This window comes from Macaca nemestrina, chromosome 4 (assembly GCF_043159975.1).
Source record: "Macaca nemestrina isolate mMacNem1 chromosome 4, mMacNem.hap1, whole genome shotgun sequence".
Lineage (NCBI taxonomy): Eukaryota > Metazoa > Chordata > Mammalia > Primates > Cercopithecidae > Macaca > Macaca nemestrina.
The window spans coordinates 116,531,553-116,603,641 of record NC_092128.1 but is presented as its reverse complement, the minus strand read 5'-3'; the positions used below and the strand labels follow the sequence as shown (position 1 = coordinate 116,603,641).

At 38.3% G+C, this 72,089-nt stretch overlaps 1 long non-coding RNA gene across 1 annotated transcript; it reads left to right on the top strand.

Annotated features, from left to right (window-relative positions):
* Positions 1-33,583: 33,583 nt before the first annotated feature.
* On the top strand, positions 33,584-68,191 carry LOC105494242 (uncharacterized). Its single transcript, XR_011621688.1, has 3 exons — positions 33,584-33,792; positions 67,505-67,688; positions 68,177-68,191. It is a non-coding gene; the product is annotated as an uncharacterized lncRNA (long non-coding RNA).
* Positions 68,192-72,089: the final 3,898 nt, after the last annotated feature.

Below are 72,089 nucleotides of genomic sequence, written 5' to 3'. Positions count from 1 at the left end.
GTACCCCAAACCTTAAGCATCATGCAATATAACCATATATTTAATAACAAACTTGCACATATACCCCCATATCTAAAATAAAAGTTGAAAATTATTTTTAAAATTATGTAAGAAAGATCAACACATAAAAAGGAAAACTGGAGAAAATGCATAAACTAGCCATTTACAAAAGCAGACATGGAAGTAGACAATAAAGAAAAACTGCCAAACTTTACTTAAATTCAAAGCAACAGCCTTGAGTATTCCACGTATCCTGCATACATGTCAACACCAGGCATCATCACAGCCAGAGAAACACCCTGAATGAGAAGAGAAATGGTTATTCTAGACAGAGAAACAATATTGTTGATCTTATCAACAAGTAATTGTTTGCCAATCCAATATACTCTCCTTACATGGGTCTCATCCTGTTGAAGGCTCCAGGCACCAGATACATTGCTAAGTATTGTTCATATATCCATTAAATTTAGTATTTTTAGTCCCACACTAGGCATATACAGGCAGTATTATTGTGTCGTTTTTTTTCAAATGAGGAAAACAGATTTTTAAAAGGGAAAATGGAATATGGGGGTACATGTGCAAGTTTGTTATTACTACCACAGAAGAAGGCATTGGGGTTGCCCCAGACATCATGACCTAGAGCCATGAGATTCTGTCTGCCTCTGAGTCTGAGGCCATGTGAGGAAATCAGGATGGGATGATGAGAATCTTACAACATCAGTTATCCCCAGGACTTTAAATCTAGGCATCAAGGCTCATGGCAACATAAGGCATGTCAAATGAAGCAGGAAGTCCAATTTAATCAAAGTTCTAAGCCCTAACTTGCTCATTCATAAATGGGTTAATCCCTACTGATAGAGTTATTTTAAGGAGTAAATAAGGTAACATCTGCAGAATACTTGGAAGTCATTTGGAAAGGTCATAAGATCAGGAGTAGGAACACTGGTCTTGAAGACCAGTTCTGCCTCTACTGCAAGACACTAATCTCCCTACTTGACTGTTTACTTCTGTGTAAAATGAAGAGATTACATGAGATCTCTCACCCTGATATTTTCTTAGTGACCCAATAATTCCAGTGTAGTCTGAGAGCTGGAGTGAGCAGAGGCAGGTTCCTAAACTCACTCCTTCCAAAGGCATAACCTGTAATCCTGCTTCTGTACCAAACTGTACGTTGCAGCTCCACAGATGGACTGAGTACCACAACGGAAACTATGACAAGGGCTTGAAGGTGCCAAGAGAAATATAGCATGCAGCATATAAGCCAGATGTGTGTTGTCTAGACAACTTAAGATCATGACCAAAGTCCACTTCCACAAATCAAATTATCTTCTGCGCTCCATCCTACATTTCCAGCCACAGAGAGAATCACTTAGAAAATGTCAACATTTTCCTTCCCCAAGATCTGATCCCATTCATGACACTGGAAAGTCCAACTTTGCCTCAAACACAGTTGCTAAAATTAAAAAGTCAACCTCGACTGTGCACGCTGTCATAGGAGGAATGAGTGGCATTCTTAGAAGAGGCGAGAGGGAAAAAATTGTTCATCTGTGCCTCTTCAGGAACAGTGGGAAGCAGGAACTGTGTGAAGAAACTCGATGTGTCCTAAATATGGACTTCAGAGGATTCTTTAGTGTTGAATCAAATACAAATGTGATAGCTTTGGGATATTTTGACATTTCTGTCAGGCTTTTTTATGCTTTTGCAGGCTCTCACGGAGATGTCTGAGAAATATCCTTACAATGTGAAGTCTGGGATTCAAGAATTTAGGTTTGTTGAGGATTAAGAAAGTTTGGGGGCAACTGGTCTGGAGCAGGCTAGATTCTAGTACTAACATCTCCTAGCTGTGTAAACTTCACCAACTTCATTCCTGCCTTGAGCTTTCACTCTCACAGGTTAGATGGTGAAAATATTTATAACATAGATACCAGAATAGTTATATTTTATCATATAGATTTTTTTTCTCAGTTAAAGTTCCTATCAACCCTGCTTGCTAGTAATGATTGTCTGCATCTTCCAGGAGAAAGAACTTGGGCCCAGAGACAGGAAAGATACATGGTAATAACGAGATTACCAAATGACAATGGTTTGCGTATGTGCTTTGTGAGGTTTCCTGGGTTGTAGATCACATTCAGCACCCAGTTTCTGTATTCCTGAAAGAAGTGAAAGAGAAGACACATAAAGTATAGCTTTCCTCGTTGACTTACTCTAAGAATTTGCCTAGGCTAAAATATTCAGTAACAATTACATTTGGCTTTAAGACACAGAAAATCCAAATAATTACTTTCAGAGATTAATTTTTTCCTCATATAAACAAAGTCTGGAGATAGCAAGTCTAGGGCAAGCGCTAGTGTGCCAGCTCCACGATTTCATCTACACACTGGCACCTTCTGTCCTTAGAATGTGGCTTTTATCTTCTAATCTGCCTCATAATACAAGACGGCTACTGGAGCTTCAACCATTTCGCGACATTCCAGATAGGAAGAAGAGATTAAGGGCAAAATATTACATGTCCCAGCTAGGTCAGACCCTTTGAGAAAAGTTCCTGAAAGTCCCAACTAATGACATCCCTTACACTCAGCTGGAAGGAGGTGAGAAAATGTTGCTTTTTAGCTGAGACATTGCTACCTGAAATAAATGGGGGATTATGTTCATTGAGAAGAAAAGGAAAAATAGAAATTATGGAGCAGCAAATGGTCTCAGCTATGATTATCAGCCATCATCTCAAACTCCGTTTATCAGAAATGATAGAATGTATCTCATAAGTTCAAGAAGTCTTCCCAAATTCATGCTGATATCCTGTTGATCACTGAGCCACGTGACAGTAATTGATCTGCCACATGTAGAGCAAATTGTGAAATGCAGATGAAAGACAATTAAACTGGATCACCTAAAGAATGGGTTACTAGGCCCTCCTCTGCTATTGAGTAGCAGCGTACCAGAAGAGACTGTCATCTCTCTGCCTGGAGCCATCTTCCTTGTCCGTGAAAGGAAACAATTTGACTAGTCCATGAATGGCCAGTATTAATTGCATGTTGTGCAAGAATCACAGTTGTTTCCAGCATCTTTTATTGCTGAGCTCACAGTCAGAATCATTTTCAACACAGGGTTCCAGACATCCACTGATAAATTCTAGCATCAAAAGAGTTTAGAGCTGTTGATCATTTATCACATGTTAAGCGGTGTTCTTTGGAGTTTACACAGATTGACATTCAGTTTTTTAATAGGTAGGCAATTATTACTCCAACATAAAAATGAGAAAATTGAGCAGAGAAGAATAAAATATCACATCAAAACCACACAGACAGAAAGTAACAGAGCTGGAGTTCCACCTGGGTACTTTGGTCCCAGAGCCTGGCTTGGATCCACTGAGATTTAGTCTCTACATCCCACACTTGGACTGCCTGGCCTCTATAGACCTCTTAAGGGTAAAGCCTTCTCATTGGTGTAAATATCCTCTTATTCCTGCTTCAGGAGGTTAGCTAGACTCTGGCCCTCAAAGCATCTCATAAACTCTTCAGGGTATGCAGGAGGCTTCACGTGATACAGCCATGCATGGTGTAGTGCCTCAAGGTTCAGGGTTCAAATATCTCTAGGAATCAATACAGAAACAAGACAACCTCTTATGCGATCAACACAGCTCAGGAAATTCTCGTTATGCATGCAGAATGTCTATTTACAATTTTGTGACATACAACAATAATTTACCTCTCTGAGTCTCACTTTCCAATTATAAAATGGAATTTCTAACAACACCTAGTCCTTGAGCATGTTGCAAAGATCACAGAACATTGTATGGGAAAACATGTTGTGAAGGAGAAAGGGCTTATAAATGGAGGCAGCATGTTGTAGGATAATTAAGAGGGCCTTTACGCTAAAATGAAGTCAGCTTTGATTCCTGGATCTGCCAAGACAAAAGGCATGAGTTTGAAAATATTAACATCTCTTGATCTCCACTCATAAAAAGTGAGAATAAGAACTCTATTCTCTGCATTTGGATCCATTTGAATCTCTTGGGTGCCCAGTGGAGCTGGTCTGCCTCCATCCAACTTTAAATTACATTTTTCAAACAATTCAAGACAAAAGCCACTTAGCAAGAAAGAGTCAAGGAATCCACCCCTGGCGGCTCAACCCCTAAGCTGCTGAACCACTGTATGCCTATGCCTCCAGACAGAAAAACAGCCAGGCAGCCCTGCTCCCAATGAACCAGTCCCCAAACTTGCTGATCCATCACATGCAAGCATGTGCCCCTGGCCTGAAGACCAGCCTGGCAAGCTTACCCCAAGCTAAGCTACTACACCATCTCCACAAACTCCTATAGCCTAGGTCACTAAGGTGCTTGCAAACATTGCTAACATGGATTATAGCTGACAAAACTAAACTATACTACTGGGTCCACCCAGAACAAAAGCCAACACACCCTATCCAATAACACCCTAGATCCCATCTACAGGAATACGTCTTTCCCTACAAAAGCTATTCTATAAAATTGGGGGAATAAAACTGTTCCCCCAGATGCACAGATATCAATGTAGGAATATAAGAAACATGAAAATGCAAGGAAACATGACACCTCCAAAGGAATACGGTAATTCTACAGTAACAGTCCCAAGGAAAAGGAAATTTACAAATTACCCAAAAAGAAATTTAAAATAGTGCTCTTAAGGAAACTCAAAAATATATTAGATAATACAGATAAGCAATTCAACAGAATCAGAAAAATAATTTATGATTTAAAATAAAAAATTCAACAAAGAGATAGATATCATAAGGATACAAAATCAACACAAATTAATCAGTAGCATTTCTAAACACCAACAGCAAACTAACCAAAAAATAAATTAAGAAAGCAATCCTGTTTGCAATAGTTACCAAAAAAATCCTAGAAATATATTTATCCAAGGAGATGAAAAACCTCTAAAAGAAAAACTATAAAACACTGATAAAAAATTGAAGAGGACACCAAAAAATGCAAAAACATCCCATGTTCCTTGATTGGAAGAATTAATGTTGTGAAAAAAATGACCATACCACTAAAAGAAATATATGGAGTCAATGTAATCTCTATCAAAATACCAATAATATTCTCCACAAAAATAGAAAAAATAAGCTAAAATTTGTATGGAATCACATAAGACCCTGAGTAGCCACAGCATTCCTAAGCAAAAAAAAGAACAAAGCTCTAGACATCACACCACCTGACTTCAGAATATACTACAAAGCTATAATAACCAAAACAGCATGACACTAGTGTAAAAAAAGACAGACAAATGGAACAAACTAGAGAACCCGGAAAAAAATCCATGCACTTATCTCCAACTGATTTTCAACAAAGGTGCCAAAACATTTATTGGAGAAAAGTTAACCTCTTCAATAAATGGTACTGGAAAGCTGGATATCTGTATGCAGAAGAATAGAACCAGGCTGCTGTCTCTCACCATATATAAAAATTAACTCAAAATGGATTAGACAATTGAATGTAAGACATGGAACTATGAAACAAGTGGAAGAAAACATAGGGGAAATGCTTCAGGACATTAATCTAGGCAAAAAAATGTATAGATAAGACCTCAAAAGCACAGGCAACAAACACAAAAATAGACAAGTGAGATTATATCATACTAAAAAGCTTCAACACAGCAAAGAGAATAATCAAGAGTGAAGACAAAACCTGCAGAATGGGAGAAAATATTTTCAAAGTATTCATCTGACAGGGGAATAATATTTAGAAATACAGGAAACTCAAACACCTCAACAACAACAAAAATAATTAAATTTTAAAAGTGGAAAAATGGCCAGAATAGACATTTCTCAAAGAAAGACATACAAATGACCAGCACGTATATGAAAAAATACTCAGCACAACTAATCACCTGGGAATTGTAAATTGAAACCATAATGAAATATCATCTCAACCCAGTTACAATGGCTATCATAAAAAAAAACAAAAAATTACAAATACTAATGAGGATATAAAGAAAGGAGAACTCTTATACACTGTTGATAGGGATATAATTAGTACAGGCATTATGAAAAACAGTATGGAGGGTCCTCAAAAGATTAAAAATAGAACTACCATATCTGTCAGCAATTCTACTACTGCATGTATATATTTGAAGGCAAGAAACTCAGTATGTCAAAGAGATAGCAGCACTCCCATGTTCATTGCAGCATTATTCACAATAGTCAAGATATGGAATCTACCTAAGTGTGTATCAACAATGAATTGATGAAGAAAATGTAGTATAAACAATGAAATACTATTTGCCCATAAAAAGAAAGAAATTGTGTCATTCATGGCAACGTACATGAGTCTGGAGAATATTATGTTAAGTGAAACAAGCCAGGCAGAGAAAGATTAATACCACACATTTTCACTCATTTGCAGAAGCTACAAAAGTTGTCCTTGTAGAAGTAGAGAGTAGAATAGTGGTTAGCAGAAGCTCGGGGACAGGGTAAGAGAGTATAGGCAGAAGTTTGTTAACAGATCAAAAAGGACACTAGATCAGAGGAATAAGAGATAAGAGGACTAAGTTCTAGTGTTCCATAGCACTGTACAGTTGACCCTTGAAGAACACAGTTTTAAACTACACAGGTCCACTGACATGTGGATTTTCTTCTGCCTCTGCCTTCCCTGAGACAGCAAGACCAACCCCTCCTCTTCCTTTTCCCCCTCAGCCTACTCAGTGTGAAGATAAAAACCTTTGTGATGATCCACTTCCACTTAATAAGTAGTAAATATATTTTCTCTTCCTCATGATTTTTAATACCTTTTTTTCCTCTAGCTTACTTCCTTCTAAGAATACAGTATATGAGAAAACATATAACATACAAAATATGTATCAATCCAGGGTCCTCAATCCTGTTAGGAACTGGGCCACACAGCAGGTGGTGAGTGGCAGGCAAGTGAGTGAACCTTCATCTGTATTTATAGCCACTGTCCATCACTTGCATTACTGCCTGAGCTCTACCTCCTGTAAAACCAGCAGTGGCATTAGTTTCTTATAGGAGCATAAACCCTATTGTGTACTGTGCATACAAGGGATCTAGGTTGCATGCTCCTTATGAGAATCTAATGCCTGATGATCTGTCACTGTCTCCCATCACCACCAGATTTTGATCTAGTTGCAAAAAAAACAAGCTCAGGGCTTCCACTGATTCTACATTATGGTGAGTTGTATATTTATTACATTATATATTACCATGTAATAATAATAGAAATGAAGTGTACAATAAATGTAATGCTCTTGAATCATCCCCAAACCTCCCCTACCCCAGGCCATGGAAAAATCACCTTCCACAGAACTGGTGCCTGGTGCCGAAAAGGTTGGGGATAGCTGTGCTAATCAACTATTTCTGTCGTTGGTAGGGCTTCCAGTAAACAGTAGGCTATTAGCTAAGTCTTAGGGGAGTCAAAAATTATATGTGGATTTTTGAGTGTGTAGGTGTCAATATCCCTAACCCCTGTGTTATTTATGATCAGCTATAGTTAACAACAAGTTATTGTATATTTTCAAATAGCTAGGGAGAAGATTTTGCATGTTTTCAATATAAAGTAATAATAAATGTTTGAAGGTATGGATTTGCCAATTATCCTGATTTGATCATTACACATTGTACATATGTATTGGCATGTCACACTGTACCCCATAAATGTTTACAATTATTATATGCCAATTAAAAAATAATCCAAAAGAGAATAATCACATACATTTTTCAGTGCTAGTGTGAAAATCTGGATTTCATGTGAAAAGCCTCGATAATAAGGTTTGGCACATTTTTTTCTTTATCCTTTACTGTCACCCTTTGCTGAGATAGTTCTAAAATCTCATTTTGGAATAGTTCTCTTAAATAAACATCACCTATCCTTGGTTAAAGTCACATCCTTTATTTATAAAACTGCCAATACCACCTAGTGCTAATATAATGCCATGCTTATAGTTGTAACTCAATAAATTATTGCTCAATTAATGCATGCTAAGCTTCTTAGGGTGACCTTACTAGATCTTGAAAGCACGATGGATTTATATCCAAAACAAAGGTAAATTCAAGTCTATTCAGGGGGAAGATATTGGAGAGAACAAAAATAAGAGAGAGAAAGAAAAAACAAAAAAAAATCCAAGAGGCGGGGAGGATATATAAGGTTAAGGTGAGCTTAATCAGAAATCCAGGAAAGAGGAAAGATGGACTGAGTGAAGGCAATAATGACTGAATAGATAAGGACAGTGCTGGAGAATTCTCAAGAATTCAAGTAGCCCATCAAGTCCCAAATAAAGACAGCATATATTTTTCACTAGGAAATATTTTCACTTCTTCACCTCCGTAAATGGCAACAGAGGTGAAGAAGTGAAAATATATCCCAGTGAAAATATAAAAAAAAAGACAACATCTAAAAAGCATCCACAGAAAATTTAAATTAGACCAATGAAATGAAATAGCCCAGAAATAAGACCACACATGTACAACTATCTGATCTTTGACAAACCTGACTAAAACAAGCAATGGGGAAAGGATTCCCTATTCAATAAATGGTGCTGGGATAACTGGCTAGCCATATGCAGAAGATTGAAACTGGACCCCTTCCTTACACCATATATAAAAATTAACTCACGATGGGTTAAAGACTTCAATGTAAAACCCAAAGCCATAAAAACCCTGGACTAGGTAATACCATTCAGGACATAGGCACAGGCAAAGATTTCATTATGAAGACGCCAAAAACAATTGCAACAAAAGCAAAAATTGACAAATGGGATCGAATTAAAATAAAGAGCTTCTGCACAGCAAAAGAAACTATCAGTAGAGTAAATAGACAACCTACAAAAAGGGAGAAAATTTTTGCAAACTATGCATCCAACAAAGGTCTAATATCCATCATCTATGAGGAACTTTAACAAATTTACAAGAAAAAAAGCAAACAACCCCAGGAAAAAGTGGGCAAAGGACATGAACATACACTTTTCAAAAGAAAGACATACATGCAGCCAACAATTATATAAAAAAGCTCAACATTACTGATCATTAGAGAAATGCAAATCAAAACCACAATGAGATACCATCTCACACCACTCAGAATGGCGATTATTAAAAATTCAAACAATAACAGATGTTGGCAAGGTTGTGGAGAAAAAGGAATGCTTATACATTCTTGGTGGGAGTGTAAGTTAGTTCAACCATTGTGGAAGACAATGTGGTGATTACTCAAAGACTTAAAGACAGAAATACCATTAGACACAGCAATTCCATTACTGGATGTATACCCAAGGGAATATAAATCATTCTATTATAAAGACACATCCATGCATATGTTCATTGTAACACTATTCACAACGGCAAACACATAGAATCAACCCAAATGTCCATGAATGATAGACTGGATAAAGAAAATATGGTCCATGTACACCATGGAATACTATGTAGCCATCAAAAAGAATGAGATCTTGTCTTTTGCAGGCATGTACATGGAGCTGGAGGCCATTATCCTTAGCAAACTAACACAGGAAAAGAAAACCAAATACCACATGTTCGCATCTATAAGTGAGAGCTAAATGATGAGAACACACTGACACATAGAGGGGAACAACACACACTGGGGTCTTTCAATGGGTGGAGGTTGGGAAGAGGGACAGAATCAGGAAAAACAACTAATGGGTACTAAGCTTAATAGCAGGGTGATGAAATAATCTCTACAGCAAACCCCTGTGACACAAGTTTAAGTATGTAACAAACCTGCACTTGTATCTCTGAACTTAAAAGTTAACAAATAAAATAAAATAAAATTTATTTCTTTTTGTTTTTGTTTTGTTTTTAAATTAAATTTTACTTTTTAAATTTTTTTTATTTCCATAGGTTATTGGGGAACAGATGGTGTTTGCTTACTTGAGTAAGTTCTTTAGTGGTGATTTGTGAGATTTTGGTGCACCCATCACCCTAGCAGTATACACTGCACACAATTTGTAGTCTTTTATCCCTCACCGCCTTCCCACCTTTTGTCCCCACGTCCCCAGAGTCCATTGTGTCATTCTTATGCTTTTACATCCTCATAGCTTAGCCCCCACTTATGAGTGAGAACATATAATGTTTGGTTTTCCATTCCTGAGTTACATCACTTAGAATAATAGTCTCCAGTCTCATCCAGGTCGCTGCAAGTGCCATTAATTCATTCCTTTTTATGGCTGAGTAGTATTTCATCATATATATATATATACACACACACACACACACACATATATATATACACACACACACACACACCACAGTTTATCTGCTTGCTGATTGATAGGCATTTGAGTCGGTTCTCCTTTTTTTACAATTGTGAATTGTGCTTCCATAAACGTGTGTACCAGTATCTTTTTTGTATAATGACTTCTTTTCCTCTGGGTAGATAGTCAGTAGTGGGATTGCTGAGTCAAATGGTAATTCTACTTTTAGTTCACTAAGGAATCTACACTGTTTTCCACAGTAGCTGTACTAGTTTACATTCCCACCAGCAGTGTAGAAGTGTTCCCTGTTCACCACATCCACACCAACACCTATTGTGTTTTTTATTTTTTGATTATGGCCATTCTTGCAGGAGTAAGTTGGTATTGCACTATGGTTTTCATTAGCATTTCCCTGATCATTCGTAATGTTGAGCATTTTTTCATATGTTTATTGTCCATTTGTCTATCTTCTTTTGAGAATTGCCTATTCATGTCCTTAGCCCACTTTTTGATGGGATTGTTGTTTTTTTCTTGCTAATTTGTTTGAGTTCATTGTAGATTCCAGATGTTAGTCCTTTTCCAGATGTATAGATTGTGAAGATTTTCTCCCACTTTTCTCCCACTCTATAGGATGTCTGTTTACCCTGCTAATCATTCATTTTGCCATGCAAAAACTCTTTAATTAAGTCCCAGTTATTTATCTTTGTTTTTATTGCATATGTTTTGGGGTTCTTGGTCATGAAATTCTTACCTAAGCCAATGTCTAGAAGAGTTTTTACAATGTTATCTTCTAGAATTTTTATAGTTTCAGGTCTTAGATTTAAATCCTTGATTCATCTTAAGTTGATTTTTGTATAAGATGAGAGATGAGGATCCAGTTTCATCTCCTATATGTGGCTACCCAATTATCCCAGCACTATTTGCTAAAAATGGTGTCCTTTTCTCACTTTATGTTTTTCTTTGCTTTGTTGAAGATCAGTTTGCTGTAATTATTTGAGTTTATTTCTGGGTTCTCTATTCTATTCCATTTGTCTATATGCCTATTTTTATACCAATATCATGATGTTTGGGTGACTATGGTCTTATGGTATAGTTTAAAATCAGGTAATATAATACCTCTAGATTTGTTCTTTTTGCTTAGTCTTGCTTCGGCTATGTGGGCTTTTGTTGTTGTTGTTGTTGTCCCATATGAATTTTAGGATTGTTTTTTCTAGTTCTGTGACGAATGATGGTGTTATTTTGATGGAAATTGTGTTGAATTTGTAGATCGCTGTTGGCAGTATGGTTATTTTCACAATATTCATTCTACCCATCCATGAGCATGGGATGTGTTTCTATTTGTTTGTGTCATCTATGACTTCTATCATCAATGTTTTGTAGTTTTCTTTGTAGAGGTCTTTTGACTCCTTGGTTAGGTATACTCCTAAGTATTTTATTTTTTCTACAGCTTTTGTTAAAGGGGTTGAGTTCTTGATTTGATTCTTTGCTTGGTCGCTGTTGGTGTATAGAAGAGTTACTGATTTTTGTACATTAATTTTGTATCTGGAAACTTTGCTGAATTCTTTTATCAGTTCTAGGAGCTTTCTGGGGGAGACTTTAGGATTTTCTAGGTAAACAGTCATATCATCAGCAAACAGCGACAGTTTGACTTCCTCTTTGTCCATTTGGTTGCCCTTTATTTCTTTATCTTGTCTGATTGCCCTGGCTAGGACTTCCAGTATTACGTTGAAGAGAAGTGGTGAGAGTAGGCATACTTGTCTTGTTCCTGTTCTCAGAAGGAATGCTGTCAGCTTTTTCCCATTTAGTATTATGTTGACCGTAGTAGTGCTAAGAGGAAAGTTCATAGCCTTAAATGCCTAGATCAAAACATCTGAAAGGTCAAAAACAGACAATCTAAGGTCACCTCTCAAGGAACTAGAGAAACAAGAACAAACCAAACCCAAATCCAGCAGAAGAAACGAAATAACCAAGATCAGAGTGGAACTAAATGAAATTTAATTAAAAAAAAAAAAAAAACAAGAGATAAATGAAACAAAAAACTGTTTCTTTGAAAAGATAAATAAAAATGGTTAATAGATCATTATCAATATTAACCAAGAAAAGAAGAGAGAAAATCCAAATAAGCTCAATTAGAAACGAAACCAGAGATATTACCACGGACACCACAGAAATACAAAAGATTACTCAGGCTACTATGAACCCCTTTACATGCATAAACTAGAAACCCTAGAGGAGATGAGTACATTCCTGGAAAGATACCACCCTCCTAGCTTAAATCAGAAAGCATTAGATACCCTGAACAGACCAAAAACAAGCAGGGAGATTGAAATGGTAATAAAAAAATTGCCAGCAACAACAAAAAAAAGTCCAGAATCAGACGGATTCAGAGCAGAATTATATCAGACATTCAAAGAAGAATTGGTATCAATGCTATTGATACTATTCCACAAGATAGAGAAAGAGGGAATGCTGATCTGATTATATGACACCAGCATCACCCTAATACTAAACCCAAAGGACATAACCAAAGAAAGAAAAGTACAGACCAATATTCCTGATGAACACAGATGCAAAAATACTTAACAAAATACTAGCTAACTGAATCCAAAATCATAAAGGAAAAATGATGATTCCACATGGTCAAGTGGGTTTCATACCAGGGAAGCAGTTACGGTTTAACATATGCAAGTCAGTAAATGTGATACACCACATAAACAAAATTAAAAACAAAAATCACATGATCATCTCAACAGATGCAGAAAAAGCATTCTACAAAATCCAGCATCCTTTATGATGAAAAGTCGCAGCAAAATCAGCATACAGGGGACATACCTCAATGTAATAAAAAAAAATTTAAATTATCATTAAAGGAAGGAGAGCTCGCTTGAGCAGACTTTAGAAGAAAGAGTAACCACTGGAGCATCTCCACAGTGCTGATGGAAAATGACTGCCAAGCCATCTCCCAAGAATGAGGGCAAATAGTCTTTTAGACAAACAAATATTGAGAAGGTTTGCCTTGCAGACTCTCATTAAAGAAAATTTTAAAGGAGGGACCTAAGGCAGAGCAAAGTAACCCTAAATAGGAGGCTTGGGGCACAAGAGAAAGTAAGGAACAAATAAAGTAGCCAACATATGAAACAATTCAGGTGAATTTGAACCTGTATGAGGCAATAGTAACAGTACTTTGTGTTAAAAATATGGTAACATTTAAATTTATGCAAATGGCAACAACGGCAAAGAAATGACTAGAAAGAGTTCAGAAGTTCAAATACTGTAAGGCCCTTGCATTATCTAGATACTTAAGGATAAAGATATTAAACACCCTTAGACTTTGTCAGGGTAACTTTGCATTTTATGTATTTTATGGTACATACTTAAAGAATAGAATCAGAGTATACAACTTTCAAATAAATAGAAGATGAAAAAATAAAATGTAGAAAACACTTTACAACAAAACCCAATAGCACTTGAATATTAACAAACAAAATTCAGCAATATTAAAAATAATAACAACAAAGACAACAATAACCCATGGCTACGCTGGGTCTACCAAATGAACTGCTGAGTGGGCAAGTGCCCAAATTAGCAGATTAGAAATTGAATAATCATATGATCACCTTTCAGCAGAAGCTGAAAGATCATCTGATACATGTCAACCTCCATTCACAATATTTTTAAAAATCCCTGGAAAGGAAATCACTTAAGCCAGATAAATGTACCTATAAATATAATTCTGCAAACTTAAGTCACAAAGTTACAACCCTAAAAGCTTTTTCTTTGAGACTAGGAACAAGAATGGCCAACATCCAATAGCTTCAAACATTGCATGTGGAGGGATGGGGAATGTGACATGCAGTAAAGTGAAACAAGAAAAAGACATGAAAAGGGTGAGTATTGGAAAGCAAAAGAAGAGAGCTCTCATGATTTGGAAACAATAGAATTATTTAAAAAGAAGACTCCAAAAACTCCATAAATGCCATATATGGAAATTCCAACTATTTTAAAGTGACAATATACAAAGTAAAAAGTTAAAGCTTTTAGAAAATGAAGTTGTAGATAGAGCTTTATAGCATAGCTATAGAGAGGGCTTTTAAAACCCACAAAAAATACAGAAATTAAAAAAGAAAACATCACTAAATTTGTGTATTTCAAAATTAAAGAAATGTATTTTTTTAATATCAGAAGTCAAAACATATAGGTAGTTAAAATTCCCAATCAACACATCATGGGTTAGAAACCAAAATTAATGCCATTGTCTTCCAAATCAGAAATAAAGGGATCTTTAAAAAAAGAAAAATTAGAAAATTTTATGAATAACATATTCAAAATCTTCCAACCCTATGCAACTTTTCATTTGGTCCTCCTGAATTATACTCCTTGTAATAAAACTGTAATCGTAAGTATAGTGCTTTATTGAGTTCTATGAGTCTTTCTAGGGAATTATCTGTCCTGGGAATCACCAAATGTATAGCCTTTTAGTGTGTATGGCCTCTGAGATTTGTGACTGCTGTCTGAAATGGGGGCAGCCTCACGGGACTAAGCCCTTTAACCTGTGAGGTCTGTGCTAACTACTACTGGTTAATGTCAAAATTGAATTAAACTGAAACACACACCTTGGGGTGGAAATGGAACAGCAGCCCTAGAACACTAATACAGCCACCATCTTTTGATTAAGGCCATAGCACTTCCACTGGGCTTTGTCCTACCAAGTATTCTTTCACTACTTTTCTCCAAATTCAGGCAGCAAGACACTGCCTCTCCTTTACCTCTTTGTCTTCTTGTTGCCTAAGATCGTATCTGTTGCTCTCTTTGTACATACATTTCTTGAGCAAAATTACACCTTCCCACGGACTCAATCCTGATCTGAAAAATTCCAGTCTCCACTTCCAACCCTCCCTGGACACCTCCACTTTGATGTCCAAATATTCTTCAAATTCAAACCTATTAAATCCATCCCACCCCCTGAAAAATATTCTCTTCTTCAGTGTTTAAAGAAAGCTTTTAGAAAATGTGGGTGAGGAAAATGGGATCGGCCCAGTCCAAGTGCACTACAGTGAGGGGAAAGCCTACTCATGTCAAGGTCTCTTTGATGGTCACCTGTGGACAAAACAGAACAGCACAAGTTTGTTCCTCAAAGTGCAGCCACGGGACCAGTAGCATCAGCCCTCCCCGTAAGCTTGTCAGAAACACAGGCTCCAAGTACCCACCCTGGACCTTCTGAAAGAGTGTCTGCATTGCATGAGGTCCTCATGATCCACATAGACATTAGAGCAGGAAGAGGCTTGCTCAGGAAGGCAAGGGACACAGGAAACCTCTATGGCCTCTCTGTCTGTAGGGAGATGAGCTGATTGAACCCAGCCAACCCACAGTGCAGGCTCAGCATTAGTAAATTAAACTCACTGCAACTTCTATACCTCAAATGTGCAGGTGAGAAATAGGGCTTTCCTAATACACTCAGACAAGCTCAAACTCTTGGGAATATACTCATGATAAAAGTATCAAAGCATAGCTTAGCCTGGATCTTAGTACACATTGTGCTATCTACAACGAGGATCTTCCTTTCCTTTATGTCCCACTCCATGCACACTCTAGCTGATATTAGAAGACTGGAGATGCAAAATAATTTTTAAAAAATGAAGAGTCAACATATTTTTGAGTCAATATTTGTGATGGAAATTTAAATGGAAAATGCTAGGCATGGTAGTTCATTCCTGTAATCCCAACACTGGGAAGCAAAGGCAGAAGGATTGCTTGAAGCCAGGAGTTTGAGACCCGCCTGGACAACAAAATGAGACCTCTTCTCTATAAAAATATTTAAGAAATTAACTGAGTTTGGTGGTGGACACCTGTGGTCCCTGCTGCTCAGGAGGCTTAGGCAGGAGGAGTGCTTGAGCCCAAGAAGTTGAGGTTGCAGTGAGCCATGATCACATCATAGCACTCCAGCCTGGGCAACAGAGTGAAGCCTTGTCTCTCTAAACAAAAAAAAAAAAAAAAAAGAAAGAAAAATTTTAAAATTAAACATTTAAATGTAAAGACAGTTTAGCAGCTTTCACAGTGAAGCTTACCAAACTGTTGCTGAAACAGTACAGATTTACTATGACTTATCCAGTATTCATGAGCCCAGATTTAGCCAAATAGAGACAAGTTCAAATCACATGTGAGTTATCATGTATGGTGTGATATATTGGCTGTGTTATTGCACCTCTTTGTGGCTCAGACTTCTTAAAATGTAGGAAAAGAGAGAAAAAACATATTTGACATTAGAATTTACAGTTTGCTCTTAAATTTTCTTCTCGTTTCAAGATCTATATACTTTTCATTCCCCTTTTAATTAAAAAAATTATTGAAATAATTGTAGGTTAAACATGCAGTTGTAAGAAATAATACAGAGAAATCCTACTGCCCAATTTTCCTCAATGGTAATATTTTGCAAAAATACCATATAATTATAATATTGTATAATAAAACCAGAATATTGACATGGATATAATCATCCAATCTTACTCGGATGCCCCATTTTAGTAGGACTCGTGGGTGTGTTCAGTTCTATACAACTTTATCATCCAAGTAGTTTTGTGTATTCACCACCACTGTCAGAAAACTGAACAGTTCCAATACCACAGGGATCTTCCATGTTAATTCCTGTGCCTTGTCCCACAGGCCTATCTCCTGGCAAAATGTAATCTACCATCTATTTTGAATTTTGTCATTTCAAAAATGTAGAAATAAAATTGTAAAATATGTAACATTTTCAAATTTTTTTTCACTCAGCATAATTCCCTCAAAATTCACTCAAGTTATTGCACATCTCAACAGCTTGAGCAGTATTCCAAAGCATAGATGTGCAACATTTTGTTTAACAATTTACCTGTTTATGTATATCTGGGCTGATTCCAGTTCCAAGAAAGAACAGCACACATTTATAATAACGAATAAAGCTGTTATGAACATACCTGTACAGGTTTTTGTGTGAACATAGGTTTCCATTTCTCTAGCATAAATGCCCCAGAGTACATTTGTTGGGTCACAGGCTAATTGCATACTTAGTCTTAAAAGAAACTGGCAAATTGTTTTGTAGAGTGCATATATGTGCATTTTCTACCAGCAATGTCTGAGAGATCCAGTTTTCTCACATCCTTGTCAGCATCTGATGTTGTCACTGTACTTATTTAGCCATTCTGATAGGTATGTAGTTGTCCCTCACTGTGGTTTTAATTTACAGTTACTTGATGGCTAATAATGTTGTAAATCTATTCATGTGCTTATTTACCACTTCTATATGCTTTTTGGTGAAATGTTTCTTTATGCTTTTTGCCCATTTTCTAATTGGTTTGTTTTTATAGCAGCTGAATTTTACGAGTTCTCTGTATGTTTTATAGACTAATCCATCTTAAGATATGTGGTTTGAAAATATATTCTCCCAGTCTGTAGTTGGTCTTTTCATCCTCTTTACATGAGCTTTCAAAAACAAAAAGGTTTTATGAGGTCCAATTTATCAATTTTATTTTTTTATTGGATCATGCCTTTGGTGTTAAGTCTAAAAACCTTTTCCCTTTAGGAGGCCGAGACGGGCGGATCACGAGGTCAGGAGATCGAGACCATCCTGACTAACACGGTGAAGCCCCGTCTCTACTAAAAAATACAAAAAACTAGCCAGGCGAGGTGGCGGGCGCCTGTAGTCCCGGCTACTCCAGAGGCTGAGGCAGGAGAATGGCGTAAACCCGGGAGGCGGAGCTTGCAGTGAGCTGAGATCTGGCCACAGCACTCCAGCCTGGGTGACAGAGCCAGACTCAGTCTCAAAAAAAAAAAAAAAAAAAACCTTTTCCTAGCTCCAAATCTCAAAGATTTCTTCCAATATATATTTTTATTTTTATTTTTTTTAAATTTATTTATTATTATTGTACTTTAAGTTGTAGGGTACATGTGCATAACGTGCAGGTTTGTTACATATGTATACTTGTGCCATGTTGGTGTGCTACACCCATCAACTCATCATTTACATCGGGTATAACTCCCAATGCAATCCCTCCCCCCTCCCCCCTCCCCATGATAGGCCCCGGTGTGTGATGTTCCCCTTCCTGAGTCCAAGTGATCTCATTGTTCAGTTCCCACCTATGAGTGAGAACATGCGGTGTTTGGTTTTCTGTTCTTGTGATAGTTTGCTAAGAATGATGGTTTCCAGCTGCATCCATGTCCCTACAAAGGACGCAAACTCATCCTTTTTAATGGCTGCATAGTATTCCATGGTGTATATGTGCCACATTTTCTTATTCCAATCTGTCACTGATGGACATTTGGGTTGATTCCAAGTCTTTGCTATTGTGAATAGTGCTGCAATAAACATACGTGTGCATGTGTCTTTATAGCAGCATGATTTATAATCCTTTGGGTATATACCCAGTAATGGGATGGCTGGGTCATATGGTACATCTAGTTCTAGATCCTTGAGGAATCGCCATACTGTTTTCCATAATGGTTGAACTAGTTTACAATCCCACCAACAGTGTAAAAGTGTTCCTATTTCTCCACATCCTCTCCAGCACCTGTTGTTTCCTGACTTTTTAATGATCGCCATTCTAACTGGTGTGAGATGGTATCTCATTGTGGTTTTGATTTGCATTTCTCTGATGGCCAGTGATGATGAGCATTTTTTCATGTGTCTGTTGGCTGTATGAATGTCTTCTTTTGAGAAATGTCTGTTCATATCCTTTGCCCACTTTTTGATGGGGTTGTTTGTTTTTTTCTTGTAAATTTGTTTGAGTTCTTTGTAGGTTCTGGATATTAGCCCTTTGTCAGATGAGTAGATTGCAAAAATTTTCTCCCATTCTGTAGGTTGCCTGTTCACTCTGATGGTAGTTTCTTTTGCTGTGCAGAAGCTCTTTAATTTAATGAGATCCCATTTGTCAATTTTGGCTTTTGCTGCCGTTGCTTTTGGTGTTTTAGACATGAAGTCTTTGCCCATGCCTATGTCCTGAATGGTACTACCTAGGTTTTCCTCTAGGATTTTTATGGTATTAGGTCTAACATTTAAGTCTCTAATCCATCTTGAATTAATTTTCGTATAAGGAGTAAGGAAAGGATCCAGTTTCAGCTTTCTACTTAGGGCTAGCCAATTTTCCCAGCACCATTTATTAAATAGGGAATCCTTTCCCCATTTCTTGTTTCTCTCAGGTTTGTCAAAGATCAGATGGCTGTAGATGTGTGGTATTATTTCTGAGGACTCTGTTCTGTTCCATTGGTCTATATCTCTGTTTTGGTACCAGTACCATGCTGTTTTGGTTACTGTAGCCTTGTAGTATAGTTTGAAGTCAGGTAGCGTGATGCCTCCAGCTTTGTTCTTTTGACTTAGGATTGTCTTGGAGATGCGGGCTCTTTTTTGGTTCCATATGAACTTTAAAGCAGTTTTTTCCAATTCTGTGAAGAAACTCATTGGTAGCTTGATGGGGATGGCATTGAATCTATAAATTACCTTGGGCAGTATGGCCATTTTCACGATATTGATTCTTCCTATCCATGAGCATGGTATGTTCTTCCATTTGTTTGTGTCCTCTTTGACTTCACTGAGCAGTGGTTTGTAGTTCTCCTTGAAGAGGTCCTTTACATCCCTTGTAAGTTGGATTCCTAGGCATTTTATTCTCTTTGAAGCAATTGTGAATGGAAGTTCATTCCTGATTTGGCTCTCTGTTTGTCTGTTACTGGTGTATAAGAATGCTTGTGATTTTTGCACATTAATTTTGTATCCTGAGACTTTGCTGAAGTTGCTTATCAGCTTAAGGAGATTTTGAGCTGAGACAATGGGGTTTTCTAAATATACAATCATGTCATCTGCAAACAGGGACAGTTTGACTTCTTCTTTTCCTAACTGAATACCCTTGATTTCTTTCTCTTGCCTAATTGCCCTAGCCAGAACATCCAACACTATGTTGAATAGGAGTGGTGAGAGAGGGCATCCCTGTCTTGTGCCAGTTTTCAAAGGGAATTTTTCCAGTTTTTGCCCATTCAGTATGATATTGGCTGTGGGTTTGTCATAAATAGCTCTTATTATTTTGAGGTACGTTCCATCAATACCGAATTTATTGAGCGTTTTTAGCATGAAGAGCTGTTGAATTTTGTCAAAAGCCTTTTCTGCATCTATTGAGATAATCATGTGGTTCTTGTCTTTGGTTCTGTTTATATGCTGGATTATGTTTATTGATTTGCGAATGTTGAACCAGCCTTGCATCCCAGGGATGAAGCCCACTTGATCATGGTGGATAAGCTTTTTGATGTGTTGCTGAATCCGGTTTGCCAGTATTTTATTGAGGATTTTTGCATCGATGTTCATCAGGGATACTGGTCTAAAATTCTCTTTTTTAGTTGTGTCTCTGCCAGGCTTTGGTATCAGGATGATGTTGGCCTCATAAAATGAGTTAGGGAGGATTCTCTCTTTTTCTATTGATTGGAATAGTTTCCGAAGGAATGGTACCAACTCCTCCTTGTACCTCTGGTAGAATTCAGCTGTGAATCCATCTGGTCCTGGACTTTTTTTGGTTGGTAGGCTATTAATTATTGCCTCAATTTCAGAGCCTGCTATTGGTCTATTCAGGGATTCAACTTCTTCCTGGTTTAGTCTTGGAAGAGTGTAAGTGTCCAGGAAATTATCCATTTCTTCTAGATTTTCCAGTTTATTTGCGTAGAGGTGTTTATAGTATTCTCTGATGGTAGTTTGTATTTCTGTGGGGTCGGTGGTGATATCCCCTTTATCATTTTTAATTGTGTCGATTTGATTCTTCTCTCTTTTCTTCTTTATTAGTCTTGCTAGTGGTCTGTCAATTTTGTTGATCTTTTCAAAAAACCAACTCCTGGATTCATTGATTTTTTGGAGAGTTTTTTGTGTCTCTATCTCCTTCAGTTCTGCTCTGATCTTAGTTATTTCTAGCCTTCTGCTAGCTTTCGAATGTGTTTGCTCTTGCTTCTCTAGTTCTTTTAATTGTGATGTTAGAGTGTCAATTTTAGATCTTTCCTGCTTTCTCTTGTAAGCATTTAGTGCTATAAATTTCCCTCTACACACTGCTTTAAATGTGTCCCAGAGATTCTGGTATGTTGTATCTTTGTTCTCATTGGTTTCAAAGAACATCTTTATTTCTGCCTTCATTTCGTTATGTACCCAGTAGTCATTCAGGAGCAGGTTGTTCAGTTTCCATGTAGTTGAGCGGTTTTGATTGAGTTTCTTAGTCCTGAGTTCTAGTTTGATTGCACTGTGGTCTGAGAGACAGTTTGTTATAATTTCTGTTCTTGTACATTTGCTGAGGAGTGCTTTACTTCCAATTACGTGGTCGATTTTGGAGTAAGTATGATGTGGTGCTGAGAAGAATGTATATTCTGTTGATTTGGGGTGGAGACTTCTATAGATGTCTATTAGGTCTGCTTGCTGCAGAGATGAGTTCAATTCCTGGATATCCTTGTTAACTTTCTGTCTCGTTGATCTGTCTAATGTTGACAGTGGAGTGTTGAAGTCTCCCATTATTATTGTATGGGAGTCTAAGTCTCTTTGTAAGTCTCTAAGGACTTGCTTTATGAATCTGGGTGCTCCTGTATTGGGTGCATATATATTTAGGATAGTTAGCTCTTCCTGTTGAATTGATCCCTTTACCATTATGTAATGGCCTTCTTTGTCTCTTTTGATCTTTGATGGTTTAAAGTCTGTTTTATCAGAGACTAGGATTGCAACCCCCGCTTTTTTTTGTTCTCCATTTGCTTGGTAAATCTTCCTCCATCCCTTTATTTTGAGCCTATGTATGTCTCTGCGTGTGAGATGGGTCTCCTGAATACAGCAGACTGATGGGTCTTGACTCTTTATCCAGTTTGCCAGTCTGTGTCTTTTAATTGGAGCATTTAGTCCATTTACATTTAAGGTTAAGATTGTTATGTGTGAACTTGATCCTGCCATTATGATATTAACTGGTTATTTTGCTCGTTAGTTGATGCAGTTTCTTCCTAGCCTCGATGGTCTTTACATTTTGGCATGTTTTTGCAATGGCTGGTACTGGTTGTTCCTTTCCATGTTTAGTGCTTCCTTCAGGGTCTCTTGTAAGGCAGGCCTAGTGGTGACAAAATCTCTAAGCATTTGCTTGTCTGTAAAGGATTTTATTTCCCCTTCACTTAAGAAACTTAGTTTGGCTGGATATGAAATTCTGGGTTTAAAATTCTTTTCTTTATGAATGTTGAATATTGGCCCCCACTCTCTTCTGGCTTGGAGAGTTTCTGCCGAGAGATCTGCTGTTAGTCTGATGGGCTTCCCTTTGTGGGTAACCCGACCTTTCTCTCTGGCTGCCCTTAAGATTTTTTCCTTCATTTCAACTTTGGTGAATCTGGCAATTATGTGTCTTGGAGTTGCTCTTCTCGAGGAGTATCTTTGTGGCGTTCCATGTATTTCCTGGATTTGAATGTTGGCCTGCCCTACTAGGTTGGGGAAGTTCTCCTGGATGATATCCTGAAGAGTGTTTTCCAACTTGGTTCCATTTTCCCCCTCACTTTCAGGCACCCCAATCAGACGTAGATTTGGTCTTTTTACATAATCCCATACTTCTTGCAGGCTTTGTTCATTTCTTTTTCTTCTTTTTTCTTTTGGTTTCTCTTCTCGCTTCATTTCATTCATTTGATCCTCAATCGCAGATACTCTTTCTTCCAGTTGATCGAGTCGGTTACTGAAGCTTGTGCATTTGTCACGTATTTCTCGTGTCATGGTTTTCATCTCTTTCATTTCGTTTATGACCTTCTCTGCATTAATTACTCTAGCCATCAATTCTTCCACTTTTTTTTCAAGATTTTTAGTTTCTTTGCGCTGGGTACGTAATTCCTCCTTTAGCTCTGAGAAATTTGATGGACTGAAGCCTTCTTCTCTCATCTCGTCAAAGTCATTCTCCGTCCAGCTTTGATCCGTTGCTGGCGATGAGCTGTGCTCCTTTGCCGGGGGAGATGCACTCTTATTTTTTGAATTTCCAGCTTTTCTGCCCTGCTTTTTCCCCATCTTTGTGGTTTTATCTGCCTCTGGTCTTTGATGATGGTGATGTACTGATGGGGTTTTGGTGTAGGTGTCCTTCCTGTTTGATAGTTTTCCTTCTAACAGTCAGGACCCTCAGCTGTAGGTCTGTTGGAGATTGCTTGAGGTCCACTCCAGACCCTGTTTGCCTGGGTATCAGCAGCAGAGGCAGCAGAAGATAGAATATTTCTGAACAGCAAGTGTACCTGTCTGATTCTTGCTTTGGAAGCTTCCTCTCAGGGGTGTACTCCACCCTGTGAGGTGTGGGGTGTCAGACTGCCCCTAGTGGGGGATGTCTCCCAGTTAGGCTACTCAGGGGTCAGGGACCCACTTGAGCAGGGAGTCTGTCCCTTCTCAGATCTCAACCTCCGTGTTGGGAGATCCACTGCTCTCTTCAAAGCTGTCAGACAGAGTCGTTTGCGTCTGCAGAGGTTTCGGCTGTGTTTGTTATTGCCCTGTCCCCAGAGGTGTAGTCTACAGAGACAGGCAGGTTTCCTTGAGCTGCTGTGAGCTCCACCCAGTTCGAGCTTCCCAGCAGCTTTGTTTACCTACTTAAGCCTCAGCAATGGCGGGCGCCCCTCCCCCAGCCTCGCTGCTGCCTTGCCGGTAGATCACAGACTGCTGTGCTAGCAATGAGGGAGTCCCCGTGGGTGTGGGACCCTCCCGGCCAGGTGTGGGATATGATCTCCTGGTGTGCCTGTTTGCTTAAAGCGCAGTATTGGGGTGGGAGTTACCCGATTTTCCAGGTGTTGTGTATCTCCGTTCCCCTGGCTAGGAAAAGGGATTCCCTTCCCCCTTGCGCTTCCCAGGTGAGGCAATGCCTCGCCCTGCTTCAGCTCTCGCTGGTTGGGCTGCAGCAGCTGACCAGCACCGATCGTCCGGCACTCCCCAGTGAGATGAACCCAGTACCTCAGTTGAAAATGCAGAAATCACCGGTCTTCTGTGTCACTCGCGCTGGGAGTTGGAGACTGGAGCTGTTCCTATTCGGCCATCTTGCTCCGCCCTCCCAATATATATTTTTAAAATGTTATAGTGTTACATTTTACATTAAAATTCATGACTCATTTTGAGTTGATTTTTATATAAGGTCTGAGACTTAACTGGAGAATAATTTTTACCTATGGAAGTCCAATTTCTCAAACATCATTTGTTGTCAAAGCAATGCTTCCTCTATTGAATTGTTTTTGCACCTTTGTTAAAAATCAGTTGATCCAATTTGAGTTCATTTGGGTGAAAGCATAAGGTTTAGGTCTAAGGCCTGGGTTTTTGTCTTATTTTACTTATCGATTTTTGCATCTAGATATCTGTTTGTTCCAGCACTATTTATTGAAAAGACTATCAGCCCCTGCCCCGCCCAATTGAACTGGTTCTGCTCTTTGGTGAAATATCAACTGGCTACCTTTGTCTGGGTCTACTTCTGGACTTTCTAGTCTCTTCCATTGATGTTTTTATCTATTGTTTAGTCAATACCACATTGTCTTGATTACTATAGCTATATAGTAGGAATATCAAGTAGAGTGATTCCTCCCACTTTATTCTTCCCATGATTTTCCAGAGCTACTCTAAGACTTCTCCTCTTCCATAGATATTTTACTAAAAGTTTGTCTATGTTTTCAAAAAAAGTCACCTTGATGAGATTCTGACAGAAATTGCATTCAGCCTATAAATTGATTTAGGTAGAACTGAAATCTTTACTATGCTGGATCTTCTAATCTATTAACACAATGTGCCTCTTCATTTATTTAGGCCTTTTAAAATTTCTTTCATCAGAATTTTATAATTTTCATCATACAGATACTATACATGTTAAAAGCACATAAAGTTTTATTTGAAGTAATTAAGAATAATTTTGTGTTTTCATAGCACTTTTATTTTTAATATACATTAATATAATTAATTTTGGGAGTTTGATATTGTATCCTGTAGACTTGCTGAACTTACTTATTATTTCTAGGAGTATTTTTGTAGATTTCTTGGGATTTCTATGTGGACAACCATGTTGTCTGCAATACAGATATTCATATTTCTACCTTTTTCACCCGAATGCCTTTATTTTCATTTTTTACCTTGCTACATAGGCTAGACCTTCTAATAATATTTTGAATAAAAGTGGTGAGAGTGGACATCCTTGCCTTAGTCTGAATTTTAACAAAAAAATATCAATCATTTGTTCATTGTAAAGTGTAATGTTAGCTGGAGGTGCTTTGCAGATGTTCTTTATCAAGCTGAGAGAATTCTTCTCCTATTTTTGTGAGTTTTTTAAATAATTAATGAGTGTTAAATTTTGCCAAATACTCTGTTCTCCAACAATTGATATGATATTTCTAGCTTGGTGATACGGTGGATCACATCACTTCATTTTCAAATGTTGCGCCAGCCTTGCATACCAAGAATAAGTATCACTTGCCTATGGTGTAAAGTACTTGTAAGGCATTGTTAGATTTGAGGTGCTAATATGTTGTTGAAAAGTTTTATGTTAATTAAAAAATAGGTCTTAGTTTCTCTCTCTCTCTCTCTCTCTCTCTCTCTCTCTCTCTCCCCCTCTTTCTCTGTGTGTGTGTGTGTGTATGTGTGTGTGCATGCGCGCGCTACCTTGGTTTTACTATTAGAGTGTGATATTGGCCTCATAAAGTGAGTTGGGAAGTACTACTCCATCATCTTCTAACCATCTGGTCTTGGAAACTACTTTTTCCAGAGCTTTTAATGGCCAATGTAATTTATTTAATAGTTAAATGTCTAGTCAGAGTTTCTATTTCATTTTGGTTGTGTTTTGTTAGTTTTTGATTCTCAAGGAACTGGTTCATTTAATCAAAGTTGTGGGATTTGTGATATAAGGTCATTTACAGTTTGACTTTATTATCTTATGAATGGCTACAGAATCTGTAGTGTTTTACCCCATTTCATTCTCAATATTGGTGATTTATTTGTTTTTATTTTTTTCAGTGTTGCTAACAGTATCAATTTTACTGATTGTTTTTGAAAAGCAACTTTTTATTTTATTGATTTTTCTCTGTAGGTTGTAGGTTGTCTTTTCATCCCCTTTACACAAGCTTTCAAAACAAAATAAAAAAGCTTTACTTTCAAAAAAAGTAAAGCTACCGTGTGCCCCAGCAATCACAATTCTGAGTGTATATTCAAAGAAACTGAAATCAGATTTGAAGAGATATCTGCACTTCCATGTTTCCTGTAGCATTAGTCACAATAGCCAAGATATGGCAACAACCTGAATACCCATCAATAGATTTCTGGATAAGAAATTCCACACACAATGGAATATTACTCAGCTTAAAAAAAAAAAAAGAAAGAAAGAAAGAAAGAGGAGATTCTAGGAGATTCTGTCATTTGAAGAATTTGAACAGTCCTGGTAAACATTATTTTAACAGAAGTAAGTCAGATACAAAAAGACAAGTACTTCATCTCACTTATATGTGGAATCTAAAAAAGGCAAATAAATAGAAGCACAGAGTAGAACAGTGGTTACCAGAGATGGAGAGGTGGGATAAATGGGGAGATTTTTATATTTTCAATTTCATTGATATGTGCTTTTATCTTTATTCTCTTTCCTCCTCTTACTTTCAGCTTATTTTGCTCTTATTTTTCTAGTTTCTTGAGTTAGGAAGTTAATTATTCCTTTAGGACTGTCATCCATTTCCAGCGTAAGCATTTAAGACTATAAATGTTCTTCTCAGTTTTACTTTCACTGCATCTCACATACTTTGATATGTAGTCTTTTTGCTTTCATTTATTAATATGAATAGTTTTATTTATTTTGAGACTTTTAATCTTTCTTCTTTATGCCTGCAGATTCTTTTATTATTTTCTTTCTGTTTGAAAATTTTTCCTTTGGCAATCCTTAAGGGCAGGCTTCTTAGTAACATGTTCTTTTACTTTTTTTTGGTTTTTTACTGTTGAGAATGTCTTTTCTTTCTCCTTCATTCCTGAAGAATAGTTTCACTGGTTACATAATTTGTGGCTGACAATTCTTTCAGCACTTGAGAAATGTACTGGTTTTCCTTGAGGTTTCACACAAGAAATCAACTTCATCCAAGTTGGTGTTTTCCTATATGTTATGCATTGTTTCCTTTCACCTACTATTGAGATTTTTTTCTTTGCCTTTAATTTTCATAGTTTACTTATGATTTATTCTTGGCACGAATCTATTTAGGGATATCCTATTCAAGGTTTGTTCTGCTTATTGGATCTGTAGATTTGTATCTTTCACCAAGCTTGGAAATCTTTCACTCGATATTTGCTTAAATAGTCTTTCAGCCTAACCTTCTTCTCTCTTCTGAGAGTCTTTCAGTCATTCTATATAAATGTTCAAGTTTTTGTTATTGGCCCACAGATCTCTTGGTCTTTGTTTACTTATTCAGCCTATTTGCTCTCCGTTGTTCAGATTGAATGACTGCCATTGATTCATCAAAATTCCTCACTTCTAGCCTCTGTCATCTCCAGTCTACTGCTGATCTCACTTGGCAAGTTATTTTTTCCTCTTATTTATCAATTCTGCATTTTCCTTTCTCTCTTTTAAAGAACTTCAGTTTCTTTGCAAAGATTTGCTTTTTTCATTTGTTCCAAAATAATTGTTTAGAAGTTTTATGGTTTCAGGAGTTATGTTTAAGCCTTTAACTCAAAATGGTTTGAGTTTATTTTTGTGTATGATATAAGTTAAAGGTCCAAAGCCTTTATTTTGCATGTAGATATTCAGTTTTCCCAACACCATTTATTTGACTACTCTTTCCCTCCTTGTGTATTCTTAGTGCTCTCATTAAAAATTAGTTGATCAAGCATAAAACTCCTAGAAGAAAACATAGAAAAAAACCTCCTTTACACTAGGGTTAATTGGCAGTAAATTTCTTGAATATGACACCAAAAGTACAGGCAACAAAAACAAAAATCAAAAAGTGGGACTACCTCAAACTAAAAAATATCTACACAGAAAAGAAAACAATGAAGGAAATGAAAAGTTGACCTACAGATTAGAAAAATGATTGTAAATCATATATCTGAGAAGTAGTTAATATCCAATATATAGCAAATTGCAATTTGTATAATTCAACAGCCAAAAAAAAAAAAAAAGTAACCCAATTAAAGAATGAGCAAAGAAGCTAAATAGACATTTTCCAAAGACATACAAATGGATGTATGAAAAGGTGCTTGGCATTACTAATCATCAGGGAAATGTAAATCAAACCCACAGTGAGCTATCCCCTCACACCAGTTAGGATGACTATTATCAAAAAGACAAGATACAACCAGTGTTGATGAGTATAGAAAGAAAAACTACTTTCACTGTTTGTAGAAATGTGAATTGGTGAATTTTGGCTGCACCAATTCACATTTCCACCAACAGTATACAAGAGTTAGTTTCTCTTCACATACAGGGAGAGTATACAAAACAGACAATAAAAGAAAAAATTAAAAAGTGGAACTACATCAAACTAGATGTAGAATATAGAAAATAGTATGAAGGTTCCCGAAAACACTAAAAGTAAAGCTACCATGTGACCCAGCAATCACAATTCTGAGTGTATATTCAAAGAAACTGAAACCAGATTTGAAGAGATATCTGCACTCCCATGTTTATTGTAGCATTAGTCACAATAGCCAAGATATGGCAACAACCTAAATACCCATCAATAGATTTCTGGATAAGAAATTCCACACACAATAGAATATTACTCAGCTTTTTTTTTTTTTTTTTAAAGAGGAGATTCTAGGAGATTCTGTCATTTGAAGAATATGAAGAGTCTTGGTAAACATTATTTTAAGAGAAGTAAGCCAGATACAAAAAGACAAATACTTCATGATCTCACTTATATGTGAAATCTAAAAAAGGCAAATAAATAGAAGCACAGAGTAGAACAGTGGTTACCAGAGATGGAGAGGTGGGATAAATGGGGAGATGCTGGTCAAATGGTACAAAGTTGCTGTTATGTGAGGTGAATAAGTCTAGAGATCTGGTTACAACAACAACATTAACTGGCTGTAGTTAATAATATTGTATTGTATACTGGAAATTTGTCCAGAAAGTAGATTTCAGGTGCTTTTACCATATGCACAGCAAAACTGATAACTATGAGAGATGATGGATATGTTAATGTATTTGACTGCAGTAACCATTTAACTATGTATTTGTTTATCAAAATATCATGTTATACACCTTAAGTATATAACATTAAAAAGAAGAATTTCCAATATATTGCTATATCTTTTTTGGGGGGGATGGGGGGATGTCCCCTGGCTGGAGTGCAGTGGCACAGTCTTGGTTCACTGCAACTTCCACCTCTCAGGTTGAAGTGATTCTCCTGCTTCAGCCCCCAGAGTAGCTGGAATTACAGGTGCCTGCCACTATGCCCCACTAATTTTTTTATTATTATTTTTAGTAGAGACAGGGTTTCACCATGTTGGCTAGGCTGGTCTCAAGCTCCTGACCTCATGAATCAACCGCCTTGGACTCCCAAAGTGTTAGGATTACAGGTGTAAGCCACCACACCTGGCCAATTGCCATATCATTTTTTATGACAGCCTTAAAACCCCATCTGATAATTCCAGTAGCTCTTTAATCTTGGTGTGGGCATCATTTCGTTGTCTTTTCTCATTCCAGTTATGATTTTCTTAATTCTTGGTAATGTTTGCTGCATCCTACACATTTACCTATTATAAAAGGCAACTCTAGGACCTGGTTAAATATTTTACTTTAGCAAGTAGTTGCCTTTGTTAGGTCTGGCTTGCTTTGCAGGCTGTGTGGTTCTAATGGAAGTTTACTCATCAGAGCTTTTCAGTGTCATTTCGGTCTCCTTGCTAGATCTGGTACTGCTGGGGCTCCCACTGGTTCCTGTTGTGCCACCTGAAGGGCAGAAAGGTTTTCCCCAGCCTGTCTATTGGGGAAGACAGCATGTGGTGAAATTCAACTCCTCAGTCATCCCCCGCTCATGCCTAGACAGTCTGGAGGGTCTTGGGCCATGAGGACACAGAGGCTTCATGGCTGGGCTGCTGTCTGACTGGGGACCTCTTTCCTGTTCTGCCTTCCCATCTGTTGTCTCTAGGTGGACAAATGACTGCTTGGTAGGGCAGGAGGACAACTCCCCTGGCGGCCGGGCTCCCTGGCAGTTCCCTTAAGGTGTTATCAGGATTGCCTGATGTTCTCAGAGGGTCTTCCATACAATCCAGGGAAAGGAGGAGTCTGCCTGTACTGACATTGGTTGTTAGGTGGGGATCAGCAAAGATCAGGTCTGAATGGCCACCTGGTGAGGGACACAGGACCCCCACCCTGTGCTCTTTCTCAAGTCCTGAGGTCCTAAACAGCCTCCTACCTCCTTCCCTCCCTCCCGATCTTCCTGTGGTTTCTAGTTGTGTTTGGCAGGCACCCATCCATTTGTCATAAACTTCAATAGTGATGAAATGCTTCAACTGAGCACTCACAGGTGAATGACAAGAGCTGTTTGACAAGCTCGTGGGGACCCTAAAGCAGAGGAGTTGACCCTCAGCGCTCATATACTCTGCAAGGGTGACACTGGTCCCTGATGACTGGGGAAGAACCAGCCTTCTCTCCTGACAAGATAAAGTGGGTGGGATCTCAGCAGCCTGAAGTGGGCGACAATGGGCTGATGAGCCCTCTGGTGCCTACCTGGGCCCACAGCCTTATGTTCGGCTGCAAGCCATTCTCACAAGTGGGCAGCAGACATCCGTTTCTCAAGAAGGACAAGTCTCAGGCATTGATCTCAGTCAAGCCCACCTGCAGATAATTTTATAAGAAATATGTAAGATCTGTAAGTAGAGAGCTTTAAAAAACTAATGGAGCAACACAAAGATTAACAAATTCAGTAATTAAAAGATGTAAGCTGTTTAATGAGAAGATTGAATCTCAAAAAATACATAATTTATCTTTAATCTAAAAATAAAAATGCTACCAATAATGGTAATAAAAGAACATTTTTAATACATAATTCAAAGTTCATATGGAAAAATTAGGATGAAAGAATGTCTACAAAATATCCAAAAGATAAAAGCAATCGGAAGACAGGCACAAGCCTCATCACATAATAAAACAAATCTAGAATACAACAATTTTATTCAAAGACTACCGAAATCAATGAAAGAAAATACAGAATACAGAAATAGAACTAAATTAATATTAGAAATTATATATGATAGATATTACATTCTAAATCAAAAGGAAAAGATGGATTATTTCATTGTTGGCAATGGAAATATATATGGAAGAAAATGAAGTTGCATCCTTACAATACTCCTTAAAACCAAGTAAACTCTGGTTGGATTGCCTGTTTACATCAGAAGAACACAATAAGCCATACAAGTAAGAAAACATGAAAACATGGGTCATTTTTATAAATTTAGTTTGAGTAGGAGGATGTTTTCCTTAAATGTATAAATAAAATGCACGCTGTCATTTTTTTCTTCCAGCATAGCAGAAAAAGGGAAGAAAGAGAGGGTGTCTGTGTGTGGATGTTTTTAGAGATATTCAAAAGGTGGGGGACAAGAAACTACAGCAAAATGGGCAAGGTGCGTTAAATAGACAATTTCCTGAAAAGAAAATCCAAATGCCACTTGAAGCTTTGCTAGATGACAGAACCTGGCTCATAACTGAAACAAGGACAAAATATCATGCTCCTCCTCTCAGACTGTAGACACCAATATGTTTAGTAATTCACTTTTCTTTTGAAGTTATTGGAAAAGAGGAACCTCGGATATAAATGTTCAGTTGTGAGCGTTCACTGCACACCTATTTGCAGTTGATGTGGCAGTGCTGGCAGTTTCATCCGACATGAAATTCTAGCCATGTGGAAAATAAGCGTGCATCACCTTTATCATTTCACTTTTAACAAGTCGAGCTGCATATGTGCACATATGTGCTCACACATGTGTACGGACGTGTACACATTCACCGAATTCAGTGTGGTAGAAAATGACTGGAGAACATCCTCAGTGTTCAGCAGTAGGTTATAAATCGTGGCTAAATAGAGTTCGTTGAAACCATGAAACACAATATAGACATTAAAATGTTCTCCAAGTGATGAAAGGAAAGAAATCGTAGAGATTAAGGGAAAGGAGGTAAGTGGAAAAAGTGTGTAAAGAAGTGGGGTGGCAAGTTTTGTCACATAAATGCCTGTGCACTCATGTCTGCAAGGGTACAAAGACAGCAGGAGGACGATCATGGGGGACTCCCTTAGTGAGCCTGGTGTGGGGTCGGGGGAGAAGAAATACTTTTTTAGTACATTATTTTATGACACTTGAATTTTCTACTTTAAACAAACAGTTTTATTAAAAATACTATGTTTTTAAAATAGACTTTTGCGGGTAGCATATAAAACTTCATCAGAGAAAATGAAAGAAAAATAAAGTGAGAAATAGACAAATGGATCCAGAGAACAGATCCTTTTCCCAAATGCATCTTAAGCAAGACCCAACAGTTGGCTGTTAGAGAATGTCCAGTACCCCCAGCCATTGTCAGTATAACTTTATAACTGAACCATTTAGAAATGAACATAGTCTGTAAGTAAAGTTAGCCACATCTAACTTTCTGAGTGTATGTGGCTGTTTTCTTTCTCCAATACTTAAAATTGAGGCTATTTCTGTGCAGAATAGAGGTATTTTTTTTATGTGTGTTTTCTTGTCTATAGCAATTGAGATGTCAGAAGGAATGAAAAGTACATCTTTGATCTATTCACTATTGAGGCTTTTTAATTTTTAATTTCCAGCCCAAATTTCAAACTCAAATAGGAATAAAACAGGTACAGTTATAAATAAATCCTACAACAGTAACAAATACAAAGGAAAAAAGAAGACGGACCAAACAGCAACTTCCTCATTCTTCCTCTCCTGAACTGGCAGTTCTGGGATGGATTGGCAATAGTCATGTGAAGTGTGGGGTTTATGGCCTGTTTGTGCCGGTCCCACAGGCTCCAGGTTATGAGCTCTGTTGACAGAGGCCACGGGAGCCCCTGTTTACTGGGAAAACGAATGCTTCTTTACAGCAAAGGATGGGTAATCCCAGATGCTGAACTAAGAAACAGCTTGTTCTTTGTATCAAGGAATTTACTCTTAAAGCATGTTTATTATTTTTAGATTTCAAACCCCAAGGGCTTTGACTGTGGCTGAGTCAGTGTTCCCTGAAACTATTAGTATATTGCTCTCACACATCAAGTTTTAGTATGAATGATTAAAAATAACACTGCACGTAACCTGCCAGTTTTGTTAAGCAGATGGACAAGTAAGAGGGGTGACTGTTTATCCTAGACCAGATCAGAATGGGCTCAGGATTCTCAAATGACACATTTAAGGAATAAGTCACTAATTCATTAATTCGGTTTGATCATTGTTTTATTTGTGTTCTTGGTTTTGTTTTGCTTTCTTTTTCTAGAAAATCAAGGCACAGAGTTACATGATGTCCTTACTCAGTAGAATCCAGCCTACCAAGGAAACAGATTGACTTTCAGGTGACCAAGAACTATGATCAATCACTCCCTGGGTATTCTTGTTGCATCACCCATCCACCCACACATAAGAGACAAAATCCCTTTCACAGCCTCCTTGAGAGATGTCGTGCAGGTGAGATGCATGTATTTGGCTGGAGTTGTGGGCTGAGATCAGGGGCCTCTGGAATAATATGGGCAATCATTCTGATCATTCTAATCCCAGGTAATGGGATCAGAATGACTCTGGCAGTCCTGCGAGCCACGCCTGACAGAGCCAGCTGTGCGATCCCTCTCCAGAAAGGAGAGGTCTGAGTAATGGTGGCCTGGCTCCTCGCTGGCTGGGTGGGTCGCTCCTCTGGCCTAAAGCCAGAGAGCAGCTTCCCAGATTAAATCAACGTTTTGCACCACACCCTGAAGCAAGTGGGGCCATTTCCAGGGACAGCTTTGGGTTGAGTGTGCTGACTGTGTGTCCCAACTGAGCCATCTCAGTGGCACCAAGTCCTGGCGTCTGGACATCTGGGAGACTTCTATTCTTAACCAGGTAGCCCTGAAAACCGAAAGCCTCAACTTAGTCTCTTAAAAAAGGGGGAATTACAGTCCCCATGCAACAGGGTAGGTATTCACTAAATACCAGTTCCTTCCTTTTTAGAGTTTATAAAACCTTGATTAACAGAGGTTAAGTGCAGAAAGTCAACACTCAGTTCCTGCTTGTTGAATCTGAACTGCCACTGGAAGAAAAGCAGGTCGGGTCAGCAGCACTTTAGGATCCAGAGGCTGAATAAAGGACCTACTTCCTCCTAGTTACACATTTAATGTGGACCCTTCTCTGTGAAGCGGGACATTCATTTTCAAGTCTTTAGTGCCAGCACTGGAGGCTACTGCTGACCCAGCAGGAGGGGGTCTTATCAAACATGTCAACACCACTTAAAGCAATGGGCTCAGGAGCCCAAGCCTCACTCCTGAACCCTCTTCTCTAAAGCTTCCTAGACAGGGGCCGAGGTATAATGATTGCATGTCGGAATAAAGCTGACCTAAAAGGTTTCCAGCAACACAGGCATTTAGCACAATGAAATCATACAAAAGTGGGATTCTGTGCAACGTTGTACCAATGGCAGGGCAGTGGGCATGCCTCCCACTGTGGGTGCAGGCAGTAAGGGGTACATTGTCTGCAGAAAACTTTAAGACAATCATAAAACCCTGTAAAAATCAGCCTGGTTTTCATCACCAGTGTTTGCCAGAGATTCTAAACAACACCGGTGATAAAATGCTCCTTCATCCCAAAGAGATGTTGTTGGCCTATGACCTAAATAACTGCTCCCAGCTACGTAGCTGGAGGATTCAGCTACACCTGCTCACTTCTAGAATAAATTTGTAAGGGGTAGAAATCCTTTGGGTTCCATTTGAGCGCAATTTGTGTGCCCAAACCCTGGGGTACAACACATCCCTGAGTTTTAAGCGGGACGTTCTAATCAGCGATGATGACACAGTGACCATCAGGGTGGAGAAGCAATCTCAGTCTTCCTCTGGCCCTGTGAACCTGGAGCACAATCTGGGAGGTGTGACCTCCTTGTTGAGGAGGAGCAAATGTCTATATTAAATATTTTTATGTTTAATATTAAAGTAAGTTCCTATATTAAATATTTTACTGAATTTGAAGAATGGATTTTTAAATGACGTCTATCCTTTCGAAAACTTATTTCATCATTAAAGGATGAATCTAGAAAATTATAATGATGATTGATTATTTCATGTCTATTACTGAAACTAATTTGGCACATATAAGAGAAAAATGTCAAAAAATATATTCTTTGGTTGCCTAACACATAAGGTACACCCCAGCTACATCGTCAGGAGTATATTTAAAGACTATTGGCCAGGCTCGGTGGTTTACACCTATAATCCCAGCACTTTGGGAGGCCGAGGCGGACGGATCACCTGAGGTCGGGAGTTCGAGACCACTCTGGCCAGCATGGCGAGCATGGCCCGTCTCTACTAAAAATACAAAAATTAGCTGGGTGTAGTGGCGGGTGCCTGTAATCCTAGCTACTCGGGAAGCTGAGGCAGAAGAATTGCTTGAACCTGGGAGGTGGAGGTTGCAGTGAGCCAAGATTGTGCCACTACACTCCAGCCTGGGTGACGGAGCCAGACTCTGGAAAAAAAAAATCAAAAATAAAATAAAAGATTGCTTTTTATAATAAAGCAAAAGCACACAACAGAGAAATGATATCCCCATTCGGCAAATAATCCATGGAAGGCCTCAAATCTTGGTGCATTGATTCTTCAAGTTCTTTCTACTACCCAGATATAAATCCATTTTTTAAAAAAAGCCAAGTGAAAATAAGCTCAATCATTTTGGTACACTCTCTTTTCAGGCACCAGATTTCGACTATATTACCTGAGTTCATGTCCCAGCTCTGTCATTTTTACTGCATGACTTGGAGCAAGTTAGTTAAATTCTCAGAGCTTCAATTTTCTAAATTCTAAAATAGATATTATTTAAAATGACTTTTCCACTGGTGGTTGTTAAGTCATCACTGTCACTTGGAAGGGTGGTGAGAACTATCCTCTATCTTGTTCCTTGCCTGGAGTTGAGCTGGTATCTGTCACGTAAGTACTGTCAATGGTTGGTGGCTGACCACCTCAGAGAAAAGGCATGCTATAGAAAGATAAAGACTGGCAAATTGCTCCTTCACATTCTCATGTTGCAATTTCAACCTTTTTTTTTTTTTTTTTTTTTTTTTTTTGACAGAGTCTGGCTCTGTTGCCAAGGGTGGAGTGCAATGGTTCTGTCATGGCTGACTGCAGCCTTGACCACCTGGGCTCAAACGATCCTCCCACCTCAACCTTCTGAGTAGCTGGGACTACAGGCGTGTGCCACCATGCCTAGCTAATATTTTTACTTTATTTTTTGTAGAAACAAGGCCTCGCTATGTTGCCCAGTTTGGTCTCAAAATCCTGGTCTCAACAATCCTCCCACCTTGACCTTCCAAAATCCTGAAATTATAGGCATGCACCACTATACCTGCCCCTTTGTTTTTTGTTCAGACAGAAATTGCTGAATATAAAGGATTGTAATGCACCAGTTGAGAAATGTATAAAAGATAGCTTTTTCATGTTCATGTTCATACAAGCCAAAATGCCACTGCAGAAATAATTAGTTTTATTTTGCTGCTCTAACAACATCCAAACATTTAATCCTGCAGTGCCTTGCACGCACACAGAAAGGAGGTTACAGAAAGGAACAGAGCACTATTAAGATTTAGAAGTAATTTTTGCTACATCATGATTTCAGGCCATTTGTAAAGACTATGGATCAGACCTTCCTAATTTAGACATTTGCGGCTGGGTTTTAAATGCATAGGGAGCTGCAAACTGCATGGAGTCCTTCCCTCAGATGGTGGCGTTCTAGAGAGGCAGACACTGGGAAGATGAAAGCTTGGAGTGGGGAGGTACTCATACACCCACCTGAGGAGCAAACACACTGAAACTAGTTCATACACTAAAAATCCATATTATGGGTCAGGAGATGGGATACATGTCTTTCTGTGATTTTTTTTTTTTAAGAGATAGAATCTCCCTATGTTACCCAGGCTAGACACTAACTCCTGGGCACCAACTCCTGATCATCACCTCAACCTCCCAAGTTAGCTGGAACTGCAAGTTTGCAGCATTGTACTTCTGTCATTTGCAACAACATGGATGGAGCTGAAGGTCATTACGTTAAGTAAAAAAGCCAAACACAGAAACAAACATCACATGTTCTCATTCACAGTCCAAGCTAAAAAAGTGGAACTCATGGAGATAGAGAGTAGATTGGTGGTTATCAGAGGGTAAGAAGGGTGGGGGAAATGAAGAGAGGTAAATTAATAGGCACAAATATACAATTTGATAGAAGTAGTAAGACCTAGTGTTTGATAGATCAGCAAGGTGACTGTGGCTTACAATAATTTATTGCATATTTTAAAATAGCTAGAAGAGAATAATTTGAATGTTTCTAGCATAAAGAAAAGACACACATTTAAAGTGATGGATATCCTAATTATACTGATTGGATATTTACTAATTATACAATGTACTAAATTATCACATGCACCCTGAAAATATGTGCAGCTATTATATATCAATAAAAATTAAATTTAAAAATGCTTTATGGCTTAAAAATTGCTTTTTCCCCCCTGAGGTTACACTGTCCTGAAAGCAGCTTGGTGTTTGTTGTTGCTGCCATACTTCCCTAAACAACTTACAGCACATAGAGAAAAGTGGCCGGCACAAGACACAGCTTGGCATGCTACCTGCCCTGTGCTGCTCTCTGACCTATTTTGTTCTCCCTTCAACTGCCCTCACTCCCAATGCACTTACCAAACTTTGAGGAAAGTAGAATTCAATTTAACACAGTGACTTGTCCACAATTACTCAGTAAAACAAGAATCGAGTCCTCTGGTCTGAGGCTTAAATGTAAAACCTAAAACTATAAAACTTCTAGAAGTAAATATAGGAGAAAATCTTTGTGACCTTGGGTTAGGCAGAGGTCTTTTAGATACAACACCAAAAGCATAATTCATAAAAGAAATGATAGATTGGATATTATCAACATTAAAAATTCAGTTCCTTTTTTGAATGTGCTAAAACATTAAAGAGTAAAATGAGCTCAAACTACAAATTCAAAGATGAGATGATATTTATAAATAATATGTCTGATAAAGAGCCTGAATCCAGGATGTATAAAGAAATTTTAATACTCAATAATAAGAGGAAAAATTAACCCCATTCAAAAAGTGGCCAGAACATATGGACAGAGACTTCATCAAATAAGATATCCAGATGACAAGTACTCACATGCTCAATGTCATTAGTCATCAGCAAAATGCAGGTTAAAACTACCATGAGATCACACTACATACCTATTAGAATGGTTGAAACCAAAAAGACTGCCCATACCAAATGTTGACAAGAATATGAAAGAGCTAGAATTTTTTTTTTTTTTTTTGAGACGGAGTCTCGCCCTGTCGCCCCGGCTGGAGTGCAGTGGTGCAATCTCCACTCACTGCAAGCTCCGCCACCTCCCGGATTCATGCCATTCTCCTGCCTCAGCCTCCCTAGAAGCTGGGGCTACAGGCGCCCACTACCACGCCTGGCTAATTTTTTTGTATTTTTAGTAGAGACGGGGTTTCACCGTGTTCGCCAGGGTGGTCTCGATCTCCTGACCTCGTGATACGCCCACCTCGGCCTCCCAAAGTGCTGGGATTACAGGCATGAGCCACCGTGCCTAGCCGAAATTTTATATACTGATAGTAAAAATGTAAAGTGGTACAAGCACTTTTGAAAACTGTTTTTTTTTTTTTCTTATCAGGTTAAATATACAACTACTATAAGACTCAGTCACTCCACTTCTAGATTTACTCCAGAAAAAATTAAATTATGTCTACATAAAAACTAATACATGGGGATTTACAACAGTTTTATTTGAAATATCAAATAACTGCAAACAACCAAAATGTTCATCAATAGATGAATGAAAACAATGATATATTCACACAATGAAATACAACGTGGATAAATCTCAGAATAAATTATGCTGAATGAAAGAAGGCAGACAAAAACATATACTCCAAGTTCCCACCTCATCCAAACAAAGCAAACAACACACACCCCCGCACATATTATAATGAGCTGAAACTGGGACATCAAGAAGGTGGAATTGACTAGAGCCAGATCTGCAGGAATCCAAAAGAGGCTGAGTTGCCTTAGCAGAGATGTCTATAGCAACCAACAAATTGAACCTTGGAGCGAGCAACAAGGACAAGGGAAAGGTTGACCAGAAAGCTGAGTCAAGGCTTGCACACAGACTGAGGTGGTCAAGTTTCCTTCTAGAAGTAGAAACCAGTCTATACTGGGAAACACTTCTCTGCAATTTAGGTCCACAGGGATCTCACCGCCAAGATTAAGCAAAGAGGTAGTAACCAAATTTCACAAAATCCAGAGAAAGCAAAAACCACTAGGATTAAGTGTCAACAGAAACAACAAATAACAGGTTTGATCCCTAAGACATACAGAGTTGGAGATTTTCAAATACATACAAATGTTTCAAATGCATAATTTAAAAAATGATCAATCAACATGAGACTATTAAGAAAAAAAGCATGTAGAAATGTTAATATAACTGTTAAATACATTTATGTATAACTCAATATCTAGTGAAAATAGATGATATAGGAAAAGAAATTATGTGCAATAAGATGAAATACATAAAATAGACATGAATGGATATGAATGATATAATGAGATAGTCTCTTGGCTTGGCTACATCTTGTAAAACTATAGTGACAAATAGTCCCAATATCTCAGTGCCTTGAATCAACCAAATGTAATTTACTGCCCACTCTACAAGTCTATTATGAGCCCTTCGAGGCTATGTTCCCTGTTGTCTTTCTTCTGGGACCCAAGGCTCAAGCTACCACAACTTGGAGCATTGTTGTTCACCCTGGTAAAAGGGGTTCAGGAAGGTTCACAATGGCTGAGAAATGCTCCAGGCTGAAAGCCAATGCACCATTGTAGCCTACAGGTCATTAGCTAGCAATAGGCACATGGCCCCAGGCAACCCAAAGAAGCCAGAAAGGGCAACCCTGCTAGTGTTCAGAGCAGTCAGCTGCACACATTTGATGAGCTGGCCTGATGACTGTCACATTTGAACACAGGCCTCATCAGAGTCTTAGAAGGGGAGAGCAGAGAAAACAGAGGTGAGGCAATCTTCAAGAGCTCAACGCTGGAAGTTTTCTATAACTAATAAAGAAAAACAGGATTATACAGATCAACGCATACCATACCAGAGAAGATAAAAAATAAAAAACCTGCCACTAACTACACTGTGTTAAGACTGTAGAATACAGGAAGAAATCTCAAAAATAGCCAGGTAGGAAAAACAGAGGACTTAAACAAACAAAAAAAAAGGCAAGATAAATATAGATTTCTCAATATCAACAATGGAAGAAAGAAAACGGTCCAATATTATCTTCAAAAACACGTGAGAGAAAATAACCGTCAACCTAGTATGTGTACAAAGAAAAATATCGTTCAAAGAGTGAAATAAAGATATTCAAATATAATCCAAAAAATGGAAAGAATTTTTAAAAGCATTGCATTCAAAGAAGCAGGTGCTTCATGAAGAAGAAAAATTATCCCAGAAGCAAGATTGAGAGGCAAAAGGAAGCAGTGAGCAAACACTACGCGGCCTTGCACGCAGCTCCTAACAAATGTCATCCATAGAAAGTAGTCATAATTGCTATTTGGTATTAACTTTTTAAAAAGCACAGAACTAAAAATCCTCTGTAGCAGTGGTGTTGGCTCAGGAAGGATGTGTTTGATTTCAGTTTCTCATGTTCTTTTGTTGTTCAGATGGATCCTCCTGGGCCTTGAAGAAAACCCTCCCCCACCAGCACCTTTCAGCCCCTTCTGCAGCCAGGCAGGGCTTGGTAAAGCTCCCTTTTTCCTGTTTGGACTGTGCATCCATTCGTTCTATTCGCCTTGTGCCAGTGAAGGTGAAACTCATCTGGATCCCACACTGTTACTATTCCTCACATGCCTCGGTGACGTCACCTCTCTGAGGTCAAGAGATTTTATTCCCAGTAGAACTCGAAAACTTCCACTCCCACCGGGCCGGGATAGACTTACTTCTAATGAATTTTTCCCAGGGCCTGGCACCTGCCTTGCTGCTCTTTACTCTCCAGTTTTCCTCTTCCTGAGGGTTCTCCCTTTGCTGAGGTCACCTCCGTTTCTTTCCCATAGGGGCTTTACTGAGCTCTGTGTCAAAGAGGCAGATTTGGTATATTTTGTTGTATTCAATTTCTTCATGTGTATACAGACACAGTAGTTTGCATAATTGCAAAAGTAAAACCAAGATATTTATCATGCTGTTCCTTTTTAGTCTAAGGTTTCTATTTTCTATTTTCTTTTTGTTTGCTTCTACTCTTCCCCTATCTTTGTGCATCTCTTTGTCTTAACTCTCTTAGAATAACTTCAGTTAATTCATTTGAACCACTTATCTTCTGTGTTTTCTCCCATATTTTCCTAATAAAAGAACACACACACACACACTGAGGAGGTAGCATTGTTTTAAACATTTTCTGCATCTTGCTATTTCATATGTGACAATATCATGTAGAACACCAAAAACTTTGAAGCTTTCTTCAAAGCTTTTTGATGGGAAAAAAAAGACTTTTAACATTGGTTCCGGCTTATTGAATAAAATGTGCATCCACACACACATATCCACACACACACGCTCATACACACACACATCGTTGATGCTGGTTCACAATATGGATCCCCTATGGAATCTCATTTACAGCCCTTCTCGCACTTCTTCAAGACTGGCTCAGGGGCAGGCATTATTTGTTAATATTTCACATGAAAGAACATAAAGGCTTTACAGGAATGGAAATCCATAGACTAAAAACTTATATTCCATTAAGAATTTAATCATCTGATGCACTAATAATAACTTTTTAAGTGTTCATAGATATTTATAGCTGAGAAAACCCTCATGATAAACATGGTAGACACCACACCCCTGGCTTTAGATATAAGGAATGTGAAGCTCAGCACATATCTAGCAGATCACCTGAAATCACACGGCTAGACAATGTGGAGCTGGGAACTCAACTCAGAAACGTCCTACCATCAACTTGAAGCCTTTCAAATTAATATTTATAAAACTTCTTCTTATTAACTGGACTAACAAAGGATACAACTGTTCTAGGTGTCTTAGTTACTCAACTTCACGCAGCTCAACTCCCAAACTCAAGCTCCAAAAGTTTGCTTGAGTTCTCAAGAGCATAAATTGACTAGACATTTGTATGCATAGGTTATTACATATATGTTTATATATCCACATATATGAAATAATTCTGATGATGAGATGGAATTTTTATTTTTAAATTTAATGAATCTGTAAAAAAACAAATCTAGTCACTGAAAGCCCAGTGTTCTTTGTAAAATTTTGTTAAACTATGTTAAAAGATTCATTTTGCCCTTTACCCTAATGTAAACAAAAAATTCAACCTCATATTCTGTCCTCTGGCTATTAAACCACCAGCAAAGACAACTGAACTGTCCCAGTCTACTATAAATGATATATTTTAAAAGGTTAGACTCACTTTTAATGAAAAAAGTAAAGTGGCAATTGCAATGCATATAAAAACCACCTCTTTGCCTCGCCACTTTAGGTAGATAAAGGCTTTGTTTCCATGTATGGGCAAATGCCCTCAACATCTCACCCCATTCCCTCATTCAGGAAAACCCCAGCCAGGCAGAGAGCAGAGAATTTCCCCTCTGCACTGCAGACAAGTGATCTTTTGCACTAAGCCACAGGTGCAGGCAGAAAAGAGAATGGGACAAAGACAAGTCATGAAAGAAGTAAATGGAAGTTAGAAACTTCCTTGCTTTTGTGTTCCTAAAAATAATTTTAAAAAAAATATGCTAAAGCAAATGAAGCCAGATTTCCTTTGTGGAATGTAATTACCTAAAGAGGACCAGCTTTGCTTCATTCAAAAGAGCTGTTCAAAGGTTCATATCCAAGCACCTCCCCTCCCTCTCTTCCCAAGTTCTTTAAAAGGAATGACTTTCATTAAGGCCTTTTCTGAGATTCTTTCTGGATATACACAACTTATTGCAATGAACCTCAAGCCTTTTTTGAATCTTGAAAGACTGGGTACTGCATCACTACAAGGCACCCAACTCTATCATTTTGTTTTTTACTTAAAATATATAGGTTTGATTGTTTTTGTTTTTTGTAGCTGTGGCTGGCATGAAATTCTCACATGCACACCAAGAACTTGGCAAATAATAAGCCTTCAGTATATCCTAGTATTATTTTTTACCCAATAGACAAGAGTGATTATTGCTTTGTCTGTTTGTGGTCAGCACCTACAGAACCACGTCCTAAGGAGAAGACAATGATACATTTATTCCGTAAAGCTAATTGAGTAGCCAAACTAATTTATCCCTTTCTCTGCACCTGATCCCCTTATCAACCCTGTTAATGGGTAGCTTATTTCCACTTAGACCAAATAACTAACTCACATAAAATTTCAAAAACCTGAACAAGTTTGTATAACTAATAAGTGGTAGAGCTTGGTTCCAAACCAAGGACTTGTCAGAAATTTTTTTCAGCCCATAATGCATCTCACACAGAAAAAAAAAAAACTAATATGCACTCCCTTCCTTCCCTGACCTAGCCAGAATGTTCAAACACTTTCATTAGTAATTTACTTAGTCCTACAGACAGTAAACCTGGTGAGAAACTATGTCACTACTGGCATTCTGTAGGTAAGGAGAGCTAAGAGGTCACAGCCGTTACTCAGCACAGGTTAAACCTATTTTTCTTTGTTTATATCTGAAGCTTCAAACACTTTTGTTTAAAACTATCTTAACATCTGCCCTGTAATCATTTTTGTAATATTGGGTAATCATCTCACCAAAGGGTGTGCCACAGTTGACTCAACCTTTGATATGTGGTTAGGCATTTAGAGAAATTAAAAATGTTTCCTGTGAAGAATTATTAACATATTTGTTATAATACTTGTTTTAATAATTATTATAATAAGTATTATAAATATTATATTAAGCATTATAATAATTATTAATCTTCACAGGAGATGTAATTATTAACATATCTGTACATGGTGTTTATTTTGAGATCACTACCTCAGGCAAATGTTTTAGGATCAAATATTGTTAACTCTAGGTTAACCACTAAAAATGTTAAAATAAGAAACTAAATAAGTCAGTAGAGAAGACAAAAGGAAGATATATAAAATGCTTAAGTAAACCTACAGAAGATAAAAAAGACACAAGAAGCAAAAAATTATTAGAACCAGTATAAAATAGCTAGTAAAATAGGGTTAATTCAACCAAATCAATAAACGATTTAAATGTAAATAGTGTGAATAAGCACATTAATTGAAAGACAGAGTTGTCAGATTAGATTTTAATAAAAGCAAGACCTACATTTATGGCATCTATGAAAAACTCACTTTTAATATAAAGGCATAAATAAGTTAAAAGAATGAAGACTGATATACCATAAAAATACTAACAAAAACAAAATAGGAGCTTTGCTATATATTAATATCCAACAAAGTAAACTTCAGAACAAGCAGGATTTATCAGAGAAGAAGATGTATATTATGTAACAATAAAAAGGTAATTTCTACAAGAAAACAAACTAACCCTAAATATAGTTGTACCAAATAACCTAACTTGAAAACACGTGAGGCCAAAACTGGTAGTTCTGAGAGGAGACAGAGAAATCCACAATTATAATTGGAAGGTTCAACATTCTTCTCTGAATATTTGATATGACATCTAATCAAAAATTAGTAAGGATGTAAATAACCTAAACAACATTATCAGTCAAGTTGTCCTGATTGATATTAATAGAATGTTTTACTCAATAAGAGCAGAATACACATTATGTTCAAGTGCAAGTGCACATGGAACATTCACCAAAATAGTATTGGGTTACAAAACAGACCTCAACAAATTTAAAATAATAGAAATTATACAAATAGAATAAAATTAAACTAAAAATCAATAATGACAAAAAATAGCTAGAAATTCTATTAATATTTTGCAATTAAAAAGTACACTGCTGGCCAAGCACGGCGGCTCATGCCTATAATCCCAGCACTTTGGGAGCCTGAGGTGGGTGGATCACCTGAGGTCAGGAGTTCAAGACCATCCTGGGCAACAAGGTGAAACGCCATCTCTATTAAAAATACAGAAATTAGCTGGGTACGGTGGTGTGTGGCTGTAATCCCAGCTAGTCAGGAGGCTGAGGCAGGAGAATTGCTTGAGCCCGAGGGGCGGAGGCTGCAGTGAGCCAAGATTGTGCCATTGTACTCTAGCCCGGGTGACAGAGCAAGACTCCAAAATAATAATAATAAAAAACATAATCCATGGGTCAAAAAAAGACTCAAGGGAAATTTAAAAAAATACTTTGAATTTAATGAAAATGAAGCACCACATGTTGAATTATGCAAAATGCAATTACAAAGTGTTTAGCAAGAAACATACAGTTTTAAGTGCTTTTATTAGAAAAGAATAAAGTCAGGGCCAGACACAGTGACTCATGCCTGTAATTCCAACTCTTTGGGAGGCTGAAGTGAGCAGATGGCTTGAGTCCAGGAGTTCGAGACCAGCCTCAGAAACATAGTGAGACACCATCTCTATAAAAAATACAAAAAAATACAAAAAAAAAAAAAAAATTGCCAGGCATGGTGAGCCCTCATCTGTAGTCCCAGCTACTCAGGTGACTGTGGTGGGAGGATTACCTGAGCTCGGAAGTCAAGACTGCAGTGAGCCGTGATCGAACCACTGCACTCCAGCCTGGGCAATGAAGTGAGACCCTGTCTCAAACAAAAAACATTTTTTTAATTTTTAAAAAATTTTAAAAAAAGAAAGAAAAGAAAAACACCAGGCTGGGTGCAGTGGCTCATGTCTGTAATCCTAATACTTTGGAACACTGAAGCAGAGGATCACTTGGGCCCAGGAATTTGAGGCCAGCCTGGACAACATAATGAAACTCCATCTCTACAATCAATCGATCAAACAATAAATAAAGTTAGCCAGGCAGGGTGGTGCAGGTCTGTCATCCCAACTACTTGGGAGGCTGAGGTGGGAGGATCACTGGAACCTGGGAGGTCTAGGTTGCAGTGAGCCATAATCATGTTACTACATGCCAGCCGGGGTGACAGCGTGAGACCCTGTCTAAAAAGAAAAAGAGAGAAAGAAAAGAAAAGAGATACAGAAAAACAATAGAAAACATCAATAAAACAAAGCTGGTTATTTAATTTTATGAACTTTAAAGAAGACTGGTCCAGAAAAAAAGACAGAAAACAGAGAAAGCACAAAATAACAATATCAGAAACGAGTGGGATCGTATCACTACTGAACTCACAGACATTGAAAGAAAAATAGGAAACTATACAAACAACCGTATGCTATCAATTTGGAAACATTGATGGAATAGCCCAATTTCTTTCAAATCATAAATTGCCAAAGTTCACTAAGAAAGAAATAGATAACCTGGAGCTATATATACACACACATACAAGCGCTCTTCAATTAATGACGAAGTTACTTCTTGAAAAACCATCATAAGTTGAAAATATCCTGTCAAAAATGGATTAAATACATCTGTTTTAGTCCGTCTTGTACTGCTGTAAAGAAATACCCGAGACTGGGTAATTTATAAAGGAAAGAGGTTTGATTGACTCACAGTTCCGAATGGCTGAGGAGGCCTCAGGAAACTTACAATCATGGCGGGAGGCAAAGGAGAGGCAAGTACCGTCATCACAAGGTGGCAGGAGAGAGCGAGCGAGGAAGTGCTACACTTTAAAACCATCGGGTTTCGTGAGAAGTTACTATCAGAACAGCGTGGGGGAAACCACCCCCATGATCCACCGTTTTTTTTTTCTCTGGATACATGAGGATACAGGTTCCTCACTCGACACGTGGGGATAACAATTTGAGATTAGATTTGGGTAGAGATACAAAGCCAAACCATATCAACATCTAACCTAACAAACAGCTATTATTCCTTAGCCTAGCCTATCTTAAATATGCTCAGGAACACTTACATTGGCTTATGGGTGAGCAAAGTCATCTAACACAAAAACTATTTTGTAATGAAGTGTTGAATATCACAAGTAATTTATTGAATACTGTTCTGAAGGTGAAAAGCAGAAAGGTTGTATGGGTTATCAAACTACGGCTTCTAATGAATATGTATCATGTTTCCACCATCGCAGAGTTGAAAATCATAAATTGACCCATCGTCATTTGAGGACTGTCTGTATTTTATTTATTGCTCGTGCGAGTTCAAAATTATACAGCCATTTTGAAAATAATCTGAGAGTTTTTTACAAAGGCAAACATACACTTACCATAGTATTCAACAATCTCTCATAATATTTACTCAAGAAGACAAAAATTTATATTCATACAAAAAACATGTACACAAAAGCTTATAGCAGCTTTATTTATATTCATAATTACCAAAATATTCATATTCATAATTCCCAAAATATGGAAACAACCCAGATATTCTTCAATAGATGAATGGGTAAACAAGATGTGTGCATTCACAGAATGCAATATCAGCAATCAAAGAAGAACTATTGCTTGATGCACAGCGGATGAATCTTAAATGAGTCTTGATAACTGGAAGAAGACAAATTTAAAAGGTTAAATATCATGTAATTCAATTTTCATGGCCTTCTGGAAAGAGCTGTAGGGACCAGAAACAGATGAGTGATCATCAGGGATTGGATTATAAAAGGGCTACATAGGGAATTTTAGGGTGATGGAACTTTTCCATATGGCACCATATTAATTGACACATGACAATGTTTTTTTCAAAATTCACAAGCTCTATACCACAAAAACTTAAATGTATACAAATGTAAAACAATCAACTAGTATGTCATGGGGAACCAAGGTTGTATGGCATAACTGCACTAAATGGGTTTGGAGAAAGTTTGGATTATGATGTTTGGCAATGTACTATAAGTCTACAGACAAAAAACATTATATTCAAACACTTTAGATAGTAAATTTGTTTCACACTGAAATATTTGTTAGCAATTCTGAAACAACTTTACATGTAGACTAGATTGAAAAAATTAGCAAATATAGTGTAGGTAATGAGAATGATGCTTTTTACTGTCAGACCAAGAAGTCATAAATAAGCAGGAGGGAATTTAGAATGAAGCTGCAGTAATGTACTGGAGTTAGGTTTGTCAGTATGAACTCATATGTGTACACACACACACACACACACAGAGACAAATAGATATAGATGTGTGCACATGTGTAAGTTAACAAAGAGGAAGGGAGGGAGGGAGGCAGGAAGAAAAGGTGGGAGAGAGAAAGACAGAGATGATTCCAATTAATAATTGTAGAAGGAATGAGGGAAATAGGAATTTGTCATTAGAACATTTTCACAATAATTACTTCAGGCAAGAACCACTGATGATACAAAAGTGAGTGGGTGAGATTTTAAGGGGAAACAGGATATTTGCATAACCTCTAAGTATCTTCCCCCAAATACTCATCAATTACTTTTGATGATTTTAATATATGCTAAGAGTTTAAGAAATTCTTTGTGACTCCTCCATCTTCCTAGAAGGTAGGATTAATTCCTCACTCCTTGAGTGGGGCTGGACTTAGTGGCTCTAATGAACAGATACAGAAGGGGGACAATGGTCACATGACAGTGGAGGAACCCAGCTGACCATGCCTCAGCCACGTGATCCAAGCAAACATAACAGTAATAACCTATGTCAACATTGTGCACCCGCGACGTGACATGATGAGAAGGACACATTCATCTCTGTGATCTTCTTCCCAAATCCATAACCCTGGTCTAAATCATCAGAAAATGCCAGACAAATCAAAATTAGGAACATTCTACAACATACCCGACCAGTATTTTTCAACAATGCCACGGCCATGGCAGGTAAGCACAGGCCGAGGTTCTACCACAGAAAGAAGGAAACTAAGGTGACTTGAAAACAAATGCAATGAGGGACCCTAGTTCAGATACTAGGGACATTAGTGGAAAAAATTACTGAAATTAGAATAAAGCCTGCAATGCAATTATTAATATTTTACCAATAATCATTTCTTGATTTCGATCAATATTGCAAGGTAACCATGGTAATGTGAGATGTTAACTACAGAGGAAGATGTATGACAGATATGTGGAAACCTTCCATACTGTCTTTGCAACACTTCTGTACATCTAAAATGATCTCAGAATAAAAATATTTTAAAGTATTTTGCAAATTTTGTAGGTAAAATAAGGAAAGTATTGTTCTTAAAACTGTTATGCATTTGGAAAGCTTTTATATGTTTGCTGTTGAATTTCTACTTTTGTAAAATATTTGCTCTACCAGCATTTTTCCTATCTATCCACTTACTACTTGTGATTGAGATGAGCTTATGTTAAGGATGAGAGAACACAGACCCATGAATGAGAAGATTCCAGTCCTAGCTCCGTCACTTAAATGACTGTAAGATTTTGGGTGTAGTACTTGATTGTTCAGACTGTTTCCTAATCTGTTAAGTGAAAAGAGCTGTTTCTATCTCATCAGATAATTATGGAGACCAAACTTAAGAACTACATTTTTAATATTAAAGTATCTTAATTATATTTACATTAAATACTTCAAATTTTATATTAAATTTATAGTGTCTTATATTGTCATTTAAATTTATATTAAAATATATTAAAATTTATATTTAAATATGTGAAATATTATAATGTAAAGTCCACTGCTAATGACATAGGTTATAGAATTTGGAAATGCATACTGTATGATACACGCTTGGCTTACAGAATAGGGAACAATGTTTTCCAAGTATACTCCTTGGAGGCTCAGTGGCCCACAGTGGCCACCAGGAGCTCCAGTGCACAATGGGATGTGATCCTCCTTTAGAATATTCCAGAGTACATTGGTGTGCTAAATGCTCTGCAAATTCCACTGGAGACAAGCCTACTTAATATTACTTAATCCAGCATTCTCTCAAACTCCTGATCTCCAGTGATTCACCTGTCTTGGCCTCCCAAAGTGCTGGGATTACAGGCATGAGACACCGCGCCCAGCTCAAGCCAGCATTCCCTAAACTTTGTGGACTAGGATACTTCATTAGCATCTCCCAGCCCTACAGTTCTAAATCCTTGGTTAGTCTGCAAGAGAGAAGAGGCAGAGCATGAAGGAATGACAGCAGATGTGTGTAGGGGGAACTGGAAAGCCGTTTCTTGGAAGTGGAGGTTACGTAATTACTTTGGCAGAAGTTAAGTCTGGTTAAAAAAAAAAAAAAAATCATAGAGGAAGAAGTTACCTCTGGACTGAGAAAGACTTCAGACACCAACTCATGACCTTAGGGGGCGGCACCAATAAGAAGATACGGTGGGCAAAACCACAACAATTCTGCATAAATTCCTTGACATCTCCAAGTTCTACATGTATTCTTACTCCTAGCAATGCCTGGTCTCCCCTGCCTTAACTAACACTCTCTGGGGCATATTATTTTTTAGAGCTTAACTCTATAGATTTCTGCTGTCTCCCAAATGCAAGTTACATCTTCCATGATGTCTCTCCCAACAGATTCATCAGCAGAAACTATTTTTTTTACTTTATAGGTTTGTTTGTGTCTGATATATTTGATAGTTCCAGGAAAATCTAGTTGTTTTCAAATCTATGAACTTTTGTATAAATGTTCCCTTGAGCACCAAAGCTTTTTTTATGTTCTTAAAAAAAAAAAAAAAAAGGCACTCACTTGCTAATATGAGTCTGGAAGTCAGGCATTTTTAAGATCTACGTTGTTTTTGGGAAAGGGTAGACTGCATAACACTGAGCGTAAGTAGATTAACTGTACTAGGTAAATTTCTGGGAAACAGACCACCAGAACTCTCTATGAAGCAAGAAGCTTGACTTAATATTTCATATTAGAATAACCAAATGTTAGAAGAAAATAAAAACTTTTAATTTCCCAATGATTTGAAGATGAGAATTTAAAATCATTTAAATTAATATTTTATACACACTTTACCTTTCTCATCATGACATTTCACCTGAATCTTCCTGTATTAGGACAGGTGTGAGCAATGTATCAATTGGCGAGTGAACAGTCTCCCAACAAGTACACAACTAGCTTGATCGCTGAGTGTGGTTGCACAGGCTTCATGACCAGAGGCCTCTGGCCTGGGAGTTCACACACCCATTAAGAAGCCCAGTGAACTTGTGAAAGTTTGTGGCTAGGTCAGAGCATCTGAATTTAAGTCAAGCTCTGCACCCTCAAGTGTGAGGCATGGGGTCATTTATTAGCCTTTCTGAGCCTCAGCTTCTGTATCTGTACAATAGAAATAACTGCCCATACCTCACTGGATTGTTGGGAGAGCTGGGAGGAAAATGAAGAATTTGGTAAACTAAACTGCAAAGCCTCTGATCCTCATTTCTGAAGAACGACCACTTTCTATAACTATCCTTACCTTGTTTGGAGCCAAGGAGTAAATTTCTTTACTTCTGGAAAGGTAGAAAAGGAGAACTGGGTCAAGCACTGTCCACTGGGATAGGGGCTGGGATTTGGGTTGAGGGAGGGAATTCTTGGGAGGGTTTAGGTAACTAGAAGGTGCTGGGGAGAGCTGTCAGGTAATGGCATCAGAGGGAATGTGCCTTAGAAACTGAGAAAGCTTGAGCTCCAGGAGTCCAGTGAAGATGTGTCTGGCCTCAAAACACCACATTCAGAAGTTTCTCTAAGGATGACAGGAGCTATGGTGAAGCTGGATGTTGAACATTTTAGGGAGGACAGGATCGTGTGACAGCGGATTACTGAGCAGCTTATCAAGTTGCAGACCTGGAAAACTGTCATTTGCAAAGGTTCCTTCCAAGACCCTGAGAGGGGTCCTAGCAATGTGAACATTTATTATACATTTGCTGATTTTGCAAAATTTTCAAAAGTTATCTATTTTGATTGCATTTGATCAGGGACACATTCTCCTCCTGCAGACTCTGTAGGGTCAGTTGCACTGCTAGGACTGAGGACATTTGGGGGTCTGACTGGAAAGGGAGGGAGATACATATCAACTCAGTTTACTGGGATAGCTGTGTAGTTCTCAGTCATTGACACATACAACTAGATTACTTCCAGTTAACCCAAAGTAGAAATGGCTCTTCCAAATCTATCTTGTACCCTCAGAGCCTCTCACCAGGTATCTGTACCCAAAAATCAAAACTGGAAGTCACACAGTGACTTGACCATTTCTAAGGTGCCTCACTGACATCCATGCCAAATAGAGAATAGAGGTGTGAAATGTCCAGAGCAGAAACAGGAAGTGTGTCCGGAACACAAACTTTGCTTTCTGGACACTGGACATAAAGCTTTGTGCTCCTTTGACTACAAGTTCTCCCCTTCTGAGGAACAGACTCAGTTACGCAGGGGATACGAATATAAACACACACTTCTTATTCTCTTTTTAATGGGAGCCTCGTGCTTCTCGATTGTAGTGTTCAAACCTGCAGCGTTACCTCCACCAGGTAGGTCTGTGTGTTAGGCCAGCGTTTCATACAACCGAATATATCAAAATGTGCCTCAAATACCTGACAAGTCTTATTTGAATGAAATCTGGCATTTCCAGGTGGGACCACAGGCAAAGCTGTTCCCAAAACATCAGCCCAGAAAAAACCTGAGAAGCCAGGGCACCAGCAACAAACTCCTACCCAGGCTGTGACAAGTCGCAATGTCCAGGATAAGAGTAATTTCTTTATTTCTTTCTTTCTTTCTTTCTTTCTTTTTTTTTTCAGACAGGTCTTTGTCACCCAGGCTTGAGTGCAGTGGCAGGGTCAAAAGCTCATTGCAGCCTCAATCTCCTGGGCTCAAATGTTCTTCCCACCTCAACTGGGACTACCGCAGGTACCACCACATATGGATTTTTTTAAATAGAGACAAGGTCTTGCTATGGTGCCTAGGCTGGTTTTGAACTCCTGAGCTCAAGCAATAGTCCCACCTCAGCCTCCCAAAGTGCTGGGATTACAGCGTGCCCCCAGCCCAAGAATACTTTAATAATACAATTATGTGGTGCAAAACAGCACAGTAGTATATAACAATATGGTTTAATTGTTAATATGTTGAGACTCGTTTCTTTATTCTAAAAATTATTGATCGTGCAAATTCAAAGTATTCTTTTTTTTTTAAATTTATTTATTATTATTATGCTTTAAGTTGTAGGGTACATGTGCATAACGTGCAGGTTTGTTACATATGTATACTTGTGCCATGTTGGTGTGCTGCACCCATCAACTCGTCATTTACATCAGGTATAACTCCCAATGCAATCCCTCCCCCCTCCCCCCTCCCCCCTCCCCCCTCCCCCCTCCCCCCTCCCCCCTCCCCCCTCCCCCCTCCCCATGATAGGCCCCGGTGTGTGATGTTCCCCTTCCTGAGTCCAAGTGATCTCATTGTTCAGTTCCCACCTATGAGTGAGAACATGCGGTGTTTGCTTTTCTGTTCTTGTGATAGTTTGCTAAGAATGATGGTTTCCAGCTGCATCCATGTCCCTACAAAGGACACAAACTCATCCTTTTTGATGGCTGCATAGTATTCCATGGTGTATATGTGCCACATTTTCTTAATCCAATCTGTCACTGATGGACATTTGGGTTGATTCCAAGTCTTTGCTATTGTGAATAGTGCCGCAATAAACATACGTGTGCATGTGTCTTTATAGCAGCATAATTTATAATCCTTTGGGTATATACCCAGTAATGGGATGGCTGGGTCATATGGTACATCTAGTTCTAGATCCTTGAGGAATTGCCATACTGTTTTCCATAATGGTTGAAATAGTTTACAATCCCACCAACAGTGTAAAAGTGTTCCTATTTCTCCACATCCTCTCCAGCACCTGTTGTTTCCTGACTTTTTAATGATCGCCATTCTAACTGGTGTGAGATGGTATCTCATTGTGGTTTTGATTTGCATTTCTCTGATGGCCAGTGATGATGAGCATTTTTTCATGTGTCTGTTGGCTGTATGAATGTCTTCTTTTGAGAAATGTCTGTTCATATCCTTTGCCCACTTTTTGATGGGGTTGTTTGTTTTTTTCTTGTAAATTTGTTTGAGTTCTTTGTAGGTTCTGGATATTAGCCCTTTGTCAGATGAGTAGATTGCAAAAATTTTCTCCCATTCTGTAGGTTGCCTGTTCACTCTGATGGTAGTTTCTTTTGCTGTGCAGAAGCTCTTTAGTTTAATGAGATCCCATTTGTCAATTTTGGCTTTTGCTGCCGTTGCTTTTGGTGTTTTAGACATGAAGTCTTTGCCCATGCCTATGTCCTGAATGGTACTACCTAGGTTTTCCTCTAGGATTTTTATGGTATTAGGTCTAACATTTAAGTCTCTAATCCATCTTGAATTAATTTTTGTATAAGGAGTAAGGAAAGGATCCAGTTTCAGCTTTCTACTTATGGCTAGCCAATTTTCTCAAAGTATTCTTACTAAAGGAAAATGAGCTGAAAAAAGCATTTATGGTATTTGTCAGGTTTTTAAAATTTGTTGTGATTTCTTCCCTCATTCTAAATAAATACTCTAATTTGCACCTAATTCTAAGTTTGCAGTTCTGTTTTTGTAATTGTGTAACGTTTTTAAGAGGATTTTTCTTAAGAGGATTTTTTTTAAGAGGATTGCAGAAGCTTCAGGCCCTACAAAACCTGATCAGCCCATAGGCTCCTAAAGGCAGGGGCAAGCTCAAGTCCACATAGTAAGTCTGGATCAATTAAAAACCGGGCAAAAGCTGACATGAAAAATTTGGGCTGAGAAACCAGGAGTTAGAACTCTAATCCCTGGACAGAGTACTGCATGGAAGAAACATGGAGGCAGGTCATGAGGCAGAGCGCCACGACCCCAGCCTGCTGAGCATGGATGGCTCTCTCTGATCATCCTCCCAGATTACTACGACCTCCTCTGAGAACCCAGAGGGAGAGGGGTCCTGAATAGGTGTGCCTGCAATTGGGGAAATCTGCAAGCAGCCCAGGGAGGGCACCTGTATTAGTCTGCTGGGGCTGCCTTCACAAAATCCTACTGCCTGGGTAGCTGAAACAACAGAAACTAGTTCTCACAGTTCTGGAGCCCAGAAGTCCAAGATCAAGGTGTCAGCAGGGTTGGTTTCTCCTGAGGTTTCTTTTCTCGGCCTGGCCCCATCTCCCTGGGCTCAGGGTCATCTCTCAGGATGGCCAGGAAGCAGGAAACCCGCTGACTGGACTAACATTTTAACAGGAGCATGAGTCTCTGGTTCAGGAAAGGAGCCGACTGGTATAACCACCTGCACGTGTTTCTGTAATGATCTGTCTCCCCTTTGCAAATTTCTTAGCCCTTGCTTCATTGTGCCCTTTATTCTGCTCTGTTCCCACCTTGCTGCAGAAAGCCCTGGAGTGTAGGGGCATGCAGGTCCACAGATCCCAGGCCCAGCTTCACAAAATTCACTGGGTCCCAGGAAAATGTAGAAACTTGGTCTCTCAGAGGACCACACCTGGGGACAGACATGAGCAGCTCCCTAGCTGGACAGACAGGGTTATGGGGGCCTGTTAAACTTACCCAGTGCAGAGGTGGCTGAAGAGGGCCTGTACTAGTTAGCAAGGTGTTCACCCAACAGCCAGAGTAAAAAATCATTTAATCCACAAGATATTGCTTATAGTAGGCAAAAGCATCGTTAGCGGGCCAAAATTAGTTCCAGCCCTATGTTCATTCCCACATAACAAAGCTTTAAAGTAAGCTCTGAAAGAATCAGACTGTGTCTGTTAATTTACTACATCCTGGGATAAGCCTCAAAAATCATTATAGTAACAAAACTTACTCAGCATTCAGCACCCCACAATGTAAAATTCACAGTGTTCCATATCTAATAAAAACTTACCGGCCGGGGCGGTGGCTCACATCTGTAATCCCAGCACTTTGGGAGGACTATGCGGGTGGATCACCTGAAGTCAGGAGTTCAAGACCAGCCTGGCCAATATGGCGAAACCCCATCTCTACTTAAAAAAAAAAAAAAAGTACAAAATTCAGTGGGTGTGGTGGCATATGCCTGTAGTCCCAGCTACTTGAGAGGCTGAGACAGAACTGCTTGAACCCAGGAGGCGGAGGCTCTAGTGAGCCAAGAATGCACAAACAACAACAACAAAAAAAAACTTACCAAGTATGTAAAGTTTATGTATTACCCAGTGTATGTGCATTTTATTAAAAATACTTGCCTTAAAAATATTCTAAACACTCTTTTTAAGACTGGTTATCTGCAGATCTTCACTCCCAGGAGAGGCTGGGGGTAAGAAAGGAGGAGAGGAAGGGAGGGGAGGGCCAAGCATTTTAGCCCCAGGTCCAAACTAGACTAAACAAAAATAGACTTTCCTTAATTCACCTCCAGTCCATGCCCTATTATCCATAAATAAAGACAATAAATTAACTAAAGGAAAAAGTCAGAAGTGTCATCAAGGGAGTCCCATGCAATCACACATGAATGGGGTCAATTTCCCTGTGCAAAACCCTGTGACCCAAAAGTGTGGAAAACTGTTGAGAAACTGCATGCTTTTTTATTTCAGAATGTCTTTTTTCATCCTATAATTACTTAAAATAGGTCAATCCCTTGACATTGATTAAAGATGGTAGGTTTCAGCATCCTTGGTGGGCAGATGCACATGATGACCCAGTGTTGGAGCACACTGTCCTACAGCACGCTCTGTCCATGCCATGCTGGGTTGGTGCTTTATGGACATTCTGGTGTTTGAAACATACAAAGCTCAGTATTTTCAACATTTTAATGCTAGCTTATAAAGTTTCACATCGACTCACTTTTTACAATGGAGAAACATTATTTTGGATGCAAACTTGAAATTAAATAATTTGATAGTGCTGTGATTACCAGCAGAAGCTCTGCTCCACATGGCCTGGATTCTGGTCTCAACTGGAAGCTCACCTATTTGTGACAGTAACCAAGTTGCTAGGGCTCAGTGTTGTCACTTCTAAAATTGGGGAAATAATAGTAATTATCTCACAGACCTGCTGTAAGAATTCAATATTTTAATATTTTTAAATTGCCTAGGACAGTACCTAAGACATAATAAGTCCTATATAAATGTTTGTTACAAAGAAAATAAACTGGAATAATTATTTAAATAGTCTGTAGAATGACTTAAACCAATGCATAATTGTTACAAAATAGCTTTCTCATAGGTTAATTATGTAGAAAACTAGTATGCAAGTTTTCCCACCTTCATTCTAAATAATACCAGGAATTTATTCAAATAATACCAGTAATTTTCAAAACTTGATTGAAAATAGCCATACCAAAAAAAAAAAATGTCTAGGAGTTAAAAATAAATGTGCAAAATCTATCGATACAAATGTAGCCTTGCTCCAGTGAAAAACTTAATGTTCTTCAAAGAGAGGTCCCACATCATGAAAAGGCCAATTCTATCTAGCTTGATTGTCATATTTAATGCACTCTCAGTGACAACCACCACCACCATCACCACCACAAAAAATGAGCAGCACACTTTAAACTTCAGTAAGCAAAAGAAATCCGGAAGAGGTAGAATCCTGAAAAGCAGGAGAGAGCTCTACAGAGGCACTGGGCTTACTAGGTAGTCAAAAATACTGTAAAGATAGTAATTTAAATACATTAACAGTCACATATGAAAAGACCTACAAAATAGTGGAACTGAAGTCTAGAAATAGAATCAGATACATATGAAAATGTGTTATGTGGTAAAATCAGTATATCAGATCTGTGAGGGTAAATACTGACTTCTTACATGTGAGTACTGCAGCCAACAGCATGCAGGAGACAGGTCAGCAGGACAGCCTCTCACTTGCCCAGAGCCAATAGAACACCTGCAAATGGAAGGTGTACTCGGTGTATGAGGGCTCACGCCTGCCTTGTCTTCTAGTCTACAGGATTTTTGTACCTGGAGGGGCCACCAAGCCTGCATGTCTAAGGTAGACCTCCCCAAATGTCTTCCTTGAGACCATGCTCCAGGCCCGGGGGGCCACACTGGCACACTGTGATGTGGGGAGCTGACTCAGTGGGAACCACCCACTTCCCTGTAAAAGGCCCAGATAGACTCGGGACCACTCAGGCAGGGAGCTCTAAGGCCCTCTGATCTTGCAATGTGGTCGTCTAGGCTCCGGGGCAGGACACAACTTTGGTCCAGTAGAGTCCTGGCTTTGAGGCAGCATCATGCCCAGGCCATGTGCATGCTTAATATTCCTTCTGTGGGTGCTCTTAGCAGAAGAAACATCTGTCATGTGTTGAACTTGTTCTCTGATGAAGAGGAGAACTTGATGGAGCTAAAAATCTTGGAAAAATGGTTCCAAGATTCCAGATGTGGGTATTGGGTGCTAGAGTCAACTTTCTAGGAATAACACTATTATGACCTTTTGGTTACACAAAAGTCAGATGCAGACCATTCTGGAAAACAGAGAGCTTGAGGCCATATGATTCTAGGATCTAAGCTGTTCTCACAACACTGGTTTAGAGCTCAGTGGAATAATGCAACACTGATTTTCTTTAAAATCAGAGTCACAGTTCTGCAGTCTGTTTCCCTTCAGAAATCGTTGCCTTTCAAAATGTTTTCTCACTGGAAAGTCCCTGAAAAGCATTTCCCCCAGGATGTTTTTCAGCAGGTGTCTCAGTCCATTCAGGTTGCCATAGCAAAGTACTAAAGATTGGGTGGCTTAAACGACAGATGTTTGTTTCCCACAGTTTGGGAGGCTGGAAGTCCTTGGTCATGTGCCAGCATGGTCGGGTTTTTGGTGAGGGCTCTTGTCTTGGTTTGCACATGACCACCTGCATGCATTGTCCTCACATGGCAGAGAGAGAGAGAAAAAGAGAGAGAGAGAGAGACAGAGAGAGAGCCCACACTCTGGCTTCTCTTCTTCTCTTCCTCTTCTTATAAGGCCACTAATCCCATCACTGAGGCTCCACCTCATGACCTCCTCTATGCCAATCGCCTCCCAAAGTCCCACCTCCACGGTCCCACACATCATGGGCTAGGGCTTCAACAGATGGATTGTTAGTAGACTCAAGCATCCAGTGCATAGCAGCAGGCATGCTGAATGTGTGTACATGCCCGAGTACACAGGGGACTGGGAGCAGGAATAAGAAAGCAGGATGGAGGGGAAAACTCGTTCTCTATCAAACCTCACATGAGGCATATGCTGGTACACTGTGAATGCATCTGTGCTATTGCACTGGGAAGACTGAAACGAGAACACTCCCCCTCCCTGTCGTGTGGAACTTGGAAGAAGGTCTGAGGGGAAAAGAATCTAACAAGGAGAGTACTGCTTTTTTTCTGTGGACCTCAAGTTTTTAGGGTTCTGTATTTTGAGTAGAGGGAGACAGATTTTCAGGCTTTTCTTTCGGGGAAGGAAAACTGGTTCCTGTTCCCCCAGGCAGGTCAGATTCTGGCCTTAGAAGTGTTCCCTAGGGGCCGGTGGGTGGGGTGGCTCACGCCTGTAATCCCAGCAATTTGAGAGGCTGAGGTGGGAGGATCACAAGGTCAGGAGTTTGAGACCAGCCTGGCCAATATGATGAAACCCTGTCTCTACTAAAAATACAAAAATTAGCCAGGCCTGATGGTGGGCACCTGTAGTCCCAGCTACTCGAGAGGCTAAGGCAGGAGAATCGCTTGAACCAGGGAGGCAGAGGTTGCAGTGAGCCCAGATCTTGCTATTACACTCCAGCCTGGGCAACAGAGTGAATCTCTGTCTCAAAAAATATATAAAAAACAAAAAATAAGAAGTGTTCTGTAGGAGAATGCTGTGGTGCTGAAAGGGATAGTGTCTGATCTTGGCTTCTCAGCTAGAATTTCCCTCCCAAATCCTTACTGAGTGTGGCCACATGTTACCACCTGTCCTCTCTAATGAAACGTGCTGCAGCACTTCCCTGGGGACAGCAGTAAGGGAAGGCAACAGTGTCCTAGGTCAGCAAGAAGGCATGTGTAGAGTATCACCTGGATCCCAAGAAAGCCATAGCAAAATGTCTGAATACTCAATGCCAAATCCCCAAGCCCTAAATTCCAGATTCCGTTTATCAAATGAGGAGAAATCCGTCTTTTTTATCTTTACCGCATTGACTTTTGTTGACAGGAGGAGTCTAACTGACTTGGAACACTGGAGAAACATTTGGTTAATATGTAAATTCTCAAAAACTCTCAGGGAAGAAAGTGAACAAAAGAAGGTTTTTCCTCAAATGTCTGGCTCTTCAAAGTCTTCGTGCTTCGAAGGACTTGGACAGAAATGGGGAAAAAGGACAAATCTGAGATGTTCTAATCATGCAATTGTCAAAGGCTTTCAACATTCAGACTTCTTTATCATTACACATGATCTAACCCAATAATGAATTATTCAGAACCTTGAATGTTAGCAGAAAGATTTCATGTTTTTGCAACTTCAGAAATGAGGAGAGACACTGAATATTATTGTGCAAAGAGTTATGCAAAATGATAGTTGAGTAAAAGTACAAGTACAGGAAAAATTAATGGTGGGAAGCCCTAAGAAATCTAGAGTGATGTAGGTTTAAACTAAGCTGTATTCAGGGAGAAAGAAAAGCAATGGTGAATTGGCATGTGTGAGTGAAGAACTGACAACCTTAACTGAATGGGTGCACTTTAAAAGAGAAAAAGAGAGAGAGATTGAGATTTGGGGTTTGAGACTTGCTATAGGCTTAGCTATATTGTCAGTGGCCAATACATGTGTGTGCAATGAATAAAACAGTGAAAATAAATGCACTTCTGTAAGCAACATCTTGGAAATGAGCAGGCCATATTGAATGAGGGGCAAAATACCTGTGTCTTTTATGAGTGTCTACAGGATTCTAGATAATCAGCATTATTGAATTATGTGACTTGGGTTTGAATTTTGCTGGGCCTTTTACGAGTTGTGAAATATAAGACAAGTTATTTAATCTTAAGCTTCTGTCCATCTTCTATGAAACTAGTAATGGCACCTGCCTTATAGATTATGGGGATTCAGTGGCCTGATATGTGTACAGGGATTGTCACATGTCTCAAAAATATTCTTATCCTTCTTGTCATCAACCCTCTCATTGTCATTGGCCTTACTATCATTAGGTGCCACTCTGGTCACCCCTTAACTCCTCAGTTCACCCCTTGTTGAGAATTCAATCCAGAAAAAAGTATTACTAACCCAGACATGAATATTTCCATCTGGCCCTCACTTTTAAACATTGAAATAAGCATGCAATTGAAAAAATTGTTTAAAGTATCCTAAGAAGAATAAATAATAACACCTACAGAAAATGTGTCTAGATGGGAATTTCATTCATCTAAGATCAACTCAGAAAGCAAATTCTTCCATTTGCTTTTGGTCTTACCATTTCCAAGTCATTCTGGCTGAAGCTTTCGATGCCAAAACCCACATCAAAGCAGACAGAAGAAAGCAGAGGCCCGCAGGAAATAAGAGCAGCTCCGGGTCATCTCTTTCCAGGGCTGACAGCCCATCTTGTTCACATTCACAGCATATTTCTTAGAGCAGACACCCAATTAGAATATGGAGTCCAGACAATGGAAAATGTAATAATTTTGCACTCCCTGTCATTGCTTAAGGGTTGCAAGAGCGTCTATGGTTTCCTCAAATATAACCTGAGATTACTGTCTTGGGGGAACTCTCTCTCCAGGAGCTCTGTGAGAAAAGGCCTCTTCAAAAGAGAAATCAACACTTTCAGGCCTGAAATAAACTTCCGATCACATTCACTCCAATTACAATGCAAGCTGCTAAATAGAATTCCTTTGTGAAAAATGGGTACAGAGATGTTTCTGTATAAATGTAATTACCTCAATTTATTTAAAGGATGCAAAAAAGAAATAATCTATACTTTAAGCGACAAAGCTTTGCAAATTGCATACCTACCACTACATGAAGTACCCTCCAAGCATGTTGGCTGCCTGGGCTCGGACTGCACAGACCCTAACATGAAATAGCCAAGGTCAGGGTGCATTAGAGGTGAAAGATTCCACACTTAGCTTCCTGCTTTTGGTGCCACACAAATGAACTTCAAGGCTGATGGAGTCTTAAAAGACCTGTAGAGGAAACAAGAACTTTAATAACTGTCATCACGTTTATACACAATGGAAGAAGAATAATATAATTAATAAAATCAAGTCACTATAAAATCAGAAAGACTCCCTGGGCTTATGCTACCATTGACAGATTTGCTCACTCATTCAAAGATTCATTCATTAAAAATTGTTCCCAGCAGCTGATTACATGAGTGTCAATGGGCTGTAAAGACAAAGAGATAAGCACAAGGAATACCAGATCATTTGCACTCCCTGGGGTATGCATGAATGTATCAGTATATGGATTATTGCATGCCATGTGAGTGCAAATAGGGGAGAGTGGTTATTTCTCCTCCATCAGTGGGTGACGTGAGGTGCCTTTGGAAAGAGTCTGTGGCCCCGCACACAGGCAGAAGGAAGTCCCTGCTCCCCACTCCTTTGCATCACGAGATTCTGAGCCACAGGCTGTGGTTGGTGGACTTGATTATCAGAGATCTCTTTGTAATTATGAATGCTGCAAATATTTTCTTGGCTTATCACGTGATTTTTGGCTTAATTTATGCTGTGCTCCAGCTAAGGTGCTTTCCTCATGGATTGAACCCTGGATGTTCTGATGCTTGCTGTGATAACAGGCAACAGAAGTGAGGCAGGTTTCTGAACTAGTCCACTCAGAGCTACATTCTCCAATGTGAAGTCAACAGCCGCATGAGCCCAGATTGAGAAGTGCTGTAAGTGTAAACCATAAACCAGATTTTAATGACATGGCACAAAAAGAGTAAAATATTTCAATATTTTCGTACTGACTACAGGTTGAAATTATAATATATTGGATATACTAAATTAAACAACATTTTATGAGAAACATTTTTTTCTTTTGTCATCTTTCTAAAAATATGGCTAATAAAAATTTTCGTTTCCATATAGAATTCTATACTTTGTGTTTCCACTGGTCACTTAGCTAGAGACTGAGTCTGTCCCCATAAATCAAACGGCTTTTGTATCGGGCTCTGTCACAGAAAAGATTATGCTGATTCTATCCTAAGGCCCACTTTTCCTTATAGTATTGAATTTCCCTATACACGAGCATGGTAAACTTCAGATCTGCTTGATGTCTCTCAAGGAAGCACATAGCCATCACTTATTGTTTATTCCTGGTAATGTATAAATGTCTTTTTTCTTTATCTTTTATTAGATTCTCAGGTTGTTTTTTGCTTCTTAAGAAATAACGCATTCAACCTCTATTATTCGAGTGGTGGCCCCCTTATAAATTCTAAGTTAGTCTATTTATTCTATAATTAAAGCATACATATAGTAAACTTCCAAAACAGTAAACAAGACAAATGTAAAGTATAAATTTACCTACCTTCACTTATCCCCACTTCCTAAGGGCAGCGACAATTTTTGTAGTCTTCTAGACACCTTAAATTTCTAACAAAATTTTTCTTTTTCTATAAAAAGTAAACTTTTTTTTAAAACAATAATCGTATTTTCCTAAGAGACTGATGAGGTATGTAAGGATTCAGATAAAGTTCCAGTTCTTCCATCGTCTACCTGTACATCCTGGAGTAGGTCACTTCACTCTTTGAGCATCAAATTTTCAGTTTCTAAAATAAAAAGATGGCACAACCCTCACAATTGACATGTCTAATCATGAGACCATTAAAACAAGCTAAGGCAGCTTCCGGTACCTACTATGAGTCCAGGGAATGGAGGAGAGTAGGACATTCCCTGTTTCCATCTCCCAGCACTCCCACTATGCTGGTCTCCAAAGCAGCATAGATTCCAGCACCTTCCACACCCTGTGGCCATGGTGGCCTTTTGCTTCAGGCTCTGAGTGGCCAGGCTGCAGAGGCAGGCTGCCGGGAGCCCTCAGGCCAGCATCCCTTTCAGACAGGTCTGCCCATCCCAGAACTGGTCTTCCTCCTTCCTTTTTCTGGTTCATACCATGGATCCCACACCAGTACCAGCCTTGAAATCTCTACTGAGCCTTTCAGTTCACTGAAACGTCACCTTTTTATACTGTATGTCTGGTAGGGGGCAGGGTGGGGAATTGAGGGCTTCTAAGGCTGCGTGAACCTTGACTGCACCAGGCAATTTCAACTCTCCTCTCTACCTGACCTCAGTGGACGTCCCTTCCTCTAGCCTCCCCAGCGCTGACCCCTTTCTCAAGACGGCTCAAATAAGTCCTCCCTTCTCAGAGGCTTTTCTTACCAACCCTGGGGACACCTGACACCTGTCCAGTGCCCTGTCTCCATTGTATTCAAAACCCAGGGGAACTGACATAGCCCCTTTGCTCAGACTGTCTCTCTCTCATTTCTCCATCCTCAGGACCTGGCAGACCACCTGGCATCACCAGATGCCCAACACCACTTGTGGAATGAGTGTTCAATGGATATTAGGATCAAGAGCTCACGCAGACATGGCTTCTGCCCTTGTGTAGCTTTTCATCCGCACAAGACAGACATAAATCCAATTCCCACTAGCTCTTAGGACAACAAAGTCTCACAAAGGAAAAGTGCAGATTTGTCACAAAAACATTCAACAGAGGTGCCTGATCCAGTCTGGGAGGTTATGGAGGCTTCCTTTTAAGTCCGGATTCAAGGAATGAGTAGGCACTAAGTGGAGGGTGAGGCTGGGGAACAGAATGGCAAGTGCCCTGGCAAATATTTGTGCAAGACAAGGGGATGTTGACACACTGTGTCCAAGCAACTAAAAAAAAAAAAAGCTAAAAAACTTAGGTGTGCTCAACCTAAAAATGAATGTTTATCTCCTTATGAAATAAAGAAATGCATCTTTATTTCATAAGGATGTCATTAGAATGACATCTACGGATACACGGATGTCAAGTTAGATACACAGATGTCATACATACACGGATGTCAAGTTAGAATATTTTGTGGTCTCTTTGCATGGGATGTGCCAGGGTGGGGGTGGGTGATGTCACGTGTGATATATTAAGGGGAAGAATTTATATTCCATGTTTAAACTAAACTTGCCAGTGACTTTGATGTCTTCAAATGTTTACAAAAGTTTAACTTAGAAAAAAAATCTTAGCTTTTTTCTTTAACAATAAGAGAAATGAGCTTTTAAATTTATTTTTAAAGAATGTTTTACTTAGGAAAATAAATCTTAAAAGAATACTTCAGTTCCTTAAGCCTCTGTCATAACATTTAGGTAGCATTAAAAAAAAAAAAAAAGCAGAATGGCATGGATTTCAAAGGAAGTTTTAAAAAACTAAAATGAAGGAATTTTCGGAATCTATTTTATTTTAAAATATATTTATTCTTTATAAAACAGTTTTGTGGAAAAAAATGAATTAATTAAAATTTTCCTATATTTTAGTATGAGTTGTCTGAACATAATTACAAAAGCAGAACTATTTTTGTTATATCTCTAATCAGTCAAAAAATGTATTTTTCTCTAAAAGGATTAAAAGGTAGGTTAATATGCTATTTAAATTTACATTTAGAAAGGCTTAAGAAGGGATCCAAGGTGTTCAGAGAGACTGATGAGGTTGGTAACGAGACCAAGGAATTAGGTGATGGACACGGGAGAAGCCGTAAATGCCCCTGTGTGTGTGTGTGTGCACGTGTGTGTGGGTGTGTGTGTGTGTGTAGAAATAAAAAGTACAATTTTCCACATGATAAATTTGAGATGCTAATGACAATTTGATGATATTCAAAATATAGGTTTGAAACTGCAAATGGACATTTACTAGAGCTGTACATTGAGGAGCCACCCGCACAGTGGTGTTTGAGGAAGCTGCAATTGGGACTGAACTAGCCCACAGGTAGGAAGAATGAAAGAGGAAGAGAAGCAAGAAGAGAATCTTGGAAATTTGAAAAGTTAACTTCCCCAGAATAATTATCTAAAAGCAACATAATGTGCTCCAATAGGTCTTATATTTAGACATTATTTTCAATCTGTAAACTAAATAAGTCCTCAATATTTAAGGTAATGGTCATTAAAAAAAAAAAAAAAGGAAACCTAAAAAACTGTATCTCAACCAGTTGATCAAGGCCAACATCAACAGTAATGAATCATGTTGATAGTATGTGTCATTGGAATTATGTCATGAGAATGTCACTTAATCTCTGTGGTCTTCCTTCTGATAACCCTTAATCCCAGTCTAATTATGAGAAAAAATCAGACAAATCCCAATGGAGGGACATTCTAGAAAAATACCTGACCATACTCCCCACAAATGCCGAGCTCATCAAAGACATGGAAGATCTGAGAAACGGTCACAGCCAAAGATAGACTAAAGGAACATGCTGTCTAAGTGTAATGTGGTATCCTAGATGGGATCTTGGACTAGAAAAAGGACATTAGAAAAAAATACAGAAATGTGGATAAAGTATGGATTTTAGTTAATAATAATGTTATATACATATTAGTTCATTAAACATATTAGAAAGATGTTCAAGGTTTTTTTAAGTGAAAAATACATAATACAATACATTCTTATAAAATTCACTGTGCTTTAATACTCAACAAAAAGCAGGAAAACTTAGATTGTATTTTTCATTTTAGTACCTTGTTACACTTTGAAAATTAGGACCACTTATTCCAATGGACCTTTTTTTCTTTGTAATGAATTCATGTCATGATTCAGTGAGCATGTATGTATTGAGCTCATACCATATAGTAGGCATTCTGCCAGTTTACTGGAGATACTTGGCAGAGAAGATCAGACGGTATATAAATAATTTCAATACAAATTAAAGATACCATATCTAAGAGAGCAGGGAGGCCACAAGATAGGCACAGATTAATGTTACGAATTTTGGAGGAAATACTAGTAAAAATCCTCACGGCACAAAGAACATTAAAGCTGAATGGTGAAAATGCACACATACAAGGAAGCAGTTAAGGATGTATCAGGAGGGGGAATTGCACGAACAAAGCAGAGAGGAGGAACCAGGCAAACTGACCCCAAATAAGGGTGAGCAGTGCATGTGGTTGGAGAGAAAGGGAGGAGTTTGGCGGGCTGAGGAGGTGAGATGGGGAACACTATCAGGGCTGAGATAACAGTGCCAAGTGCTCTGAGTTTGGGTTTATTGAAGTAAATGGGTCACAGCAGATGTTTCAGAAGTCGGCATATCTTACAGTCAAAGATCTAATGTTAGAACCACACACATTCTACCCTATGAAAGAGCTCAATGCCCCAAATCTGAAAAATAGAAAAGTAACATATCATCATTCCCATTCTCCTAGGGAATGAAGTCCCTTCCAGCTTGAAATTAGATGGAAATCAGAGACGAGAGATGATTTCCTGGGAAGATACCAGTATGCAGAGCCAGGACTCTGGCATTAAGAAAATGCTACTGTTTGGATGTTTGTCCCACCAGATCTCATGTTAAAATTGGATCCCAGTGCTGGAGGTGTCACCTAATGAGAGGTATTTTGGTCATGGGGGAGGATCCCTCGTGAATGGATTAATGCCCTCCTGGGTGGGTGAGTTCTTGTCTGTTAGTACCCGAGAGAGCTGGCTGTTAACAAGAGCCTGGCACCCCAACCCCTCCCTCTTGCTCTCTCTCCCACCCTGTGATCTCTGGACATGTTGGCTGCCCTTCCCCTTTGGAAGCAGCCTGAGACCCTCAGCAGAGGCAGATGCCAGTGCACTTGTTCTTGTATAGTCTGCAGAACTGTGAGCCAAATAAACTTCTTTTCTTTATAAATTACTAAGCCTCAGGTATTTCTTTATAGGCACACTAGCTGACCTAAGACAGGAAAGCACTAAAGCAGTCAGCAGAAAGTGGGAAAAGGTAGATTTGAGGCAGGGAAAAGTAGGAGAAGTAAAGGATCTGTCTTCACACTGTGTATTAACAGGTCAGATGGGCAGATAGAAGGGACCTGCTCCTCTGTTTTTCAAAAATTTCTTTCTAGGCTGCTAAAAACGCAAATTGAAAACCAACCAGCAAGTTGTGGCTAGTCAATTAAATATATGTGGTCAGCAGAACCTAGGCTCTTCCAAGGTTCTCCCCAGCTTGAGTGTTACCACAGGTAAGGGAGAAAGCTGGACATATAACATGGGACTAATATTTTTAGTTAACTTTTTCTTGAGATAATCATAGATTTAAATGCATATGTAAGAAATAATACTAAGATAGCATGTGTCCCTTTTACATAACTGTCTGGATAGTTTCATAAGTTTTACAGTCTTATAACTGCTTTTCAGGGTAACTATAAAATCTTACATTCCCACCAGCAATATACATGAGTGACCCATTTTCTCTACATCCTGGCCTGTGTTTGATACTTTCACTGTTTATTTTAGTCATTCTTATGGGTGTGTAGCAACATCTTATGGTTATTTTAATTTGCATTTCCCTGTAGTTTAATGATATTGAGTATCTTTTCATGTGCTTATTTGCCATCTGTACATCCTCTTTGGAGAAATGTCCCTTGCTGTCATTTTAAAATTTTCTAATTGGATTGGTTTTTGTTTGGTTTCATTGTGTTTTGTTTACTGCTGAGTTTTGAGAGTTCTTTATGTATTCTAGATACTAGTCCTTTGTCAGATATGTAGTTTGCAAACAGTGTTTCACAGAACAAAAGTTTTTAATTTTGATGAGATCCAACTGATCAATTTTTCTTTTATGGATAATGCTTTTGGTGTCAAGTTGATTAACTCTGCTTAGCCCTAGATTCTGAAGATTTTTTCTATTTCTGTTTTGTAAAAGTGTGATAGTGTTAGCTTTGGATTTAAGTTTGGGTTCCATTTAGAGAAAATTTTTGCATATGGTGGAAACTTAGGCTTCTGCCAATAGCAACTGATGTTGATTATTGCAGGTTTAGATAGGAATTAATATTAATACTGGATAGAGCAATTTCTCTGACTCTATTTTTATTCAAAATAGTGTTCACTGTTTTATATCTAAGTCTACACAAAAGTATTGCTGGAATTTTAACAGGGACTTAATTAACCCTGTAGATTGCATTAGGATCATTGATATCTTCAGTATGTTAATATTCCAATTCATGAACATGGCATGCAGCTACACTTATTTAGGACGCTTTTATTTCTTTCATAATAGTTTTGTAATTTTTAGCATAGAAACCTTATACAGGTTTTGTTATGTTTATGCCAAAGTAGTAATTTTCTTTGAAATGATTATAATTGGTATATTTTAATTTTTCCCCACAGATGTATTGTTTGTTCATATCCATGCAATTTATTTTTCTATTCGGGCTTTTTTCCTGTGACCTTGCTGAACTCACTTATTAATTCTAGTAGGGTTGTTTGTAGGATATTTTGGGATGTTTTGTGAAGATAATGATGTCATCTGCAAAAAAGAATAGTTGTGTTTCTTCTTTCCAATCTCTATGGCTTTTGTTTATTCTACTTGCCTTACTGCAGTAGCTAGAATATCCAGTACTTCTATTTTATGTAAGAAATTATGTAAACTTAGTGTTAATTGTTCTTTAAATATTTACTTCCAACCTCCAGTGAAATCACTAGAAATTCCTTTATTTTGGAGCTTTTAAATTGCAAATGCTTATCCTTGCCTTGTGTTTGATCCTACAGAACAGCCTTCAGTCTTTTACCTTTAAGTATGATGTTAACTGTACAGTATTATGGATAATTTTTCCCAAATTCAGGTGGTTCCTCCTAATCCCTAACTTGCTGACTGAAAAAAATTTGTGAAATTCCTTTTTGTTGTTAATTGATGTGATCATCTGATTTTTATCATTTAGCCAATCATATGTTGGGTTGCATTGATTGATTTTAGAACCTTGAAATATCATTGCACACCTGGAATAAATCTCACTTTTTTATAATTTATAGTGTTTTAATATTGGTGGATTAAATTTGCTAACATTTCATGGAGGAGTTTTATATTTAAGTTGTGTGAGATATTGCTCTATTTGTTTTTTTAGTAGAATCTTAGAATTTTCTGTGTTATTATTGGTTATGATAATATTTTTCATATACAATTGGATGGAAAGTATTTCCTTCTCTTTTATGTTTTGGAAAAGATTATGCATAAATTAGTGTTGATTCTTATTTAATTATTTGGTTTAAATGTCCAGTGAAATCATCAGTACCACAAGATTCCTTTACTGGGAAGTTTTAAATCTCTAATTTAATTTTTCTTATGGTTAAAGTTATTCATATTACTTACTTCATTTTGATTGACTTTTAGTAGTTCTTGTTTTTTGAATAATTAGTCCATTTCTTTCAAGTTGTTGAATTTATGTGCACAAAGATGTTTTTATTGTCATCTTATTATCATCTTAATGACTGCAAGATCTGCACACATCAGATTTTATCCCAGGTATTTGTAGTTATTTGTGTTCATTCTGTTTTTATCATATTTATTACAGTCTAATCAATTTTATTGATTTTTTAAAGAATCAGCTGTTTGTTATATTGATTTTCTCTCTTTTTCTTGGCTTTCATTTCATTGATTCCCAGTCTTATCTTTATTACTTTTTTCCTTCTGCTTACTTTTAGTTTTATTTTGCTGTTCTTTTTCTAGTTTCTTGATGTAGAAATTTAGAATATGTATTGAGAATTTTCTGCTTTTCTACGTGAACATTGAGTGCTATAAATTTCTCTTTTTAGAACTCCTTTAACTGCATCTCACTCATTTTGATATGCTATGTTTTTACATTTTCAGTATCATCCAGTTACATATATATGTGTGTATGTGTGTGATGAAAAGAGTCAGTTCTGTAAAACATTTGGTGAGATTTATTCTAAGCCAACTATGAGTGACCAATAGCCAGCCAGTGACACAACTCCTGGAGATCCTGAGAACATGTGCCCAAGGTGGCTGGGCTACAGTTTGGTTTTGTACATTTTAGGGAGACATAAGACGTCCATCAATACACATAAGATACACATTGGTTCAATCTAGAAAGGTAGGACAACTAAAAATGGGTGCTTCCATGTCCTGGGTAGATTCATGAATTTTCTAATTGGCAATTGGTTGAAAGAGTTAAGTTATTGTCTAAAGACTTAGAATCAATAGAAGGAATGTCTGAGTTCAGATAAGGGGTTGTGGAGACAAAGGTCCCTATTATGTAGATAGAATCAATAGAAAGGAATGTTTCTTATCAGACTTAAAGAGTCTGTTCTATCAGTCTTAAAGTCTGTGTTTTCATGTTAATGCTGGTCAACCATGCCTGAATTCTAAAGGGAGGAGAGCATAATGAGGCATGTCTGACTCCCACTTCCAATCATGACCTGAACTAGTTTTTCAGGTTAACTTTGGAATGCCTTTGGCCAAAAGGAATGTCTGTCAATCAGTTGTGGAACTTAATTTTTGGTTTATGTGTATGTGTGTGTGTGTGTGTGTCCTTTGAGACTTTCTCTTTGACCCATCGTCCTTTAGAAGTGTATCACTAATATGCATGTGTTTAGAGATTTACCTTTTTGTGATTTCTAGTTTGATTCCATTTCAGTTAGAAAACATATTGCAGTATATGCTCCAACATCAGTAAATGGCCTACAATGATGGGTATTCCACAGGCATGTGAAAGAAGTATAAATTCTGCTGCTGTTGAGAGTGGATATATATCTACATATGCCTATTAATCTATATCTAAATATACATATAGACAAGTTAGATGTTCTTGGTTAACTGTATTGCTCCAACTTTTTATATTCTTGCTGTTTTTCTGTCTAGTGGATCTAACAGTAGCTAAGTTGGCATACTAAAGTTCGTAATTGTACCTGTGGATTTCTCTATTTCTCCTTTCAGCTCTATTGCTTTTTGCTTCATGTATTTTGCCATTTACCCATTTATTGTCATTTGTTTTCCTAGTGTTTTCAATATTTATCATTATGTAA